The sequence below is a fragment of the Quercus lobata genome, unplaced genomic scaffold (genome assembly GCF_001633185.2).
Source record: "Quercus lobata isolate SW786 unplaced genomic scaffold, ValleyOak3.0 Primary Assembly Scq3eQI_100, whole genome shotgun sequence".
Lineage (NCBI taxonomy): Eukaryota > Viridiplantae > Streptophyta > Magnoliopsida > Fagales > Fagaceae > Quercus > Quercus lobata.
This window is the reverse complement of record NW_022154707.1, coordinates 215970-288058: the sequence shown is the minus strand read 5'-3', so window position 1 is coordinate 288058 and position 72089 is coordinate 215970. Positions and strand designations below refer to the sequence as shown.

The 72089-nt window shown below is 37.3% G+C and overlaps 5 protein-coding genes and 2 pseudogenes across 5 annotated transcripts; 1 reads left to right on the top strand and 6 right to left on the bottom strand.

Annotated features, from left to right (window-relative positions):
• Window positions 1–12260: 12260 nt before the first annotated feature.
• LOC115972970 (transcription factor MYB73-like) lies at window positions 12261–13313 on the top strand. Its single transcript, XM_031093186.1, has one exon. It carries the CDS (start codon window positions 12382–12384, stop codon window positions 13264–13266), a length of 885 nt encoding a protein of 294 aa, XP_030949046.1. The 5' UTR covers window positions 12261–12381; the 3' UTR covers window positions 13267–13313.
• A 2914-nt stretch (window positions 13314–16227) lies between these two features.
• On the bottom strand, window positions 16228–18463 carry LOC115972946 (annotated as a pseudogene).
• Window positions 18464–24711: 6248 nt separating this feature from the next.
• Window positions 24712–27186, bottom strand: LOC115972945. Its single transcript, XM_031093164.1, has 3 exons — window positions 26626–27186; window positions 25919–26150; window positions 24712–25193 (listed from the first exon to the last, which is right to left on the bottom strand). Exons 1-3 carry the CDS (start codon window positions 27184–27186, stop codon window positions 24712–24714), a joined length of 1275 nt encoding a protein of 424 aa, XP_030949024.1.
• A 27620-nt stretch (window positions 27187–54806) lies between these two features.
• Window positions 54807–57374, bottom strand: LOC115972944 (annotated as a pseudogene).
• Window positions 57375–58585: 1211 nt separating this feature from the next.
• Window positions 58586–61178, bottom strand: LOC115972926 (putative receptor protein kinase ZmPK1). Its single transcript, XM_031093151.1, has one exon. The coding sequence runs from the start codon at window positions 61047–61049 to the stop codon at window positions 58647–58649; it is 2403 nt and encodes an 800-aa protein (XP_030949011.1). The 5' UTR covers window positions 61050–61178; the 3' UTR covers window positions 58586–58646.
• Window positions 61179–66067: 4889 nt separating this feature from the next.
• LOC115972943 lies at window positions 66068–67312 on the bottom strand. Its single transcript, XM_031093163.1, has one exon. The coding sequence runs from the start codon at window positions 67310–67312 to the stop codon at window positions 66068–66070; it is 1245 nt and encodes a 414-aa protein (XP_030949023.1).
• A 2865-nt stretch (window positions 67313–70177) lies between these two features.
• Window positions 70178–70791, bottom strand: LOC115972942. Its single transcript, XM_031093161.1, has 2 exons — window positions 70648–70791; window positions 70178–70549 (listed from the first exon to the last, which is right to left on the bottom strand). The coding sequence occupies exons 1-2, from the start codon at window positions 70789–70791 to the stop codon at window positions 70178–70180; spliced, it is 516 nt and encodes a 171-aa protein (XP_030949021.1).
• Between the last annotated feature and the right edge of the window lie 1298 nt (window positions 70792–72089).

The following is a 72089-nucleotide window of genomic DNA, read 5'->3' as shown; positions in this document are numbered from 1 at the left end:
GGCTTGCCATTTCTTCCCAGGTGAAGTGTGCTTCTACGAGGCTGCTTTTACCTCTGGGCTTAGGTTTCCCGTGCATCCCTTGGTGATGGAGCTATTGGATTACTTTGGCATTGCCCCCGGGCAGCTCATGCCGAACTCCTGGAGGATAGTCATTAATTGTATGGAGATTTGGCTGGCCGCCAACGAGGATATGATCAAAGTGAGTGAGCTCGTCCATATCTATCGTTTGAAAGAATCAAAGGAGTTCGGGTATTACGAACTAGTCCCTTGGACGAGGAGGACTAGAATCGTTAAGGGTCTAGCCTCGTCATTCAGGTACTGGAAGTCCCGTTTCGTTTTCGTGTCAGGGGATGACTTTGAGACCCCTTCCAGCGAGGCTTGGGGTGATATCCCAAGGTTACTTCGTCGGTGGGGAACCCCAAATTTAGGTGCGTCTATGTTCCTTCTCGTCTGTTTATTCTTTGTCTTGCATGTTTGGTCGTCATTAACCACTTATTCATTTCTTTGTGCAGTAAAAAGGCGTCCCAAGTTGAAGAGCAAATACCAGGAACGTCTTAAAAAGGCAATCAAATACTCTCAATCGATTGAGAGTTGGGACGACCTCCTGGACCCACGGACACTTGCTTTCTACTGTTTGGGCCCGGATCCGTCTCCCTACATCTTGCGTAGCATTAGCATCGAGGAGAAGAAGAGTAAGTGTTTTGCTTCGTCCAGCCTTTAATCGCGTATTTTTGGATTTCTCAACTCTCTTTTTTTTTTTTTTTTTTTTAGAGATGACTACCAAATTCAACAAGGACATGTATGCCAAAATGAGAGCCAAGAAGGACGAGCCCTTGGCTAGCATCGGCAAGAAAGTGGTTCGCGTGACGGGGAAGGGTCCATCCGCCGTGGATGCTACTCCGATTGTCCCGGAGGTAGAGGGTGTCCGAGTGGCTTCGCCTACCACCTCTGTCGAGGAAATCCCTACTCCATCATCAAAAAGGCCGAGGCTGTCAGCCAAGGACAAAGAGAAGGAGAAAACGGGCTCGTCCATATTTGATGACGAGGGTGTGGCTGTAGAGCGGGCACACAACATTGTGAAAGCTGAGGACCTGAAGGTCTTTTCTGGGGTTCCTGTCAATGTCATCGCGAGTCAGCACGTCCACAGGATAATGCAGGTAAGGCTGTTCATAACTTTTTCCTTGGTCTCTTCTTTTTTTTTTTTTTTTTTTTTTTTTTTTTTTTTTTTTTTTTTTTTACTGACGTTCTTATCTTGCTTCGTCAGGTATTGGGGGAGAGCCTCCATCTGGCTTCTGAGTGTCTTACTCAGGAGGCTAAGGTGGTCTCCTTGACCTCTAGGATGGAGGCTCTGGAGAAGGAGAACTCAGCTTTGAAGAAGGACCTTGTACAGTCGATGGACGGGTCTGCTACCTTGAAGGAGAAGGTCAAGGCTCTTAATTCTGACTTAAGGGTTGAGCGTCAGCTGAATCTGGAGAAGGATGACCAGCTTCAGGCGGCCAAGGAGAAATTGAAGACAGTTGCTGCCAGGTCCGTCGAGGCCTTTCAGCAGACGGAGGAGTATTCCACCGTACTTTTCAGTTGGTATTTCAAGGGATTCGAACTCCTCCGCCGGTACCTCGTCAAGTACCCTACAGGGGTTGATCTGCCAAGTCTAGACCTAGAAGTGGTGGATCAAGTGATGGCTGCTGACGAGGCTGCCCAACCTTCTGCTCCTGACAGTGATGCCCCTGCTGCTGACGATGCTCCTATCGCTGAGAACACTCCGGCTGCTGACGACACTGTTACTGACGCCCCAGACGCCCGAGCCTGATCCTTAGGAAGTTTATCACTTATATTTGCCTATTATGTTTTAGGCCCTTTTTGGTGATGTATAAATTTTTTGTTTTTTTTTTGTTTTTATTTCCATTTTCAGAACAATACTTTTTGGTCCTGTTATGAGAACAAGGATACTTGCCCTATGTTTTTGGGCTTTTCTATGATTTAATGTTTATCTGCTTCTATTGTTACACTGTTATCTATGTTTGTGCATATGTGCGTGATTTAGCATAAACTTCTTAGCGTACCTTGTATTTGGCTGGTACTTAGTGCAAATTTCTTTTGATTTGCTCGTCACCCTTTATCCTTTGTTGTAGATGTCTATCCTTCTTCTTTTTCTTTTTGCTCTTTTCCTTGCTGGTTCGCCAATGTCCTTGGTTCGTTCAGTGGGCCTTTGCTATTCGCGTATCCCTCGTCAGTGATTTACATCCGTCCTGGCAGAATCTTATCACTTAGCTTTTTTTTTTTGCTGACTTGCGTCCCATTAAGGGACGTCGTCACTTAGGGCTTCGTCAGTGATTTACATCCGTCTTGGCGGAATCTTATCACTTAGCTTTTTTTATGGTGACTTTCATCCTATTAAGGAATCTTCTCACTTAGGGATTCGTCAGTGATTTACATCCATCTCGGCGGAATCTTACCACCTAGCCCTTTTTTATGGTGACTTACATCCTATTATGGAATCTCGTCACTTAGGGCTTCGTCAGTGATTTACATCCGTCTTGACGGAATCTTATCACTTAGCTTTTTTTTATGGTGACTTCCATCCTATTATGGAATCTCGCCACTTAGGGCTTCGTCAGTGATTTACATCCGTCTTGGCGGAATCTTATCACTTAGCCCTTTTTTATGGTGACTTACAATTGACTGGACCTGTCTGCATAAAGACATCAAGGGATAAGAAATTTTTATTGGATTCAAGAGCGACTGCCTTTGTCTATTACATTTACTGGTGGTACTTTTTTAAATGCTCAATGTTCCATGGTCGAGGGAGCCTTTGTCCGTCCATGGTTTCCAGGTGATAACTTCCTTGTCTTGAGTAGTGAACGACTAGGTAGGGACCTTCCCACGTAGGACCTAGCTTTCCCTGGGTAGGGTCTTTAGTTGCCATGGTGGTCCTGCGTAGGACGAGGTCTCCTATGTCCAGGCGTCTCAGTTTGACCCGTTTTTCATAGTATTCGGCCATTTTCCTTTGATACTTCGTCATCTTGCCGGATGCGTTGACTCTTACTTCGTCTAGACAATCTAGGTTCAGTCGTAGTTCGTCGTCATTGATCTCTTTGTTGAAGGTTCCACGCCTGATACTTGTGACCCCTACTTCGACTGGGATTACTGCTTCTGTACCATAGGTAAGCCTGAAGGGGGTTTCTCCCGTTGGGGTTCTGGCGGTGGTTCTATAAGCCCACAGAACATTTGGTAGTTCTTCTTACCAGGCACCTTTCGCATCGTCCAGTTTGGTCTTGATAATCTTGAGCAGCGTCCGGTTCGTCACTTCCGTCTGTCCGTTTGCCTGAGGATGTCCTGGGGATGAGAACTGATTCTTGATCCCAAGGCCTGAGCAGAATTCCCTGAAGCCTTGACTGTCGAACTGCCTTCCATTGTCTGATATGATCGTCGACGGAATCCCGAACCTGCATATTATGTTCTTCCATACAAAGTTCTGGATCCGAGCCTAAGTGATCGTTGCTAGGGCCTCTGCTTCCACCCATTTTGTAAAATAGTCAATAGCAACAAGAAGGAATTTTACCTGACCTTTACCTTGGGGCAGAGGACCGACGATGTCGATTCCCCATTGTGCAAATGGCCATGGGGAAGCTATGGTCGTCATTTTCTCTGCTGGAAGCCGCTGCACATTCCCGTATCGTTGGCATTTGTCGCACCTCCTGACGATGTTAGCAGCGTCCACCTGCATGGTTGGCCAAAAGTATCCTGCTCTTACCACTTTGTTTACTAGGGACTTGAAGCCGGCATGGTAGCCACAAATTCCTCCGTGTACTTCCTCCAAGATGTATTTAGCCTCTTCCTCGTCGACGCACTTCAAGTAGGGCATTGAGAAGCCTCTCTTGAACAAGACGTCATTCAGGATCGTGAATCTGGCTGCCCTCTTCCTGACCTTTCTGGCTTCTTCTGCGTTCTGAGGTAGGTGCCCGTCCTGGAGGAAGGATATTATGGGCGTCATCCAGGTGTCAGTGCTCTGGATGGTGAAGGTTGCAACTTCCTCGATACTAGGGTGTTTTTGAACTTCCATCGTCAGGTCCGTACTAGTCCCTTCTTCTTTTGATGACGCTAGCTTTGACACTTCGTCAGCCCCCATATTCTGACTTCTTGGGATCTGTATGAACTCCACTGTATCGAATTCCTGGGCTAGCTGTCTTGCCAACTTAAGGTACTTCTGCATCCTTTCTTCTTTTGCCTCGTATTCTCCCTTGATTTGTCCAATCACTAGCTTTGAATCACTCTGGATCAACAAATTTTTGGCACCAAGGGTTTTCCCAAGCCTCAGTCCCGTCAGTATTCCTTCGTACTCAGCTTCGTTATTGGTGGCTGGGAACTTTAGCTGGACCCCATATTTCAGCACTTCTCCGTCGGGGGTGGTTATGATGGCCCCTACTCCCCCCTTCTTTTGGGTTGACGAACCATCAGTTTGTATTATTAGTTTATCTGCTTCGTCGGTAATCCTGTTTTCGTTAGGGAATGTGAATTCTGCGATGAAGTCCGCCAGAGCTTGTGCCTTGATTGCTGTTCTTGGATGGTACTCAATGTCAAATTGACTCAGTTCAATTGCCCACTGGACCATTCTCCCTGCTGCTTCTGGCTTGCTCATTGACTTCTTGATTGGTTGGTCCGTCATTACAAGAATAGGATTTGACTGGAAATATTGCCTGAGCTTGCGCGAGGCCACTATTAGTGCAAACACGATCTTTTCGACCCTTGGGTATCTGGACTCAGCCCCTTGGAAAGCTTGGCTGACGTAGTAAACCGGGAGTTGCTTCTTGTCCTCTTCTCTAATCAAAGCTGCACTTACTGCCGAGGCTGACATCGCCAGGTACAGGTATAAGTTTTCTCCTTCTTTGGACGGGCTTAGGAGAGGCGGACTGCTCAGGTATTGCTTTAGCTCTTAGAATGCTGCTTCGCACTCGTCAGTCCAAGCAAAAGCCTGCTTCAATGTCTTAAAGAAAGGCAGGCATTTGTCTGTGGCCCTAGAGACGAACCTGTTTAGAGCTGCTATTCTGCCTGTGAGTTTTTGAACATCCTTGATGGTTTTGGGGGAGGCCATGTCAATGATTGCTCGTACTTTTTCTGGATTTGCTTCTATCCCTCTTTAGGACACCATGAATCCCAAGAACTTCCCCGAGGCTACCCCAAAAACACATTTGCTTGGATTCAATTTCATCTGGTGTTTCTTGAGGGTTGCAAAAGTTTCCTCCAAGTCGTCCAGATGTGTGAGCTCTTCCTTGCTCTTGACGAGCATGTCGTCTACATACACCTCCATGTTTCTGCCAATCTGTTGGCTGAACATTCTGTTTACCATTCTCTGATATGTAGCTCTAGCATTTTTCAGCCCAAAGGGCATTACCTTATAACAGTAGAGTCCTTGGCTTGTGATAAAGGCGGTCTTCTCCTGGTCTTCTTCAACCATCTGTATCTGGTTGTACCCTGAGAAGGCGTCCATGAACGTCAGTAACTTATGTCTGGCGGTGGAGTCCACGAGTTGGTCTATCCTTGGTAGAGGGAAGCTGTCCTTTGGGCATGCTTTGTTCAGGTCGGTGAAGTCTACACACATTCTCCACTTTCTATTCGATTTTTTTACCCAGACGACATTAGCGAGCCATTCTGGATAATATACCTCCCGGATGAACCCTGCCGTCAATAGCTTGGTTACTTCTTCCGTCACTGCCTGATCTCGATCTGGGGCGAATGTTCTTCGTCGTTGTTGAACGGGCTTCCTGCTGGGATCCACATTCAGCCTATGCTGGATGACTTCTGGAGATATGCCTGGCATGTCCTCGTGACTCCAGGCAAAGACATCTAGATTCCCTTTGAGGAACTTTATGAGTCTCGTTCTCATCTCGGGGCTTAACGTCGTCCATATCTTGGTCGTCTTGTCTGCGTTTCCTTCCACCAATTCCACTGTTTCCAAGGTCTCCATCCCGTCCTCCTCTTTTTCTTCAATCGTCCACGTGTGGTTCTCCTTTCCTGCCAGTACGGCCTGATAACATTCCCTTGCCAGGACTTGGTCACCCTTTACTTCGCCCACGCCGTCGTCTGTTGGGAATTTCACCTTCAAACAGTAGGTTGACGTCGCCGCCTTCCACTTGTTGAGGGTGGGCCTCCCAATAATGACATTATAGGATGAGGGGCAGTCTACCACCAGGAAGTCCACCTGTTTGGTCAACTGTGACGGGTAGGTCCCTGCTGTCACCGTTAGAGTCACTATACCCCTGGGGTAGACCTTGTCTCCACTGAAGCTGACGAGTGGAGAGTCAAAAGGTCGAAGCCTTTTTGGATCTAATCTCAGCTGCTGGTAGGCTGGGAGGTAGATGATATCCGCTGAGCTCCCGTTATCAACAAGGATCCTTCTGGTATTGAATCCTTCTATATTCAGCACTATGACCAGGGGATCGTTGTGGGGCTGCTTTACTCCCCTGGCGTCTCCTTCGCTGAAGGACATGTCTTGGTGTGTTCGTCGATACTTGGACGGAGGCATGGTGTGGACGCTATTCACCTGTCTATGATATGCTTTTTTGAGTGATCTAAATGATCCTCCTGAAAAAGGCCCTCCTGTAATCGTGCTTATCTCCCCGATCACCTTACGTGGGGGCTGGGACAGATGGTCGTCCTCTCGAGTGGAAGATTCACGCTGGGTCCTGTTGTCGTCTCTGAACTTGCTATATTCTCCTTTCTTTACATACTTCTGTAATTTTCCTTTCCGTATTAATTCCTCTATTTGCTCATTCAGGTCTCTGCAATCTTCTGTGTTATGGCCGTGGTCTCTATGGAACTGGCAATATTTGTTCTTGTCACGTGCGTTGGGGGATGAGTGTAATGGCCTGGGCCATTTGAGGTAATGATCTGCGTGAAAATCTTGTCTACAGGCATAACCAAAGGAGTAAATTTTACCGTCCGAGGATTTCTGTCGTCCTTCCTTCTATTCCCGTCATTGTTCCGACGTTCTGATCTGTCTCTCTTTTGCCCCCTTCGGTCGTCATTCCGCTTGGACTTGTCTCCTCACCTTTCGGTATCTTTTATGGCAGCTAGAGCATCTTCCGCGTTCATGTACTTTTGCGCCTTCAGGAGCATTTCCGCCATCGTCTTCGGGAGGTTTTTTGCAAGAGAAGCCACGAGGTCTCTGGATTTCAAGCCTGCTTTGAAGGTCGTCAGCTGTACCTTGTCATCAGCTTCGTCCACCTCTAGAGTTTCCCAGGTGAATCGCTTGACATATGACCTCAGGGTCTCCTTCTCTCCCTGTCTTATGGTGAGTAAGTAATCTACTGGCCTCCTTGGGCGTTGTCCCCCTATGAAGTGGCGCAAGAAGGCACTACTCAGCTGATCGAAATTGTCTATGGACGAATTTGGCAGTTTAGTAAACCATTCTCTTGCAGCCCCTTTGAGCGTCGTCGGGAAGGAACGACACAATATCTCGTCAGGTGGTTGCTGAAGACCCAGAGTCGTCTTAAAGGTATTAAGATGGTCCTGTGGGTCCTTGAGTCCGTCGAATGGCTCCAATTGAGGCAAGCGAAACTTAGACGGCACGGGGCATTCAAGTACCGCCGCGGTGAATGGCGAATCCGTAGCCCTTATCATTTTATCTACGCTTCGGTCCGTCTTTTCTTTGATGACACTCCTTAGTTCGTCCATCTCTTTCCTCATTTCTCGAAGAAGATCCGAGTTCTGTTCATCCGGAGTAGCTGGTCTTCGGGAAGTCTCTCTCCGTTGACTATCCCCGTCTTCCTCTAAGTTATCTTTGGACCGGTTCTCTTCCTGTTGAGCTTGTTGAACTTGCTGGAGCCGCAGCTTCATTTCCTGGTTCTGTTTGGTGAGTTCTTCAATAGTAGCTGCAAGGGCTTGGACTTGCTGGGCCAAGGCTGCTGAGTCTGAGTTGGATTCCATCTGAACGTAGAAGGTTGATGGGAACTACGCTCTCAGATATGAATCTGAAAATATCGTTCCCACAGACGGCGCCAAACTGATGAGGTGCAACTCGTCAGTCTCAGAAGGCAGATGGAACTCCCCGTTAACGTCTGGTCCTCTTCAAGAAGGATGGTCACCGGTGTGGTGCCTGCCACAACGTCTCCGATGCCAAAGTTAGAGAAATCAAGATGTTTATAGAACTAGCAGTAAAGAGTATCTTTTCAGAATTGTAGTATCGTACCTTATGCTGCAAAATGTGAGAGTTTTATACCTGTGAGCCTGATTGCTAGCCGTTGGAGTGTAAATGCTCTTCTTTCATAACGCCTCAAGCCCAATTATGGGGCTTTTATTAGTCCCCAACGGTCTGCTCTTCTGGTTTCGTAACCGCCCAGGTTATTTACTGGCACCATTGAATGACTTTCCTTTCTTCGTCGTTGACGGTTTGTTCGTCATCAGGGGATATCCTCGTCATTACTATGGACTCGTCACTATAACGTGTTCTCGTCGATCCCATCACTTATTACTAACAATTTATCACATTAATAATTATATACATTTTTATCAAATTTTTTGTGTCTATAAAAGTAAGTTTATAAAGTGAAATTTGGCCATTAGACTGTTATCCACTTTTACTGCATTTTCATTTTCAATATATGCATTTATTTATATGAGGGCCTATGAAGAAAAAGGGGCTTTTTTTTTTTTTTTGAGTAAGAAGAAAAAGGGGCTATGGTTGTTGAAAAATGAGGACCCAAATGTGTACACTCATCTATATTGTTATGTGGGCCTCCTCAAGCTAAAAAAAAAAATCAAGATTCAGTCGTTGGGAACTAATCAAGAGAACCATACATGGTAGAATGTGCTGTACAAAACTGTCAGAAGTCTTTTTTTTTTTTTTTTTAAATATATAAACTTCAATGTCATTCAAAGCAGAGAAGAAATCAAATTGTGTCTAAATTAATCACCAATGGGTTATGTTCTTACTAAATAGTTATTATACTAAGCATGAACTCTCCTTTTTACCATTTGTTACTAAATCATCAAACATTTCATTTTCAAAGTAGAAAACATTATTGTTTGACTTCGAGACCTTAGGAATTAAGATTTGTCACTGACATTATTGGACAAAAATACAATTCTATAACATAATTTATTTAAATAACTAGAATAATTATGGGCATTACACTTGTTAAAACGTAAATAAATTTCGAGGATGAAGTAATTAGGAAGGTCCATAGAGGCATATAACTAATAAATAAATTTATTTCCAGATTAGTTTGGAAGAATTTCTTAAAATCTATTACATGATGATTTAATGTGTACTTTATAGCACCTCTAATATTTTTGTGTATAAATGCTGAGATTATATTTGTTAAACTTTTGGTATTAACATTTAGTAACATATTGCGAATTGTGTTGATTTCTAAGCTCATGCAGTGAATGAGAAGCTAGTTACATATTGAAAAATTGAAAGCATATATAACATAAACAACATTACAACAATTCTAGAGATAAAAATCATCAAAATCTACTTCACAACTTAAGGTGAAATTGTGTTGCAAAAGAGAATAAGAAGTCCATTGTTTAGTTAGAAGAATGTCTATCATTTATCGTTTGTGATTTTGTATATATAAAGTCTACTAATTTTTCTACTAAAAAAACAAAAATAAAAGTTTTGATTGATATTAACATTATTTTCATACGAATTTATCTCTCATTGCACATATGGTAAATTAAAAAAAGAAAAAGAAAAGAAAAGAAAAGAAACATGAATGGTCAATTGACTTGAACAAGTGGGTTCTAGTTAATTCAATTGGTAAAATTTTTGATAGTTGAATAAGACATCATTTTTCATTTTTCATTTTGTATAAATAAAGTCTACTAATTTTTCTACTAAATAAATAAAAATATAAATAAAAGTTTTGATTGATATTAACATTATTTTTACACGAATTTATCTCTCATCACACATATGGTAAATACAAAAAAGAAAAAGAAAAAAAAAAGAATGGTCAATTGACTTGAACAAGTGAGTTTTAATTAGCTCAATTAGTAAAATTTCTAATAGTTGAATAAGAGATATAAAATTCAATCTCTATCTACATAAAAAATTAATTGGTGTTATGGTCTGATAATAAAGAACTATAATAAGAAGTGGACTTCATAAGCTAAAAGTTTCTTTAAAAAAAATTGATTTGAACAGATAAGGTGTATGTTTGGATTTGACTGAAAAGGAAAAAAAACTTGCATTTGACGTTTTTTCTATGGATTCTGTGTACTGTTTACGAGATCCATAAATATAGAAAAACGCAAATATAACTTTAAAAATTGAGTCTCACTATACTATTTATACATTTAAAAATTATTTTATTATAATATTTTTAGTTTTCAATTTTCAATTTTTCAACAATAAACCGTATTTAAACAGTCAAAAAAAAATATTCCCGAGAGAGTGAAGGAGTTTATTAATGTAAGCAGGTAAAGACGGTGGAGTCGGTTTTGGCGGTTCAAGAAGAACAAGTGCGTGACGGACACGTGTCCGTTAGTGGGAGTAGTAGGCCGTTAAGGGCAGTAGTCCGAGTGAGTCGAGTATGTGTGTGAGACTGGGTTAAGAGTAAGTAATGACAGGCTGGACTGACAGGATTGCAGTTCCGTTCGTCCCCCGATTCTGCTACTCTATTTTGTCGTTTTATGCTCCAGCTCACCACTTCCGTGCGTCCTTTTCTCCCCTCTACTATACAACAAATTAATAAATTATATTGTATGTTTATATAACCAAAAAAAAAAAAAAAAACCCCTTCCTCGAAATTGCTCTCCAGCCTGGCTTGGTCAAAGTCATCCCCAAAACTGTATCTTTTACAATTTCGTCTGTTCGTCATTAGATTAACCTTTTCCTTAAACACACGTTTGTTTTTTTCTCTCTTTTTTAAAACTTTTTTTTTTAACCTCCGTTTTAACTTCCAAAACGGTCGGTTAAATATCTAAAATCTAATAAATCCCGAAATCATAGAGATATCAGGTTGCCACTTTCAACTCTTTTTTTGGGCTCTCTTTTACTTTTTAACAGTTATATTTGTACTTACTGTTCATGTATGTTCTGTCAACGATTACTAAAAGGCAATTAATTCTAATTTCAAGACCACTAGATAGATAGATGCCTTTACTTTCTTTTTGGGAAAAAGGTCCCATCTTAAATAGAGCACTATCGAATTTATGTGATCCTATTAAAATTTTTCTGTTTTCTAGATTGGATCGAATTGATATTTTTTGTGAATTATTATTACTCACTTAAAAAAGTAAAAATCTTTTGGTACCTTTGATTGGGCATTGGGGGCCACTACTCACTAGATCATGGATGATGGATCTAAGATTGTATTCTTTGTTTTTGTGTTTTTCTTTTAGTTTAGGAAAATTTACAAAAAAAGCCCAAAATTCATTCTTCAAATTAGGTACTGACTTTTTAATTTTGTATTTTTTTTTATAAAAATAATTCCATATTTACAATAATGAGTAAGACAATTTGAGTTTTGCTTTGTCTCATGAAAGAGATTTGTCATTATCATTAAACTACAAGATTCTTGATTAATTTTGTAAATTAAAGTGACAAAAAGCCATAAAATTGCTTTAATATTGAAAATGATCAATTTCCATTATTTCTTTACCTTATTTTTCACAATAAATAGAAAAGAAAAAAAAAACTGTTAGAAAACTTTATATTGTACCATGTGAATCAATTTCACTTTTTTGACAATCACTTTATCACACAAAATAATTATTTTTTCTCTTTATTCAATAGTTGTCAAATTGAGGAATGAACAATACTTAAGTGAACGCAAAGTTTAATCAATGATTTTTCACTTTTATCTACTTTATTTATTTTTATTTAAGAACAAAGTCTTTAAATTGAAACAATTTCATAAATTTAAGATTTTAATTAGACCGTTGGTTGTAATATTAAACAAGTTATAAAATTTGGCTGTTTTTGTAATATATATATATATATATATATTTTTTTTATAACGGAGGAAATAGATTTGGCGAGGAATTTGACGACGTGTGTAGTTGGAACAGTACGTAGTAACGTAGCTCCACTCCATTAGAAGGGACTGAAGGGGAGTGATTATATATATACATACGTGTAAGTTGGAAAGGCAACGACGAGACGCGTGTCAGTTTGACAGCTGTATACTAGTAACTGCCTTGCCTGGAAGAATCCCCCAACTCTCAACGCCTATGACCGGTCACTCCCACCGGTTCAACCAGTCATCCTTATCCTCTCTTATATATTCCCCTCTCACTCTCGTTCCTCTCAATTCTCTCTTCTTTCACCAAAGAGGCTCTGCCTCTCAACACAAATATAAATATCAACAACCCCCCCCAAAAAAAAAAAAAAAAACATTTTTATTTTTATTTATTTTTAATTTAAATATTTCCATGGCTTCTACAAAGAAAGATATGGATCGGATAAAAGGTCCATGGAGCCCCGAAGAAGACGAAGCGTTACAGAGACTGGTCCAAAGCTACGGCCCGAGAAACTGGTCGTTGATTAGCAAATCGATCCCGGGTCGATCCGGGAAATCGTGTCGTTTACGCTGGTGTAACCAGCTCTCGCCCGAGGTTGAGCACCGACCTTTCACTCCCGACGAGGACGACACGATTATTCGAGCTCACGCTCGGTTCGGTAACAAGTGGGCCACCATAGCTCGCCTCCTCAACGGTCGAACCGATAACGCCATTAAAAACCACTGGAACTCGACGCTCAAGCGGAAATGCTCGTCCATGGGCGACGACTTTAACGACGACGTTTCGAACCCGCAGCCGCTAAAGAGATCGGCTAGCGTCGGGGCGGGTACCGTTACGGGTACGGGTCTGTACTTGAATCCGAGCAGTCCGTCAGGATCCGATTTGAGTGACTCGAGCTTGCCCGCCACGTCACCTTCTCACGTGTTCAGACCCGTGGCGCGAGCTGTCCCTCTGGTACCGGCTCATCCGGTTGAGACTTCGTGTTCAAACACAACGGATCCACCGACTTCACTGAGTCTGTCTTTACCCGGATCCGACCCGTTTGAGTTAATCAGCCCGGCTCAGATGGTACCACCACTGCCACCTCAGCAGCAACCACCACCACCGGAGCAACCGGTTGCAGGTTACGAGAAGCAGTTCTTCAGCAACGAGTTCTTGGCAGTGATGCAAGAGATGATAAGAAAGGAAGTGAGGAATTACATGTCGGGGATTGAGCAAAACGGGTTTTGTAATTTGCAGACTGATGCTATTAGGAACGCTGTTATTAAGCGGATTGGGATTAGCAAAATCGAGTAGCCAAACAGAGAGAGAGAGAGAGACTAGTCTTTTAGTCCTAAGAGAGAGAGAAAAAAAATGACTGAGCGAAGCAAAGGCAAAGCAAGCCTAGTTTTTTTTTTTTTGTTTTTTTTGGGTTTATCTTTTTTTTTTTTTTTTTAAAGTTCGGTTGCATTAGAATACCAATGAAAATAATTTTGGTAGTGTACAGTGGGACAAAATGGGGGTTAAAATCTGAAGAAAAAAAAAAAAACGTTGTCGTTTTATCTTCAACTGTGACTATTTCTTTTTTCTTTTTGGCCTTTTCTTTTATGGAACAAATTAAAGAAAAAAAAGAGAGGAAAAGATAATGTCATAATGAATTTAATGAGAGAGACTTAATTCATGGGCAAGTTGATTAATACTGTTGGACAGAGAGGACAACCATTTTTTGTTTGTTTCGATGAAAGAAAATTGAAAGATGAAAAATCAAACAATGTGGTTTTTGTTTGGGAGCGAGACAAAAGGTTCGAAATAATTTTGTTTGGTAGTTACTTGGGGATGTGATTGTGTGATATTGAGTGATGAGATATTGGGAAAAAAGAAAAATATTTTTGAGGCATGTGAAAAATTTGGGTTAAGAGAGTGGAACCAAAAATCCACAGCTGCTTTGGAATTTAAATTTGGAATATTCAAATCCCACTTGTGCTCCATAAATCCTGGTCCATTATTTTGATAGATATCTTGTTTATGACGGGTACGGCTGTGGGCTATGATGAAGTGTGATCAGAAAAAAAAAACAAAACAAGAATTGCTTTCATGATTGTTGGGTCCACTGATCGTTTTGGTATCTGCTTGGTTTTAAAGATTATGCGGAGAGCGTTTAGGAAAATATAAAGTGACAAATTCATAAGAAGAATAGATGTTATAGACTTATGTAGGTGGTGATGCTCCCCATAATTGATACTTGTACTTGGCTTGGGTTCAAATTAGCTTGTGTTTATTTGGATATAAAAATGGCTAGAGCAGGAGCTTCAAAATCCTTTGGGAATTGTAGTTCCACACGGCAACATAGTTGAGAAAGCAAGGGAAGGATTGGGACTTCAGGATATCGACTAGTCACCACTCACCATGAAACAATCTTTGCTAATAAATCTTTTCTTTCCTAAAATTCTTTATTTAAATCCATATTTTAATCTATTGAACAGGTCTTGTACTTTAAAAAAAAAATGTAGATTTACAGTTCTATTTTGTTGGTTAACACTTTAACACACAGCTTGTTGATGGGCATGGCCTTAGCTTTTATAATTTAACTAAAGGTCCAGAATCTAGACTCTAGACTAGAATAACCTTTTTAATGGACTGGGCTGCTTGAACAAATCATTCATTGGGCTAGGCATGGTTTGAAAATCAAAGGTAAAAGCCTGCCTCCTCTGGGCTTGCAAAGGAAAGAGATAAATTTAAAAATCTTATACAGGCCTGGGCTGCCTGAACAAATCATTCATTGGGCTAAGCATCGTTTGAAAATCTAAGGTAAAGCCTGCCTCCTCTGGGCTTGCAATGGAAAAAGACAAATTTAAAAATCTTGTACAGGCCTGGGCTGCTTAGACAATTTATATTGTAACAATCTCACTGCTTATATGGTCACTCCAGTGAGTTCAGATGTGACAAAACCCCCTTTCCGCACCTTGATGGACAAAAGAACATTTTGGAGAACGGATTCAAATTTGATGGACCAAGATAAAAAATCTTTTTTTTTTTGAGAAAAAAAAAAAAAAATCTACATTTACTTCCAAAGTGTGGCTGCGGAGTTGTGGGCTGTTAGGGATGGAATTAGCCTTTGCATTACTTAATTTGCTGGCAGAGGAAATTGAGGTAGATGCTAAGCTTATTGTTGGTCTTTTTAAAGGCCCTGATCTTGCTAACAATTCTAATGCTATTATTGTGGCTGATTACAGGGAAAGTCTTAAGGAAAATTCCTCAAGTTTGGATCTTCCACTACTATAGAAAGGCTAACAAGTGTGTTGATGCACTTGTTTGTCAGGATGTCCACTAAGCTCAGGATTTTGTTATGCTTTATGAGCCTCCTTTTGATGATTGATGTGTATTTGTTAGTTGTTACTTAATTTGAACCATGCTGGTATAGTGTATGAATGTTGGGTTCCTTTTTAATGAGGGCTAGTTGCCCTCCTTAATAATATTATCCTTTTTACCCAAAATAAAGAAAAAAAATTACATAACTAAGTAATACTATTTAGGATTAAATATATTGTTGGTCTTCAAAATTTAACATACTAGTGAATCTAGTCCCTAAAGTTTGTTAGCATATATTACTGTCTAGCCCAACAGACTAAGGCTAAATGTCTTATTACTTGTACTATAAATTACTTGCCTACACTCCTTACTTGTGCTACACATATATGCTTCTATAAAAAGGTAGTTTCTTGCACAATTCTTGACACAAAAATATTATTCTCTCTCTACTTTATTTTATTAACAAAGTTTAAAATGATCACATTTAATCCCTAATATGACGTAGTCAAATTAGAAGTTGACACATTATCATTCCACAATACAACAAGCAAATACTTAGAATTTGTTAGAGACCAAGATTGACTTCTTTAAACTTTTTAAGGACTAAAAGCGACTATTTTAAGTTTGTTAAGGATTAAAAGTGATCACTTTAATTTTTAAGGACTAAAACTGCCAATATAATAAAATTTAGAGATCAATAGTATATTTTAACTAAAATTTTTATCTTATTATTGAAATTTTAATCTAAGAGAATTAAGTCATAGATTTTATTGAATCACATTGTTGCAGGTACATGATTAGTTTAAAGGGAAGATGCAAACTAATGAAAATGTTAAATAAGTTAAAAAAACACACACACACACACACACTTGTTTCACATGAAAGTGCATGCTAAACTATAGGAGAGAACAAGTTCACAACTATGATTGCTTTATGAATGAAATTTGGTAGTCACTTGACATATCATATTCAGTAGGCCATGAGACTACACTCATCACTACACTCATCAAATATAACAACATCATTGACTTTTTCTTGGCGTAAGAGCATTTCTACTACTTGGCTCATGGTAGGTCTTTCATCTTTGTCTTCTTCGACGCATTGTAGAGCAACCTGAACCAAAGCTTCCATCTCAAATATGTCATATTTACCTGCCAACATTGGATCAATGATTTCTTCAAGGAAGGAAGTATTTGCAGCCACTTTCTTCATTTTTTCCCTCACCCATGTAACCAGCCTTTTGTGCTCTGCCTCCCCACCATCATCTATTGCATGGACACTCCTTGATGGACCTTTTCCTGTCACCATTTCTAGCACAACAATCCCATAGCTATAAACATCCACTTTGGAGGTGATAGGTAGATTGAAAATCCACTCTGGAGCCATATAATCTCGTGTTCCTCTTATATTTGAGAAGCTTGAATTCTTAAGGACATCTCTATTTTGTAGCTTTGACAGGCCAAAATCAGCCACTTTTGGTTGATAAGTTGAGTCCAAAAGTATATTTTGAGGTTTTATATCACAATGCAAAATCCAATCCAAGCAATCCTCATGCAAATAGGCTAGGCCTTTCGCAGTTCCCACAACAATTTTGAACCTTTTTTTCCAATCAAGTACATTGGCTGAAAGGTTATCTGCTAAAGAACCATGCTCCATATACTCATACACTAAAAGCCGATACTTTCCCTCTGCACAATAACCCCACATCTCTATTAGGTTCATGTGGTTAATCCTTCCAATGATGGTTACTTCAGCTAGAAATTCACCTTCTCCTTGGCTGGCTTCTTTTAGAAGTTTGATTGCGGCAACTCGTTTGTCAGACAACACCCCTTTGTAGACAATTCCTCCCGCACCTCTTCCAATCTCTTCACTAAAATTCTCTGTGGCCTTTTTTAGTTCTGTATATGTAAATTTTCTGAATCCGATGGCAGCACGATCATAGGCTTGCTTGTCAACACCTAAACTTTTCTCGATTTTGATGAAAAGACACCACACCAGAAAGAAAGAGATGATTTCAAGTCCACCCACTCCACAAGCAAACCAGAGCATGAATTTCTCTGTGCTGTTTTTACCGCTTTGTAGTGTACCATCACCTGAGCAATTTAAATTGAATTCTTCTAGAGGATTGTGGTGGGACAAGATATAGCTTTTTGGTAGTTTCAGATAGACGTCTCCATTTAATTCTGGCGAACGATACCCATTTAGCAATCGTGTCTTAGGATAACATTTTGAATAACCAGCCTCCTTGTTAAAGTTGTATTCGAACGCTATGCAATCACATGCTGCCAAACATAGATCCCTACATTGATCAAATGTGTAATTGAGGAAGTTCCCAAAATCATTCCCATAATACGAGTAAAAGTCAACATGGGATAACATCAGAAACCCCGACTCATTTTCCTTGCAAGAGAGTTCAACTTCGAGTTCACAGCCATCAGCCCAATCGCTACGATTTTTCATCTTGTATCCTGATGGGCAGGAACATTTCCTGCCATAACCAATAACGTGTCTGCAAAAACTGTTGGCCCCACAAGCACCAGCAATGATGCAAGGTCTCTGAATGGCTTGCCATGAAACAACCCAACTCTGCCTCTCCTCTTCCCAACTGTACAATCGAATATTACCATCGTAATCAAGTGTCAATCTTCTATGAAGCATTGCTCCATAGTCGGCTGACAAAATGGTAAAATCATCGGATGGACTTAAATTCCCTAAGGAATTAAAGACAAGTGTGCTAATATTGTAATCTTCATGCCCTGAATAAAACCAATAACTATCAGAAACATCTAAGCCATTATAAACAAAGCGAAGAAGGTTGTCGTTGTTGAAGGAAAGCTCATAGAAACCAGAGGAAAACTTGGTCTGGCTTCTTGAAGAGACAAGCTTTGTTTTTCTAGTGAGTAGTTGTTGAGGAAGAAGGTATCTGTAGGGAAGTCAAAGCTTTGCCACAAAACAATACCTTCCTTGTCACATAGAACAAGATTACCGGTGTCGTTGAGTAATAATTGGACTGAGGAGAGTGAGACAGTGTTTGTGGCCCAAACGGTGACATTTACCTTAGTGGCATCAGATAAGATGAGATTGCCAGTATCGAAGAGAGAGAGCTTTGAGTGCTTTCCATTAACTGGGTTGTCACGGTTTGCCATCCAAACTACGGTGCGTGAGTTGCTAAACCAAATGGCAAAGCAATAGGCATTATCACCCACGGAATAAAAGCCAGCAGAGAAGTCGCCATTTGGTGATATTAGAATATCTGGTTTCTCTACAAATAGGGATGTACCTGTACTGAATCTGCTGATAACGATTATTGGTGAAGCTGAAAGTGGGAAAGAAAATACGAAAGAGAGTAGAAGGAAGAAGGGTGGCGAACCCATGAGAGGTATTGGGCAAGGCAAAGCAAGAACGTAATTAATTTCTATTTAAAAATTAAAACTGACAAAGACTATTCCTACCGACAAAATTTCTTCAAAAATTATGATGTAGAGGGTAGACTTGGAGCACAATGGTACAACATTATCGGACTTCAAACCATTATTGCTTTTTTGGGTCAATGAGATGTACTGTTTCAATTTTGAATCTAAATTCATAGTCAGCAGAATTAGAACGCGTTTTAGAGGCAAGAGCACTCACATTGTCTTGTCTATATTAGGCTAGCTAATCACTCTCTAAAACACGGATCTCTATTTTATTTAAATATGAAAAATGTTAAAAGTATTACAAATTTTAGAAGATGTGCAAGAAATATGACATGTGGGTGTTTTTTTTTTTCCTTCTAAGGGTGGGCTGTAGAATTAAAAATTCTTCTAATTCTAAATAGACCAGAGTCGACTTGTCTTGATCTGGTAGTGGGGAGCAAAATAAGTTGAGGGATGCCTCCCAAGATTCATTGTATCTGCTTGATTGAAGGGTGGAAAAGATATGATCAAAGATAAAATCTTTTTTTTCGTCTAATTTAATCATTTCTGCTGAAAGTTCTAAACTATTGCTGCTGTGACTTTGCACTCTTGTTCAACCAAGAGTACTGAACGTGTTTTACGTTTCAACGTCCTAATGAGGATTAATTATTTGACACGTTAATTAGACATAAAGATGGTTATGGATATTGAAGAGTGGGATTTTGAGTTCTCTCTCTCTCCATGTAACTCTTTCTCTCATTTAGAGTCTGTTTGGATATCGTTTATTGTTGAAAACTAAAAACACTGTAGCAAAATAATTTTTAAATGTGTAAATAGTGCCGTGAGACCTATTTTTAATAAAAGTTTTGCTGAAAAAATAGGTTTGTGGGTTCTAAAAACAGTGCATGGGACCCACGCGCAAAACGCTAGACGCGCAAATGTTGGACGCTTGCTGCTATCGAGACGTTCATTTAAGGTCCGTTTGAATACAACTTATTTTTCCTAAAAACTGAAAACACTGTAGCAAAATAATTTTTAAATGTGTGAATAGTGTCGTGGGATCAATTTTTAATAAAAAAGTTGTTGAAAAGTGAAGTTTGTGGGTCCTGTAAACAGTGCACGGGACCCATGAGTGTGATGAAAAGGGGCTGAAAAGTCAAATATATACGGCTACTGTTCATGAACAGTGAAATTTGTCCCCCTGAAACGCGTGCTGGAGTAAAAAAAAAAAAAACGCAAACGCAACAAACGCTAGGTCCAAACAGATACTTAGGGCCCGTTTGGTCATAGTTTTCAAAAATTGTTATTTAAAAAGATGTGAAAATTGTGGTTTAAAAAGTGTTGTTGAACAACGTGTTTTTAGTGTGAATAAAACAAAAAAAATGTGTTTGGTATCATAGTTTAAACAATATTTTTCAGTGTTCAAAAAACGTAAAATATGTGTTTGGTATGTGTGTTTTTAATGATAAAAAAAAGCTGACAACGTATTAAATAATAATTTTTTAATCCCTTCTTTATCCCTTCTCTTTCGTCTTTATCCCTTTCTCTTCAGTCTTCCCTTAGAGCAGAGAACCAAAAAACCAAACACACGCAGTCCTCATCTCCATCGACGCCAAAGAAGATCCATGACTGGGCTTTACGTTCTTCAGAGCTCATCTCCACAGTCAGCACTCCAAGACCCAGCAAGTAATCGAGCTTTTGTCACCGCCGAGTTGTCGAGCCGTATTTTGTCGCTGCCGAGTCGTTGTTCCGAATCACTCACACAGATTTCTCAGTTTTTTGGGTTTTTTTTTTTTCCTGTATTCCTCACCAATCGGGTGGAGAGGCGTGATCTTTGTAGCTGCGTGTCCACTATCCCTTCTATTCCCTCAGCATAAAACAAACCCCTGCACTCCTCATCTCCATCGACGCCTCAGAACATCCACGGCTGGGCTTCACGGTCGTCGTATCTCATCTCCACTGTGAACATTCCAAGATCCAGCTCGAGATCAAGCTTTTGTCGCCGCCGACCCATCACTCCAAGATCCAGGTTCGAATCTCACTTTCACCTTGCTTGTCAATGGGTTTTTCTCTAAAGAGTGAACATTTCCTTCTTCACTCAGATGTCTCACTTTTTTTTGTTTTTTGTTTTTTGTTTTTTGTTTTTTTTCTTGTTTTTCCTCACCAATCGGGAAAACCCATTTTTCCTCACCAATCGAGAAAACCCATTTTTCCAGTTCTTTGTTGTATTCAAAAGTTGATGTTAATTGTAGCTTTTTATAGTTAGGACTCCTTGTTTGGCTATTCCCTGCATATAGAATAATGCTTAGCATCTAGTGTTCTTTTGTTTAGCTAATGCTCAGCATATAGAATAATGCTTAGCGATGGCTACACATACAAAGATGCACAACATCTACTTTTGGCACAGATTTTACCTCATGGTTCTTTTCTCCTTAGTTTGTCATATACAAAACTACCTGTTTTTATTTATTGCCAATGTTGATTTCCTCATTATAATGTATCAAGATTGTAGCTTTTTATTGTTGGTAATTGGTACTCTCAATGTTTGGCTAATACCTGCATATAGAATAAATGAATAATGCACAAAATCTACTGTTTTTTGTTTTTCACTTAATATAGTATACACATTGAACTTGATATGATGTCTCTCTGAGGCTGATTTGTAGATTTGAGTACTGTCGGTTTTCTCTGTTTGGGTTTTGTGAACAGTGGTTTTCTAAAAAAAATAGCTTATATTGTGCTCTTCAATCTTGGAAATTTTTGTTTTAAATTTAGTTAGTATTGCCACAAATTATAGTTGTAGCTGTTTATGAATAGCTCAAGGGGTGACTCTTTGAATTACTAAATTATCCTTAATGATATGTATGTCTTGATGGGTGAAAGGGTAGTTGAATACGTATGGTCGTCAGTTGTATACTCCCTGTATACTTAGGTAACTCTTTTATTTTTATTTTTAATATCAAAAAATTTTTAATTACCTATTAAAAAAAAATTCAAATGATGCCACCGTATTCACGAGCCCATTATCTACTGAGGTTTATTTTATTCTTATTATATGTGTGTGTGTGGATAAATTCAAGTTGTAAATTAACTGGAAGAAGGAATAAATAATGAGCAGAACATGCATATAGCATATAGCACCCTCTTCTAAATTTAGTGCAGTCACACAAGTGAACTACTGGACTGCTCATGTCAACAGATTTAGGGTGATGGTCATTTTTGGTTGGATAATGTTGAAGAATTAAAAGTATGTTGGGGCTTTATATTGACTTCTGAATCTCTGATATGAATATTTCTAATGATGCAATATGATCTAGCTCATGTGGCATCTCCTATCTTGTAAGGTCAAGGTAAAGGTTGAGGTTCACCAACTGCGTGGGTAACTTATCAAATAAAAACAACAGATCATCACTGATGATAAGATGTTGCTCATGATTGATGCTTGTTTCTTTCCTTAATCATGTGCTGGTATTGCACATAGTTATGGGGCCTACTCAATTGTAATTGTAGATTTTTGGGTTGGTTCATTTTCTTGTAAACATAAATTTTTGGGTTGTGGCTTCTTGTAGCAAGGTTCAAAGAGTTTCTTTCCTTTCGATACTTTCTTGTTTATCTGTGTTATCTGCTACTCCGAAATGAATTGTCTAATATTTTATTACAGTACATATAACTGAACTATGACAGAACGTTCTTGTCCTGCTTTTCTTGTGTTTTAAATGATGATGTTATTGCTGAATTCAGACTGTTTGGAAATTTCTATGAATAAAATCATGTTTCAACTTGGTGGTGCATTGTAACAGTCTATCTACAGAAACTATTTATTTATGATTGATATGCACATTTGCTAAATGTCTCTCATTGGATCTTGCTGCTGCAAAGACTTTGTTTTGTATATTAAATGAAATGCAAAGACGTACATAGACAGTTTATTGGTTTACTTTGTATTGTTAAATTTTTTTTTTTTTTTTTGAGAAGGTTGTATTGTTAAACTTAATAAACGCATACAATATATATATAAAATAAAAAAAAGTGTACAATATTACATAAGACATTTAAAGTAATAATTTTGGTCCACATATACATATGTATGTATATTACGTACGTACCATCAAATATGGTTGTTTAATAGTGTTGATTACGTTTTGTAATGTGTAAGTGAGTAGGTTTGTGGCTTCTTCTTGCAGATGTCAGACACAATGCATGACGATATTGACGATGGCCTTCGGTTCCGAAATTGCAACTGTTTTTGTGGCTTGAAAGCAAGTGTGAAGATTTCGGATAAGCGAAATGAGAACCGGTACAGGCTTTTCCAATGTTGCCCAAAGGACACATGTCGGTTTTTTCAATGGTGTATTCCCTTGAAGACGCCATTGTCATATGCGGAGGATTTTCAGCAACTACAAGAAGAGCTATGTGTATTGCGAAAGGAATTGAGGGTCATACATGACAAGGTCCACCCCTTAGATTTGCCAAAGAAAATGGTGAAGATTAGGTTCATTGCTTGGTGTTTGTTTTGCACCGCGCTTGCACTACTGCTAACTATGACGATGGTGTAAACCAAACTCTTATGATGATGTCTTCATTTCTACTATGTAACCATATTATCTTATTATGTACTACTAACTCCTTTTGAACTTGATGCGCTGTGTAATATTTTTAGACAATCTTGAGTCATCCATTTTGCTAGTGTATACAATATGTATCGGGCTGACTCTTGACTCTTACAATAGTACGTTATTGGCTTAATGGTACTTTTATAGTACTGATAATTTATTGGAAGATAGGAGAATCATAAGTTACAATTTTAGAATATTGATGATAGTAATTATTTGACAAAGTTATTATTGATGATACTAAGTATATATATTTGAATATAGGCCGTTCATTGTCAGGATATTGCCTCTATATCCACTTACGCTTAACTTGGGTGTTTATTTGTACCTTATCCTTGTTGGATGATAATAGTATGCATCTTTTTTATCTTTTTATTTTTTATTTTTTATTTTTTTTTTATTTTTAAGACTTATTCAAATATGCCACCAAAGGTTGTTAATAGTATCCTTTTGATAGAATTTGTTGAGTACGAACGAACAAGATTTGGTATATGAGACTGCTTTTAAATATATTCATCACTTGCATATACAATTAGTGTTCAACTATAAGTTAAACATGCACATATAAAATCCAACATTGTTACTCAAATATGTGAATCGAATGGAGCCTTAATAAAAACTTTTTGTGATACACCTCGCCACATTTTTTTATTAGATTAATATTTTGAAATTTTATTATTAGATCACTTTTTTTTTTTTTTTTTGTTCCTAACTTGCAAGCCAAACTATGTATTAATTGGATGTTATTTATCAACATATCGAAAAATTCATGTCTCATGTAAACTGTTAAAGTTATATAAAAAAAAACAAGTATTAAATATTTTTTGCAATTGACCACACTTTTTTAATAAGCGAAAAATTGACTACTCTTATAATCTAAAGGTTGGTGGCATGGTTCTATGAATCATAGTGTAGTTTTTAAATCAACATATTCTAAAATTTTTAATATAATAATTTTACATATAAAAATACCAATAAAAACAAGACACCAAGACAAAAAAAGGGGCAAGCATTGTAAAAAGTCTGAAACCCTCACAATGAGTCATGCTGAAAATTACAATCCTTGTATAAGTTACAGCTCAATTACATAATAAATAAGTACATAGAAAAAAGTGACAGCATTTCCCTTTTGAAAACAAGAACTTATCTCCAAATCAAACCAAATTGACCAGGGCCAGATACAAGAAAGCCCCAAGGACATTATCTAGGATCAGCCCTGTCAATGAAAAAGTCCTGTTTACAATGGATCACAACGATATCATCCAGCTTCATGGGCAGCCATTAAGTTCACCATAAACAAAAGTAAGAGCCCCTGCAGTCCAAAATAAAGAGGCTCACTACCTCGTTATACAAACCTATAAAAAAACAAAACACAGTAATCTTCTTCTAGACTTATACAAAGTTCCATGTCATCCATATTTACAATCTATTCCCAAAAAGCTCAATCATTGAACAATGTAATCTGCCCACATAGCAGCAGTTATCACATCACGATACTCCGACATTGCTCGTTGTGCCCGAGAATTAAAAGCTTCTTCAGTGCCCCCACTGCCTACGCGTGCAGCTCCTACTAGGTTTGCATCGCTGTTACGCACAAATGATCCTTCCCACACATGGAACATTTCATCCGCCCGGTTATACATGCGAATAAAGTTGTGCAGTGCACAAAAAGTAGTCACAATCAGCCGTTGTCTAGAGATAGAGAAGGAGTGCATTCCAGTCAAGATCGGGAACCTCGCCTTCAAGACGCCAAAGCATCGTTCAATCACCATCCGTAATGAGGAATGCCTATAATTGAACAACTCTTGTGGGGTACTAGGCTGCTGGTTCGCACCCCGAAACTCTTGGGCATGGTAGCATGTGGACTTGTGTGGGGGGAGGAATGCACTACCTATTGCGTACCCTGAGTCAACGAGGTAGTACGATCCTGCAATACGAGTGATAACCATTTCCAATTAATGTTACCCAACACAACTATTCTTGCTAGTTCCTTACTACCAAAGTTTATCTATACATGTATGTATATGAAGCATGCATTAAAGTTTTTTGATGTCAGCTTAAACAATGAGTGACCATGCAGTGACTGACTTTAACTTACTACTCCATGAAAGCAAATTTTCCTAGTGAGATGACAAACTTTTACACGGCCTTTTATCCATGATATAGAATGCTAAATGTGAATCACACAATTCATGTATTGAGTGAATTAGTTTAGATATAATAAAATTACCTAGCTACCAATCAAGTGCAGTGTATACAAGGTTTTTTTTTTTTTTTTTTTTACAGAAAGGACAAAATATAAAGTAGTTACAAACTCAATGACCTCAGTTTGGATTTCTAAGTGAACTAATGTAAATATCTAAATTTAAACAAGCCCATAAAAAGACATTCATGAATAAAATATGTGACATGAGATTTAAAAAAATATGACATATAAACCACACAACCCACAAAAATTCACACCCTTTTTGAGAATTATCATAAACAAGAATTTCATCCTACTACTCCATAATCCCATTTTGAATAGTTTTTCACATCTGTACTATGCTACAAAATACTTTGGAAATGCGAAGTCAGATGCAACAATGACCAAATCGAAAACCAAATGCGGTAATTTTTTTTTATTTTTTTTTTATTTTTTATTTTTTATACCTCTAGGCAGCCAAAGGAACTCACACTCGGCATGTCCAAGTGCGTCCTGCATGACTCGTGCATCATTTGCACTCCCTTCCCATCCCGTATGCACATACGTAAACCGCATGTCAAAGTTGCATGCACACATTACGTTTTGGGTGATATCACTCCGTCTATCTGTAAATGCGGTGGTCCTACCGGATGGGGCAGAAGCACTTATGTGCGTGCCATCGATAGCCCCCACACATTTCTGTTAAAAAAATAGGTAGCTGTAATTAATAAATTAAACTTATGTGCAATATTGTGTGAACAATATGAAGTTCACCAAAGTGAAGTTTGCTAGTACAAAAATGTACGTATCCAATTATTACAGGCTGAACAGTTTTGTCCAACTACCTAGGTACGTAGCTAGAGATATTGGAACATTTTGAACAATTCATATAAACAATAGTCACGGTTGGACGTAGTACTTGCATTTGACATTGGAATTTTTTCAATGGTTTGCGTACTCAAGGTTGTCTACATCAACTTTGATATGTTAACTTGTATACTTTATTTAAATAATTGTCAATCAACCTCAAATTAAAAATTGCTAGTGTATACTTCAAAACTCTTTCATACTTCATATTGTTTTCTTTCTATTCTCTATTATAGATCTTTCACAATTGAATTTCATCACAAGGATAATTTAGCTAAGAACTAAAAAAAGAAAAATCAAAGCATACCTCAAACCATGGATAATATTTCCCATTCCCTCGAAGTGATTGAGGGAGCTCAGCTGCATCAACGTCGGGCCGGATGATGATACATCCCAAAGCATGGATAGCATGCAAGGTACGCCGGAACCGCCTTTGAATGGTCTCGAGAGAATGTTGGAAGCGGTTGGCAGTTACCCGATAGTCAACGTTGTGTCTGACGATAAATAGAACTGTCCCAACAGACTCCTCAACTGAAACCCAACCAGTGTCCTCCTCTAATAGGTGCAGCCGCTTCAACTCATTACACAAGTGTTTAAAAATGGTCTTGTCCATGTGGAATATGTCATAACACACTTGGGGATTTCCTTCTAGTACTTCAATCACATATGACCTCCCACTCAGGATACTAGTGCACATAGGTCGCTTCATGTAGTACTTTTGCACGTACTCTATACACAGCTGAACGTAGGCTGTGGCAATCTCAAGCTCCACCTCACTGTCGTACTCATCTGAATCAGACTCAGCCATGCCTGAATCACGATCTGAATCGGTGTCGGCCATAATTGAATCACACCTGTGGGCAGCCATTAAGTTCACATTAGCCACTATAAAGAAGTACATATATATATATATATATATCGCTTTATGTACATATATATATCTATATTGCTGTATGTATAGAAACCTGCTTCCCAAGGAATTTTTTACGGTAGATCCTACAATCACATGAACCTTGCAGCCTAAAAAAATGTAGGCGCCTTCGCTAGTTCTACATTCTGGACTTACTAAACATTGAACAAATTGCTTTACTTCGTAGAGTACACTATGGTTTTTTTTTTTTTTTTTTTTTTTTTTTTTTTTTAATGATGTTAATATTTTAATAAAATAAAAATTGTGAGTTAACCCCTTTCTAATGGCAAAAATATCTAAGTCCATCAAGTGGATATGTGGCCAACCTTGGAGGCAAGTGTTTGATGAATTGATCTCACCATATAATTCAAAAAATATTAAACCTTTAGGACTTCAAGACAAATATGGTTTGTCAAACACAAGAAGACCTAATTTAAGGAATAGCAAAGAAATATTTCTAAGAGATTATTATGACATTGATAATTTTACATATTATCTTTGGTTTAGTTTTTTTAAAAATTCTGAAAATTTAAAATGATTTCATTTAATATATTTTCTTCAAAATGATATTATTATTGGGTTATACTCAAATACAACATATGAACAAAATACTATTACCTTTTCAAAAAAGTAAATGGATTCCATTAGTTTGTTATGGCTTAATTAGTTGAAGGAGCCTCTGCAGTAATTGACTACTATACATGGAATCCTCTATGGATAGAATTGACAAGTTACTATAGACAAGATTAAGTATGAGTTCACCTAACTTCCTCCTTAACCTATTAAAAAGCATAAAATGTATTGATTTTTTGTAATAATTTTTTTTTATTTCTCACAAAAAAAAAAAAAAAAATCTCGAAATGGATTTTTTTTTTTGGTTGAGAAATAAGACTAGTCCTTTATTGAATTAATAGAAACTTCTATCAAACATTACAAGATTGGCAGCATCACAATGGATGTCTTCTAACCAAATTTGAAGGTTCGAGAAAGATCTTTGCTAATTTAGTTAATTTATCAGCTACTGCGTTGCCCTTGCATTTTACATGGGTGAAAGAATCTCAAAGTGAAATATTGAATGATCAATATGAGGTGAAAATATACCAATCTAATATTTAGCTATGACTTTCACTCATATTCAATTGCTGCCACTCTCTTTTTTATTTGTAGGGTTTTATTTGCCAAGTGGTCATTAATGTACATTTTGAAGTTTTCGGACCAATCATGCAAGTGCAGCCAAGTAAGGTACCCTGTCCTATGGTATGTTCACTAGCTTTTGCCCAAGATGTTGGCATTTACCCTGTCCTATGCCATCAATTCAATTCTCATTCATTACTAACTTTGATATTCCTAAAAATAATTATGTACCTTCATTATTGCTCATAATTTGACTCACATTCATTAATTCCTTTTCAAAAACTCAAGAAGAAAAGCCGATTGTAAGAGTGTGTGGAAAATATCATTAAACTGCTTTTAGAGCATGTAGCTTGGTGGTATTGAAAATGGACTGAAACGTACCCATTGGACTGAATTGTGCCTAATGGACTAAATAGACTGAAATGGACCGTAATAGACCGAAGTGTAACCAGTGGACTGAATAGACTGAAGTGGACTAAAATGTACCAAACGGACCGAAATGGACCAAGTAGGCCGAATTGCTACTCTGATGGAACCAGATGATGATTTTACTAAGTTGCAAAGAAGTTACGTAACACTTGCAATTTGTAAGGTTTTTCTTTAAACTCCAAAAAACCTTTCTTGCTTTCTTAAACTTCAACCTACCTTTCTCTGCTTCTCAACACCAAATGAAATTTTGGAGTAGAAAAAGAAAAAAAAAAAAGTCAAACACGGAAAGATAATTAAGACACAGGAATAATTCTAGGAATCTAGAATAGCATATGATCATCTAGATTATATGTACAAGTTATATATATTAAGGTCCTGTGGTCAGAATAATATTTTTAGATTTCAATTACAGACATGGAAGAGAGGTCAATGTTGAAATCAATGTACTACATGGGAGATGGACATGATGTATATATATTGTCACTACCTCATTAGTGATTACAACATAAATGGTTGACTACAATATACATGGCTCTTTTTTCTTCTTAAATAAGTTTTAAAATACCATAAATATTGAAAGTGATAAAATTTAGTACCTGATCACCAAGAAGGATTGACTTTTTTTTTCTTTTTCTTTTTTTTTTTTAAAATAGAAAAATTTAGGAGATTTTATTCAAATAGTCAAATTTATTGTACTTCAGTTATTAAAACAGAATCAAAACAAGAGGGTATTTCCTCAAACCAATTGCTCTGTTTAAGCATTAGTGAGACTGTGAGAGAGAGAGACTCCTAACTCCTAAGATCGACAATGATCAATAAGGAGTACATAAAGCTCATCTAAGAGGTGGCTATATATATATATATAGAAAGTTCAAACTCTGTCAAACTTTGGATAATCACAATCAAGAATCCAGTCACAGATTCCCACAATAATAAAAAAAAAATATTCTCTTAGCATTTCCTGGTCTGCTTCCACCAATGAAAATAGAACCAGTCCACCATGAAACAATGTTTCTTTGTCACCATTTTGTTCCATACAAAAGCTGCAAATTCAACAATCTCAGAAACATCTATTCTAGTGCGTATAATTCATAAAAAAAGAAAAGAGAACATCAAACGCAACATATATAGTCACGTCTACATGCACTTTCTCTGCTAGCTTTAGCTTTCCACATAGACCATACACTATTGGCTTTTGGCAACACAACAAAGCATGCACATTAGATTCTAGGCAGTGCTTATATATGAGTTATGAATAAGTAAGCACAACTGATCAATAGGCATTCTCGTCTCTTTAAACAAGAAGAATAGAATTAATTAAAGACAATAATAATAGTGTGTGTCACGTCAAATGAAATTAAAAAATAGACTATTCTATATATGGAAATGATGCTATAAAATATTATTTAGTAAATAAATATGCCTCATAAAGATGTTAACATATTGTCCAGATAAAAACACATCCAAATTCAGTATAGAACTAAGTTTAAAGGAAAAGGTTTTGGGGTGCCATAACCATGATGAGAAAATTTTGCAGTTTACATATAATATGAAAGTTCAAAAACGTGTAAAAACACTTTTGAACGTTTAGACCCCCAAATTACAACTTAACCAATTCAAGCAATATGTCAAACAGCTAGTGTGTGGAAACTTAACATATGCTATAATATGAAATTGATTAAATACTATCTAAGCCATAACAAATTAAAATCCACAGCAGATAATAAAAAGGCAAAGATAGAGAGAAAGGAAGATGCAAACACAAAGACAACATGCGATGTGTTATCGAAGAGGAAACCGAAGCCCTCGGCGTAAAACCTCTCCGCCGCCCTCCAAGCGGTAAACAATCCACTAGAAAATACAGTTGGGATACAAGGACAGCAATAGACCCTCCAAGCCTAATCTACCCAGTGCACCTAAGCCCTCCAAGCTTCTTGCTCCAACGAGGTTGCGCCGAACCTTTTTCTTTTCTAGCTTCCCGGATTCCGCTACTAGACCATAGCATCAACCAATAAAGATTGGTTCCTTCCTAACTACTTCCCAGAAATCCAAACAACTGTCTCATAGTGATGATGATGGTGAGAACCAGGTTTGGTATAATGCCTCTCAAGGATTTGACAATGGAGAGGAAGAGAGTTGAGGAATTTGAAGAGACTCTAAGGTATAGATTGTGGGTGAATCAATCTTGTTTTTTTTAGGGTTTCTCTCTCAAAATTCTCTCTGGAAGCTCTCTTTCAATCGTGGGTAAAAGGGGTATTTATACTAGAGTGGGAGAGGAATGTGAAACGTTAGGTTTTACAAAATAGGGGTGGCTCGCGGCTTGACCAAGTCGCGAGATCCAGTCGCGAGATAACCGTATGGTCAGTTGTCCTGTTTTGTCCTGTAGTGCTCCAGCTAGCATGACTGTTCATCTTACAGCATGCTTGGCACGTGTGCTGCGTCTGGCAGCTTGCAGCCGCGAGTCACCCCCGAGTCCCAACCGCGAGTCTCTGTTTTCTTGCACACTCTTGAGCAATCTTCACTCTATTTCACTCACTACCCTTACATCAAACCCACCTAAATACAGGGTTACTAAATGTTGAATTACAAGCAAATTTGGCACGGAATAAAGCCAATTAGATGGTTGAATAAATTCAACCTTACAATCTCCCCCTTTGGCTATTCCGTGACAAAACCCTAAAACAGACTCTAGACTTAACATGTGAGTTGGGAACAGTTGAACAAAACTCACTCACACCTAACTCTAGAAGCTGTGAAGCACTTGAATCATATGAACATAATACTCCTGAAACACAACAATACACCATGATCATTGTATGCAGAAAATCATAAAATGCATATGAAACAGGCAATATGTGATCAAGCATAGATGGGGTTTAAGAAACAAACCATGGTTTGATCAACCAAGTGTACACCACAAGGTAGTGATCACAGTGCTCATTCACACTTGGAATGAACACAAGGACATACAAGTTAACAAGCACAAGGCAAGACACTTGTATGTTCAATACTCAACCAATGCATAACACACAAGGTATATGCATCTAGGAACAATCCTACAAGGGCACAAGAGTGACAGTACATAAACCAAAATGCAGAACATTTAGATTAAAGTACTGATTTCAACATAGCATAAAGGCTGCATTAAGCAAGGTACATACCATAAAGCCTACAAACTATGCATAAAACATAAACCCTAAAAGCTTACAAAAGCACATGGGTACAAACACATTATATTGAATAAAAACTTAAACAATATAAACTAAAAGTGCATAAAGTTTCTCCCCTTCAAAGTGATGAGAAGTTGTGATGCACTTGGAACATATATACTTGTAACCTGAAACACTTGCACAAAACACATTAGACCCTCAAGGTAAAGCAAGTAATAAAAGGACAAGTATAATGTAACAAGCAAATTGCGATCAAGTAAACATGATGTAAAACATATGAGCAACTTGATCAAACACCAAAACAGTCATATAGAAATGACTACAATGATCACATAGCAAAGCAATTGATCATCCGAACATGCATTCAATGAAGCACAATAGCATAAGGGAGTATGCATGTCCAAAACAAAAACATGATGCGAAGAGAACCACAAAACATAACTCAAAGCATCAATGTCTTCTCCCCCTTGGTATATGCATCTCCCCTATGGAATATCTCTCCCCCTACAAATGTGCATGAGAAATAGAATTTCTCCCCCTAAGGATGTGCACAAGAGTCATATAGAAATGACAAAATAGTCTGGACTATTCTCTAGAGTATACTCTCCCCCTTTTTGTCAGGAATAGACAAAGGGTCAAGGAGAAAAGAAGGCAAGAGATGAATGAACAAACAATGATAATGATGCATGAGGGGTGCAAGATGAATGAGAAAATGAAACTCAAACCTAAGACAAAGTAACATGCTACAAAGCATAAGGTAACCATGACATGCTAGGATGAAGAAATAAAGTAAAGACCAATGCATGACAAGGGTAGCAAAGGTGTGTGCAAGAGGTGGCTAAGTGCAATGCATGACCAATGCATGAAAAATGCACATGTGGGGCAAAGTGTGCAAAATACACAACTAATGAACCAAACATGTTCCTAATGAGGAAACATGAGAAACCCCAAAGTTTGGTACTCATCGGAGTCCAAATAAGCAAGAAAATGTCTAAGACGCATTTTATCAAACACCTAGCATGCACACTATGAACAATAATGTGAAACAATGCATGAACATCATGAAATCCACCCTTAATACATGTTCTTTCTGCCACAAGGGGCCAACATCCAATGCATATCAACAAAAGAAACCAATCCCATAAAGAAATTTGACAAAAATTAAGTTTTCCCAACCCCAATGATAAAAATCCCAACCAAGAGCACAAAACTCTCCAAAACATAATCCAAGGATCAAAAATAATGAAAAGAATTTATAATTACCTTAGAAATGTTAATGGAATGAAAAACCATTCAAATTGGTTGGGTTTTGATGTAAAAATATTGAAAGAGGGGTTTTAGAGAGGATGAGAGAGGTTTAAAACAAGTTTCCCACAAAAAGCCCATTAAAAAGCTGTTTCTGGGTGATTCGCGACTGGGCGAGTCGCGAGTTTCAGTCGCGAGCAAGCTGCGAGCCGCGAGTTTCAGCCGCGAGCCGCGAGTTTCAGCCTCGAGCCGCGAGTTTCAGTCGCGAAAATTTTCGCGAGTCGCGAGTGAGCCGCGAGCAAGCCGCGAGTGAGCCGCCAAAAGCTTCTGGATGAACTCGCGACTGGGGTTTCGCGACTGGCGAGTCGCCAGCTGAGCCGCGAAAAACTCTGACACCTGTTTTTCAATTCAGAACATGTTTAAACATTGAAAAACAAAGTAAGCACTAAACATAAACACAAAAAGTGATAAAAATCACTTCCAAAAACATATAAAATGATCAAAAATCTTTTTGGATTAATCTATATAAGATTGAGCACACACACATCACATTTAGATAAGTACAATCTAACAAATGAATAAGACATTCATTGAACATTAGGCATGTGTGTTGTGTGTGTGTATCAAATGTGGAATAGTCCTTAGTCTAGAGTGAAGCTTTAATGATCAATTCAATCAAGTCATACACAACTAGTACTAAGTCAAGTGGTTTATCTCAATTATAGAAATGAACATATATGACCTCCCACAAGAAAATGATTACATAAGATTGAAGCTTTTCATTTGGCTTCTTTACAATTCAAAACATTTGATCATTTTGAATTAAAACATCTCATTTTGAGATTGATGCCTGAAATTTGTGATATTTCAATTTGATGAACAAGCCTTTGGCTTTTTAGGCATCATACATTTTCATATAAGTCGCTTTCCCTTTTTCCTAGTCAAATACTAGTATATGCGACGGCTTTTGCAGCTCATTATCTCTTTTCATTTTGAGATTTACATTTATTGAGCTCTTTAAGCAATAAAAATAAAAGAGTGGGAAGAGATATAAGCACAAGTCTACGCATGTATCAATACCAACATGACTATTGACTAATCATTCATGACAAGCTTGAAGATCGATTTACAACAATCACACAAAGATGTCAAGATTTTTCCCACGAAGATATAAGTGCAAAAATAACAAGCTAAGCTCGTAAATGTACAAAGCCATTTGTACAAAGGTACAAGGCCAAACTCACATGTGATATGTGCTCAAACATATACGATCAAACTTTTTGAATTTTTCACTTTTTATGTGGTTTTGGATTTTTTACTCACACAAAACTGAAATATAAAAGTAAGATCAAAAACAAAACAATGCATATAAATAAATGTAAGATGCACAAAATGCATGAAGATATGACATTTAATGCATGAAGGGTCCTACAAAGATCGAAAGAATTAGATCAAGGACCAAAAGAGCAAAAACTCAACCATAGGAACCCTTCCTCATCCAAACGGAACGATTGTTTGGAATGAGTGTCTCAAGAGAAGTGAGACGAGGGTTGGAAGAATGGGAACCGGAGATGCACATAGTCAAGGAGTTAAGAGCATTAAACATTTTCTTTAACAACATGCTATTTTCACTCAAAACCGGTTTACTCTTTTTAGCACTTCTAAAAAGCTCAAGTTTCTCTTTTCTTTTGATTCTTTTAAAAGCATGAAACTTAGAGCATTGAGGTCTTAGATGACCAAAGGCACCACAATGGTGGCAAACAATGCGTTTAGGTCTACTAGGCTTTTTAGAAAGAGATCTAGCAACATTGTTTTGTTCCCTTTTCAACTTGGAGCATTGAGGTCTTATATGACCAATCACACCGCAATGGTGGCAAGTTGGAACAAATTTAGATCCATTCAAAACCTTAGGTTGAGACCTAAACGGAGGCTTTGACTTAACAACCTTTCTCTCCACCTTTTGATTTCTCTTATGTGGAGGAATGTACACCGATTTGTCCTTTAAGGTAGAACACACACTAGGCACGAAATCGGGTACTATAACATGATTGCAACAAATATTTTCATCCTTTTTAACAATAGGTTCAGCAATCAAACACTTGGCATGCATCTTAAGAGATTCATTTTCACATTTAAGATCATCAACAAGTTTGTTAGACAAAACAAGTTTAGCATCCAAGTCCATATTCAAACATTCAAACTCTTTCAGCTTTTCATGAGAAATTTCAGCAAGTTTTTTATATTTCTTAACCAATTTGTTGGATTCATTGAGCTTAGCAATCAAATCATCCTTTTCACAAAATAACTTGCTCAAATTCTTTTGAAACTTCTTAGCATTTTTCTTTAGGAGTTTGTCAACAATACCCATAGATTCAAATAACATGTCATCACACTTATGAGGATTAACACTCATAGAGGCATTTTTACAAACACATGGCATGTTACATTCAACACCAACCAAATCATGCAAAGAGTCATACAAAGCACAATCCATGGCAAATAAACACAAGGGGTCAAGGATCACACTTAGGTATTTAAACCACAACAAGTGTACCCGCTCTGATACCAAATGAAAGTTCAAAAACGTGTAAAAACACCTTTGAACGTTTAGACCCCCAAATTACAACTTAACCAATTCAAGCAATATGTCAAACAACTAGTGTGCGGAAACTTAACATATGCTATAATATGAAATTGATTAAATACTATCTAAGCCATAACAAATTAAAATCCACAGCAGATAATAAAAAGGCAAAGATAGAGAGAAAGGAAAATGCAAACACAAAGACAACACGCGATGTGTTATCGAAAAGGAAACCGAAGTCCTCGGCGTAAAACCTCTCCGCCGCCCTCCAAGCGGTAAACAATCCACTAGAAAATACAGTTGGGATACAAGGACAACAATAGACCCTCCAAGCCTAATCTACCCAGTGCACCTAAGCCCTCCAAGCTTCTTGCTCCAACGAGGTTGCGCCGAACCTTTTTCTTTTCTAGCTTCCCGGATTCTGCTACTAGACCATAGCATCAACCAATGAAGATTGGTTCCTTCCTAACTGCTTCCCAGAAATCCAAATAACTGTCTCACAGTGATGATGATGGTGAGAACCAGGTTTGGTATAATGCCTTTTAAGGATTTGACAATGGAGAGGAAGAGAGTTGAGGAATTTGAAGAGACTCTAAGGTATAGATTGTGGGTGAATCAATCTTTTTTTTCTTTAGGGTTTCTCTCTCAAAATTCTCTTTGGAAGCTCTCTTTCAATCGTGGGTAAAAGGGGTATTTATACTAGAGTGGGAGAGGAATGTGAAACGTCAGGTTTTACAAAACAGGGGTGGCTCGCAGCTTGACCTCGCGGCTTGACCAAGTCGCGAGATCCAGTCGCGAGATAACCGTATGACCAGTTGTCCTGTTTTGTCCTGTAGTGCTCCAGCTAGCATGACTGTTCATCTTCCAGCATGCTTGGCACGTGTGCTGCGTCTGGCGGCTTGCAGTCGCGAGTCACCCGCGAGTCCCAGCCACGAGTCTCTGTTTTCTTGCACACTCTTGAGCAATCTTCACTCTATCTCACTCACTACCCTTACATCAAACCCACCTAAATACAGGGTTACTAAATGCTGAATTACAAGCAAATTTGGCACGGAATAAAGCCAATTAGATGGTTGAATAAATTCAACCTTACATAATATATCTCAAACAATCAAACAAATAAAAACGTCAGCCAATTATCAAGACTCCACAGTCATTGCCTTAAAGCAACACCAACCAACACAAAAATCCTTGCTTTCCCGAAACCAATAAAACTACTTTTCCAAAACTAAATCAAAACATAGTCTTTAACACAAGAAAGAAAAATAAAATAAAATAAACAAAACATAGTTTATTGTTTGGCAGTTCTGGCTCTGCAGTATGTGTTCTGGAAGCTATTATTCACCTAGAAATGCATGCAAAGAAGAAGAAAGGAAAAGAATAGGAAATTAGTGAACATCAGTTTCCAGGGGTCTGAAAGCAAACTTCAATACATCCTTCTAATTACTAGAAAAGAAATCATTTCCTATGAATTGAAGTGCCCTACAGCACTAAACAAGAGCTAAATCTAAATTTTTTCAGACAAGAAACTGATACTTCCAGCAAAATCAAATCATAATTAACAAAGAATGAAACAAAGTTTTGTAAAAAGGAATACCTGAAAGCTAAAGCTGGTTGTGGAGGCATGAAGGTTTAGTAATGAGAGGCAATAAACAAAAATCCTCACCTGTAAGTACCCTATATGTAGATGGTACACTCCTTTGCTCTGAGACCCAAAATGCACCTGATTTATGCAAGCTATATAGACCTGGATCAATGATAACAGGCGTGGCTCTCTGATACCTGTGGATTTCATAGAAATTACAATCCTTTAGGTAGTGTTGTATACAAAATTTGCAGAAAATTCATGTGCTGCTTTCAAACTAATTCCAGCAAAACTACAAATAACTAACAAAAGAGAAAGGATGAGCCAAATTCTCATTCCAGCCAATGTCACTTGTATGCTCAATAAAATACTACATTCTTAAAATAGCTGACAACGTATGAGGTAGATATGTGACACAAAAAAGAAATTTGCAAAATTGAATGCAACAGCTTACTTTTTAAATATATATATATATATATATATATATATATATATATGTCACCAAAGTTAGAAATTCATAGAAGACACGACAACCACAAAACATATTTGAAAGTTCAAAAACGTGTATAAACACTCTTGAACGTTTAGACCCCCAAATTACAACTTAACCAATTCAAGCAATATGTCAAACAACAAGTGTGCGGAAAATTAACATAAGCTATAATATGGAATTGGATAAAAACTATCTAAGCCAAAACAAACACAATCCACAGCAGATAATAAAAAGGCAAAGATAGAGAGAGGAAGGAAGATGCAAACACAAAGACAACACGCGATGTGTTATCGAAGAGGAAACCAAAGCTCTCGGCGTAAAACCTCTCCGCCGCCCTCCAAGCGGTAAACAATCCACTAGAAAATACAGTCGGGATACATGGACAGCAATAGACCCTCCAAGCCTAATCTACCCAGTGCACCTAAGCCCTCCAAGCTTCTTGCTCCAACGAGGTTGCGCCGAACCTTTTTCTTTTCTAACTTCCCGGATTCCGCTACTAGACCTTAGCATCAACCAATGAAGATTGGTTCCTTCCTAATTGCTTCCCAGAAATCCAAACAGCTGTCTCACAGTGATGATGATGGTGAGAACCAGGTTTGGTATAATGTCTCTCAAGGATTTGAAAATGGAGAGGAAGAGAGTTGAGGAATTTGAAGAGACTCTAATGTATAGATTGTGGGTGAATCAATCTTGTTTTTTTTTAGGGTTTCTCTCTCAAAATTCTCTCTGGAAACTCTCTCACAATCGTGGGTAAAAGGGGTCTTTATACTGGAGTGGGAGAGGAATGTGAAACGTCAGGTTTTACAAAATAGGGGTGGCTCGCGGCTTGACTAAGTTGCGAGATCCAGTCGCGAGATAACCGTATGGCCAGTTGTCCTGTTTTGTCCTGTAGTGCTCCAGCTTGCATGACTGTTCACCTTCCAGCATGCTTGACACGTGTGCTGCGTCTGGTGGCTTGCAGCCGCGAGTCTCTGTTTTCTTGCACACTTTTGAGCAATCTTCGCTCTATCTCACTCACTACCCTTACATCAAACCCACCTAAATACAGGGTTACTAAATGCTGAATGACAAGCAAATTTGGCACAGAATAAAGCCAATTAGATGGTTGAATAAATTCAACCTTACAATCTCCCCCTTTGGCTATTCCGTGACAAAACCCTAAAACAGACTCTAGACTTAACATGTGAGTTGGGAACAGTTGAACAAAACTCACTCACACCCAACTCTAGAAGCTGTGAAGCACTTGAATCATATGAACATAATACTCCTGAAACACAACAATACACCATGATCATTGTAAGTAGAAAATCGTAAAATGCATATGAAACAAGCAATATGTGATCAAGCAAAGATGGAGTTAAGAAACAAACCATGGCTTGATTAACCAAGTGAACACCACAAGGTAGTGATCACAGTGCTCATTCACACTTGGAATGAACACAAGGACATACAAGTTAACAAGCACAAGGCAAGACACTTGTATGTTCAACACTCAACCAATGCATAGTACACAAGGTATATGCATCTAGGAACAATCCTAAAAGGGCACAAGAGTGATAGTACATAAATCAAAATGCAAGACATTTAGATTAAAGTACTGATTTCAACATAGCATAAAGGCTGCATTTAAGCAAGGTACATACCATAAAGCCTACAAACTATGCATAAAATATTAACCCTAAAAGCTTACAAAAGCACATGGGTACAAACACAAAACTTCCTGAATAACATCATCAAAATATATTAAAGTTTAAACCAAGAGTATAAGTTATGAGTTAGAAACAACTATACACCAAAAACACAGTGTATCAAACCCATAAAAACATTAAATACCCAAAACATAAGCATATATAAACAAAGTCTCTGATTTTGACAACTTTGATAACTCTCCCTCAACACATTACTCCCCCTTTTTGGTCGGAATGGCCAAAGGGTCACTGATCATGCTGTGTGGTGAAGCTGTCAAGTTTTGCAGACAAAACATCAATTTGGTCCTGCATGGCTCTCATCCTCTCAGAGTGCTCAGTCTGGACTTCTTTGATCCCATCAAGTCGTTCCAGAATGATTTGGAAAGCATCTGGAGGTGTATCTGAAGAAGTTGATGCTCTAGACCGTTTGCCACTCCTCCTGGGTGTTGAGGTTGATGCATGCCCTGCTGCCTCTGCTTCAGTCTCCATTGGGACACCCTCTCCCTCATCACCTTCATCTTCTTCTCCTGGAAGCCTAACACTTATCCTTTTGCAGGTAAGCTTGTTAATTGTAGAGGGTGTGGACATGGGACTGATGTCTTGAGGGATTGGAACACCCTTTCTTCTAAAAATCCTCATTAGCAAACTGGGAAAGATCAATTTTGGCCTAGAGGTTGTTGTGGTCTCATCCACAATGGTGTCATATATGTGGGAACTTATGTCAATGAAATTCTTTTCTTTGAGATCCATCAGAAAAATTGCTCTAGCACAGTTGATTGTAGTCAACTTCTTTATGGGATAGAGGTTAAACATCATGATTATTGTTAGACACCTTATGTCCACTGGGAAGGCAGTGGTATTCAAACATTTTCCTTCTCTCTACCTACCTATCCTTTGTTGAACTGTTTCAATAGAAACACTCCTATCCTTGTAATTGATAAATTCCTGATCTTCTAATCCATCAAGCCCTAGCACATCATCAATGACATGTGCATCCAAAATGAATTCTTTACCTCTAACCCAGCAACTTAACTCATTCTCTTTTATCACAACATTTGAATAAAATTCCCTAATCAGGGGTTCACACACTACAGAGAAATCACTCAGAAGCTTTTCCCATCCTCTTCCTTCAAAACAGCTGGGGATAAAGGATTGTCTTAAGTCCTCCAAATCAACAAATTTTTCTTGAATAATTCCTGCTTTCAAGAAGATATCCTTGTATCTCTCAAAGTGATGAACTGACCTAAACAGTTTAGAATCCATTTTCAATCTTTTGTCAGCCTTCTTTGCAGGAGTTTTCTTCTTCGGAGGTGAGGGAGCCATCTGTGAACAATCAGAAGAGGCCACAACAGCATAGAACAATATATGTGTAGAACTAGTCAGTACCATGTAATTAACAAAGAGATTTCAGCCACACAAAAGAACTTGAACACTTAAACAAGAAGCTACTTAAATCAACCACATGGATAAACAAGCCTAAACTAGAAAACACAAGAACAACAAGGAGAATGCAGGGAAAAATTCAGCAGATATAGGAACTATCCTAGAGGCAGATATATGTCATTGAGACATATAATGGAAAAATGATATGACACATAATCAGCATTTTGAAGCTAACAGATGCTCCCAACAGATTAACACAATATAATATGCACATTTAACACAGTAAAACTCACATCCTCAAACGGAACATTTTGAAACAACACAACAGCTCAAGATCAGATAAACTAAAAGACACACTTAGCTAAGCACAAGATGAAGACCAAAAGGGAAACAACCAAGATTAAAACAAACTTTAGCAACAGCATCAGCAAGCTAAGCATGAACATAGAGCAATAGCCGAATCACAAACCCATCTCTAAAACATAAACATATGCGAAAAATCAAAGGGAAAAACACAAAAACAAGTAGAAATGAGTTCAAAACTGAAAACCCATACCTGAGACTTGAAGAATTTGAGCAGAAAATATGCAACAATGGAGATTGGAAATGGGTGCACGGAGAGTTTGGGAGGGAGATAGTTTAGGGAGAAGATGAACAGTCACAAAAGTTCGAGGGAAAACTGAAAAAGATTTAAAAACTGCTCCTATTTCTGCCAAACACGCATTTTTCGCGACTTGATTGAGTCGCCACAAAGTCGCCAGTTCAAGCCGCCAAAACACTTAAGGACAAAAATTTGAAAAATTTTTCTAAGTGTTTTTCGCGACTGGAAGGTCTACCCGCGAGTTAGTCGCGAGATGAGCCGCGAAAATCTCTGAGTAACCCTCGCGACTGGACCTTCCACTCGCGAACAAATCGCCAAAAATGACCCGTGAAGACGCGACTGAGACACGCGACTTGACATACCCGCGACTGAGCCGCCAAAACAGGGCAAAACTGGATTTTTGAAATTTTCAGATTTTTCAAACAAAATACTTTCCAAAAACACCTAAAAACACTCAAAAATCTTTTTGTGCTTGAATTAACAAAGATTGAGCATGTGAAAACACATTTCATCAAGTACAATCACACAAATGAATATGGCATTTATTGAACATAAACTTGTGTGTTGTGTGTGGATATCAACAATGAGATAGTCCTTAGTCTAATGTGAAGCTTCAATGATCAATTCAACCAAGACATACACAATTAGCACTAGATCATGTGACCCATCTTAATTATAGAAATATGTATATATGACCTCCCACACAACTTGATAACATAACTTGGAGCTTAACATTTGACTCCACTTTCAATCATAACATTTGATCTTTTTGATCTTTTGAGGCAATCATCTCTCATTGTGAGAGTGATATATGACATTTCACTTTAAAGAACAAGCCTTTGGCTTTTTGAATAAACATTCACTTTAATATAAGGTCGCTTACCCTTTTTCCTAGTCAAATACTAGAATGTGCGACAGGCTTTTGCAGCTCAATATCTCTTTTCATTTGGAGATTTACATTTGGTGAGCTCTTTTTAGCAAAACAAAAATAAATAGTGGGAAGATATATAGACACAAGTCTATGCATGTCTCAAGATCAACATAATCATTCACTAATCATTCATGACAAGTTTGAAGATCTGTTTACAACAATCACATAGATTTCAAGATTTTTCCCACAGTGATATGAGTGCATGAAAACAAGCAATGCTCGAAAATGCACAAAGCCATTAGTACAAAGGTACAAGGCAAAACAAGTTTTGAGACAAAAACTCAACAGAGTCAATCAAGCTTTTTGATTTTCTAATTTTTATGTGATTTTTGGATTTTTTGACACAAGAAACAAAAAGATTGATAAGATAGAATTAAAAATATGCACAAGTAGACAAGCAAACAACCAACAGCAAAAACAGCAAGCAAACAAACAAACATCGTCACAAAGCATAGGAAGTATTAATGCATGGACATGTTGTAATGCTTATGCATGAGTACCCTTTTTCACCCACACGTCACTTGCGTTTGGGATGATTTCCTTATAGGATTGGGTACGGGAGTTAGGGCTTTCAAACCTTCGTGAGAAGCTTTCCAAGCAATTGGTGAATGCACCAATCATCTTCATCACGTTCATCATTCCGGGATCACCATTCTGATCTCTAGATTGATCACCTGCCCAATTTCTTTTATCATTTCTAGGTCCTCCTGACCTTTGAGGAGTTGAACTATTCTTTGCTCTCAGCTTTTGGCAATTTGGTCGAGTATGCCCTTGAAGTCCGCAATAATGACACACATAAGTTGCTCTAGGACCTCTTTGTGGTCGTGGGCGTGACTTGGCATGAGATTCAGACCTACCCACAAATTGATTACGGGGATTCAACATCCGTTGGTTCACCACATTCTTCTTCTCCTCCACCTTGAGCTTCTCATCAGTAAGGTCAGCTACAACTGGATCTTTGGCCTTTACAAACTTCACTTCTTTAGTGACATTCCCAGATGAACTACTTCCTCCAGTATATCCCAATCCGGATTTGTCTGAAAAGCTCTTTTGAGATGAGATAACATCATCTAGCTTCTTGGTGGTGACCCTCTCTATTTTAGCATTTGCTTGCACAACCTCATTCTCAAGAAATCTCACTTTAGTGTAAGTTTCAGACAACTCACCATTCAGTGTTTCTATCTCACATTTGGCCTCTCTATATCGGATTAGGAGACTTTTATAGTCCTCCTCAGCTTTCTTCATTTTTCTCACAGCAGCCTTGGCCACCCTTGTATACTCACCCGACTTCTCCAAGAGTGAGTTATAATTCTCTTGAAGATTTGCTGTGGTTTTATCTTCTTCAGCATCTGATTCTTCAACAATTCCTAGTGATTCATCATCACTATGTTCTCCAAGGTCACGTACAAGCAGATTCAACTCATCTGAAGACTCAACATGAGCAATAGTCATAAAATCCGAATAGTTCCCCTCTCCATCACAGCTTTCTTTAGATTCTGAGTCAGACGAATCCGAGTCACTCAAAGTCGTGGCATACACTTTTCCTTTCGATTTCAAATAATTTGGACATTCCTTCTTAAAGTGTCCATGCCCATTACATTCGAAGCAAGTGACACCTTGTGTAGGTTGGGATTTTTTTCCATCTTTCTTTTTGAATTCCCTTTTCTCCCTTCCAGAACTTTGGAATTTTCTTTTATCATCAAATCTCCCATTATTTTTGAATTTCAAGAACTTTCTGAAATTTTTGACAAGGTATGCAACATCTTTGTCAACCACATCTTCTCCTGATGAGTCTTGATCTTCCACCTTCTCATTAATGGTCTTTAGAGCAAGAGATTTACTCTTCCGTTGATTGGGCAGCGACATCTCATAAGTCTGCAGAGAACCAACCAGCTCCTGTACTTTGATGTCATCAAGGTCCTTGCTCTCTTCAATCGCTGTCACTTTAGCACGAAAACTTTCCGGCAATGATCGAAGGATCTTCCTTACAATTTTTGAATCCTCTGTTTTCTCCCCCAAGTTGAACTTACTGACAACCACCTCATTTAGCTTCCCATAGAAAGAGTCAAAAGACTCATCCTCACTCATTTTGAGCTCCTCAGACCGAGTGGTCAGCATTTGCAACTTGGTGTCTTTCACTTTCTTCGTGCCTTCATAGGTGGTTTCCAAAATCTCCCATACTTCTTTGGCAACGGTAATGTAAGAAATCCTGTGAAATTCATCTGGAGACACACCACAGAAAATAGCATTTAGTGCTTTACTGTTAGCATTAGATGCAGCAAGTGCTGCCTTATCCCAAGTGGATTTGGCTGCCTCAGGTCTGGTCCAACCAATCTCAACAGCATCCCAAACAGATTCATCAATAGAACACAGAAAAGCTCTCATGCGAACCTTCCAAAAAGCATAATTACTACCATCAAAATATGATGGTGCATTTAGGGACTGAGACCGATCCATCTCAAAAGGGAGTCAAGGATCACACAATGGTAATGAAACCAATAACAGTGTACCCGCTTTGATACCAATTGAAAGTTCAAAAACGTGTATAAACACCCTTGAACGTTTAGACCCCCAAATTACAACTTAACCAATTCAAGCAATATGTCAAACAACAAGTGTGCAGAAACTTAACATAAGCTATAATATGGAATTGGATAAAAACTATCTAAGCCAAAACAAACACAATCCACAGCAGATAATAAAAAGGCAAAGATAGAGAGAGGAAGGAAGATGCAAACACAAAGACAACACGCAATGTGTTATCGAAGAGGAAACCGAAGCCCTCGGCGTAAAACCTTTCCGCCGCCCTCCAAGCGGTAAACAATCCACTAGAAAATACAGTTGGGATACATGGACAGCAATAGACCCTCCAAGCCTAATCTACCCAGTGCACCTAAGCCCTCCAAGCTTCTTGCTCCAACGAGGTTGCGCCCAACCTTTTTCTTTTCTAGCTTCCCGGATTCCGCTACTAGACCGTAGCATCAACCAATGAAGATTGGTTCCTTCCTAACTGCTTCCCAGAAATCCAAACAGCTGTCTCACAGTGATGATGATGGTGAGAACCAGGTTTGGTATAATGTCTCTCAAGGATTTGACAATGGAGAGGAAGAGAGTTGAGGAATTTGAAGAGACTCTAATGTATAGATTGTGAGTGAATCAATCTTGTTTTTCTTTAGGGTTTCTCTCCCAAAATTCTCTCTGGAAGCTCTCTTACAATCGTGGGTAAAAGGGGTATTTATACTGGAGTGGGAGAGGAATGTGAAACGTCAGGTTTTACAAAACAGGGGTGGCTCGCGGCTTGACCTCGCGGCTTGACTAAGTCACGAGATCCAGTCGCGAGATAATCGTATGGCCAGTTGTCCTGTTTTGTCCTGTAGTGCTCCAGCTTGCATGACTGTTCACCTTCCAGCATGCTTGGCACGTGTGCTGCGTCTGGCGGCTTGCAGCCGCTAGTCACCCGCGAGGCCCAGCCGCGAGTCTCTGTTTTCTTGCACACTCTTGAGCAATCTTCACTCTATCTCACTCACTACCCTTACATCAAACCCACCTAAATACAGGGTTACTAAATGCTGAATTACAAGCAAATTTGGCACGGAATAAAGCCAATTAGATGGTTGAATAAATTCAACCTTACAATATTTCTTACATAAATACCATAGATGTCCCAAGGAAGTTAACATAATAAAGGAAGGCATAATGCAAACATTGTTCATAGTATTAACATAATACAAACTTTGCCTATTCACATTAAAGTAAACTAAGAGTACTAATTAACTTCCTAGGCTGTCTACACGGTGCACATCATCAGTTAACTTCCTAGGCTGTCAACCACAACCACCACTACTGCAATCCACCCCTAATAAACTCAATCCAGGCCCTTCTTCTATCAACCGTCATGACGAAAAAAGCGGCTCTACTCTTGGCGTTATGAAGCTCCTGCACGACCTTGCAATATGTGGCATGATCGACATCAGTGTGCTGGTTCAGAAGAGTTACAGCTGCTGTAATTGACTCGAGGTCAGCCCCTACAGCAGAGTCTCTAGTGTCGATGGACTTTTTTCCCCGACGGTTCCTCATGTCAGTAAAACCCCATATTGCCTTAGTCATGGATTCAAGGGAGTGCCCTTTCTTCCTTTTTCCACTTGAATAAGACGGTTCAGCTGGCCGCTTTTCAGCTTGCCTCCGGCTTTGGGCTTCACTCGGTGTTGGCAGCTCCTCCAAATCATCCAAACCATCGATGCTAACATTGACATGTACCCCCTCAGATAGGAAGGCTGCATCAAGTTCTCTCTCTTCATCACTATTGGGAGCTGGTTGGGCAGATGACATTTGCAGGAAACCCGTGGCTATGTTTGAATTGAAAAGCGTGCCCACCAGCTCATAGTGTCTCATCCCCTTTTTCTTGAACTCCTTGAATTTATGATTGACCTATTAACAACCATATATATTGGGTTAGATGTTTTATTGATATAAAACCCAATACAAAGTAGATGGCTAATTATAATAACCGTATAAGAACACTCTTTATTCCAAATTTCAAAAAGCCAAAAAGGCTTTTTAGGAAATTGTAGACATGAATTATGGCTCAAATTCCACTGAAGGGACAAAATGGCATTAGATCAGTAGCGATTTTGTTCTTTACTCAATTTTTAAGGTTTCATTTTGGCTTAAAACTAGCTTGATAAAACATTTTGATGGAGATACACACACATGACTCACATGCAAAAAGCTTGACATCTGTCATTGATTTCTTCCAACAAGGAAACCATACTAACAGTGATTTCATGCCACTTATTAGCACAAAACTTTTTATATCTTAATTTCTTTAATTAACACAACTACACACTCAGCAGTTGTAGAATATTTTATAAAATTTTTTGCTTTTTTTTTTTTTTTTTGAGGGAAATTTTTTTTGCTACTTTAGACTCATGGTTGATCTCTAATGGACCGACTGCCAGAAACGTGGCATTAGGTTCAGCATGAGTTAGGGGTGATGGCTATCAAATTCGCCTTGCACTCTACTCTGAAGAAATGGGTCTTTTATTAATTTTGTCTTTTCTTATATATAGGTAATGGACCTTCCTTGTCATTGATTCTAAATTCTAATAATTAAGAAATGCTTAGTGCTCAGGAAAGATCATTACATTGGGAGTACTCATTTGTGAACTTGTGCCAGTGCTTCTAGATATTTATTTTGTTACTATGTGATAAGATTACTCAGAATATTTCAATGAGATATGAGTAATTTCGCAGATGAATAATATAAATAAAATAATATAAGTGAAAGATATAAGTCAGATTTTATAAGTCACATTAAACCCCATTAAACCCACAGTAAACCCCATATATAAGTCAGATTTTATTCCATTCCTAAAAGTATCATCATGAGAAAATGCTACAAAAAAACTATTTAAAGCCACTATTTATTAATACACTCATAACTCAATAAACCTCATATTTTTGATATTTTTGATATTTAAGTCAGATTTAAGGACTTACCGCAAATGCAGCAGCCCAAGCATCCTCACTGGCCGTCACCGTATTTGAAATGCGGTCCCATCCCATTCCTGTACGTGCGATGAGCTGGGAGAATGTGCGGTGTCTCTGTTTCAGTCGTTGATATTTTTGTGTAAGTTGTGCCTTGGTGTAACTTTTAGATGCACGCTTGTTAAACTCATTGACAACTGTTGTCCAAGTTCCAGACTTGAACTGGCCTTGGGGCATATTCCCTTTAGCATCCTCTTCTAACAAGATATCAATGAAATGTCTCTCAACTGCTTCAGGCCACTTCTTATCCTCGGCATCATCCATCTAAATAAATGTTGGTATACTTACATAGACTCGTAAAATGGTCTTCTATGATATGGATTTATTATCTTTAACTTACTACTCAGTAAAAGACCCAAGCAGCAGGCATATAAGAGAAAATTCACCACATATAAAGGAAAAATACAAAGATACACATTGCATACACATCAGTTTTAGCTCAACTTGTAGTGGCATTGTATATTTATCAAGGCATAAGAGCATATTATAAATTTATAGTTGAATATATGTTGAAAGGTCAATGTCATTTAATGTAGCAAACCAAAGCTGAAGCCTTTTTGGTTCATGACATAAAGAGGCAATTATACTACTTTGAATCTTTTCAAGGAATGCACAATACTATTTTTCAATTATCATAGACAGAAGTGAAGCTTCAAAGAACTATTAAGTAATGTTCGAAATTAAACATAACCTTAGATAACACGTGTATATATGAAGAGACCAAAAGTATGTTTCAGAGATTGTATGTAAATCTGAGAAGTTGTAATTGAAGATGATCAAAGCCGAATAAAGCTTACAAATAAAAATGACTTATCAAGGTCCATTGTCACTACTTGCTAATATAAACATCAACCTATGGTTTAAAACTATGGCAATCTACCATATAACAATTGATTAAAAAAGTTAAGAAGAAAGTGGTCTACATTCTGTTTTCAATGCAAACTGAAGATAGGACAGAAACATTAGCAATTCAGTATGAGACAACTCTCAAACCTGCACTAGCAGGAAAAAAAAAGGGCCCTGTTTAATATGTTAACTTCTAAATATAAAATTTAAAAAATAATATTTCAAAATGATTTGTATTTAGTAATAATCACTTCTTTTTTTTAATAATTAAGAAACTTATAAGAAGTTGGAACTACCATCAACAACAACACACAGTCCGGCCAAAAGGCCAGACTCAAAACAACAAGAGACTCAACACACAGTCAGCCCAAAAGGCCACACTCAAAACAACAAGAGCCTCCAAAGAGGTTAACAGCATTAGCAACACCAAGTTCAAGCAGGCCAACAAAAATCTTAGCTGTGAATTACCACATTCATTTTTTCATGAACTTATAATTTCAAGAAAAGAAAACTTTGATAATAACTTTAAAACCTTGCTTGTCAATAATGAGACGAAGAATTCAAATAAGTAATAGTAAAAGAAAAGAGTGGGTCTGTGGAAGGAAAATGATGAATCCTTTCTGCCATTTAATAAGTTCTTATAAAATTTTATGTATATGCAGGTTTTTTTCACAGTTTGTGATTACCCACATTTGACTTATGCTTCATTTATTTCCTGAGGGATCTTGTAGCTATCTGGGATTAAAATGGTAGTTTTAGGAATCCAATCTTTCTTTCCCCTCCTTCCACTTTTTGGCAACTAAATAGACCAACAGTGTATTGTATAAGTTATTTTCATGTACTGGATTTTAAAATGTTTGGAGACATTTGCAGGGAATGGGAACCCTATATATAACCTTTTAAAAAATAAAAATAAAAAATCTCTCTGCTCTTTCTTAGACCTAGATCTCTCCCTCTCTCTTTCTTTGCTCAAAACCTAGTTTGGTCTTGGTTGTCGATTTCTTCAGGTTAGTGGAACAAAAAAAAAAAAAAAAAAAATTTGATTTAACCCAAAGCAAAACCCACTATCAAAACCCCAAATCTTCCCCAAATCTTTGCTTTAACAATTTGAACACAAATTTAGCAAAAACCCCATAATCAAAATCACTGCCCTTCATACACAAAACACAAATTTCTTCGAGACCTTTTTTTTTTTTTTTTTGAAACTTCTTCGAGACTTAATATAAATAACACCACAAAAGAATTACTGGGAAATAAACCGGTGAAGTCTCCTTGTCCCTGGAAAGCCAAAATCTAGATGATTTTTGAAAGGGAAAAAGTTCCAACAAAGAAATGAATAACATTCAAAACTTCTCCAAAAAGAAAAAAATTACCAAAACCTATTAATAGTTGAAGTCTCTCTCTCACATGGCCGTTTATACATACTCCCTTTCTACTTCAACGAAAACATTAAACCATAATACAGAACAAGCATACATCAGCAAGCCACAAAATGAAGAGATTTTTTCAATGAGCTACGTACAAAATTAAAACAGAACTTAGAAGCATGATTCACTATATATTACACAGACGTACCAGTAAGGGAACACGATGAGAGGAGGAAGCAGAGGCTCTGTAATGCATGAGAGAGGTGGATGAGGATGGGAGTGAGGCTTCCATCTGAAAGAATATATGGGATTAAAAGAAGCCCTAACATGAATTAATGTGAAATGATCTGAACTTGATTGGGATGTGAAAGAAAGCTGAAACAAGTAATTAACAAAATTAAAAACCTTTACCTGACCGACCCCTTCGGACTGTGTGAGGTTGCCCGTTTGGTCCTTAGCAACAGATTTCGTTGGTGAGGAATTAATTGGGAGAAAGGGATTACTGTGATTGATAGGGGTTTCTTCCAAATGATGTGTGTGTGGGATTTTGACGCATTTATGAAGCTATTGTTAGGAGTAATGGTGCCGGATCCGTGAGGGGTGAGGTGGAATGCCGCTGGGTTAGAGGAGTAATGGAGGTGGGTGAGAGGAGTAATGGAGTTTGGACTGTGATATTCTTTGTAGAGATGAGAGTAGAGAGGAGAGGAGAGATGAGATGATATTCTTTGGGGCGTGAAGACTGAAGAGATGAGAGTAGAGAGGAGAGGAGACAAACATTAGAAAAAAGCTGTTCAGTGGGTCCGGGCACAGTCAAATCTGAGTTCAATTTTTATTACCGTTGTGCCATCCGAATCATCTGTTCAGTGTTTAAAATCACATCCGAGCATGTTTCAAAAAATATATTTCAAACATGGGTTTTTGAGCAACCATTTCCAAACAGCCCTATTTTAAATTCTGTCACCAAACATATTGTTCCAAATTTTGAACACTAGTGTTCAGTGTTTAAACATTGAACACTGTGTTTTCAAATGACAAACCAAACGGGCTCTTAGTCTCTCGTCATCTTTTTTCTCTTTTAATGTAAAAAATTCTATTATGAAGAGCATCCACAGTAGTTGTGGCATAATTTATGCCATTTTGCCACAATAAAGGCCTACTTTATTATTTTACCATATCATTTTACAACATCCCATTTATCAGATGTTTTATCATTTAATTCTATACATTAAAATAATATTTACTACACATTAAAATAATATTTACAATTAATCAAACACAATCAACAGACATCACACTGCTGCCAACAACCAACAGCTACCATCACACAACCACCACATCCTCCACAACCTAAAACACAATTCAAAACAAACCTATAGCCCACCAACACCAAATCGGAAGCCCCACCACCACCACCACCACCTCAACCACAAACCTCAACAAACCCACCGCCTCCACACTCTCACCCACACCCACTTCAAAACCTAAAACCTTCATAATCCAAGTCAACCCAGACTCCAAACCCACCATCTTCATTGCCGTCATCGTCATTGCTGACCCACACAACAGACCCACACCGATATTTTTCCCACACCGACATCGCCGACCCATACCGACATTACTCCCAACCAAACCCACCCACCTCCATTGGAACCGAACCTAGATAATAAGCTCAAGGGAAAGATACCCACTTCGGTTACACTAAATGCATACCTCGAGTATTTAAATCTTTCATCTAATGTGCTTGATGGTGAAATACCCACTTCGTTTGGGGACTTGATTTCGCTGAAGAATGTGTCTTTAGCATCCAACTCATTGTCAGGTTCGATCCCAGACTCGATTGTCAGCGTTGGCATCGACATCGGCGTGGAAGAGCAATGAGGGTTGGGGTTTGAGAGGAGAGGATTGGGGTGAGAGAGAGAAAAGGATTGGGGTTTGAGGGTGAGACTGACGGAGAGATGAGAGAGAAAGAGGAATAAAAAAATAATAAATCCATATGCCACACCTGTCCGTACTGTGGCAAATTTGTGACTCTACTATAGCATGTTGCAAAAAATATGAGATATGACACATCTGATAAATGGGGTCAAATGGTGTTTGGTGTGCCAAATGTGCCAAATATTTAGCATTTGGCACATATGGCACATCTAATGTGGGTGCTCTAATGTAGTTTTTTAATTTTAATTTTTTTATCATTAAAGTTGTGTTTTTTTTTTTTTTTTAATTTTTTATTTTATACAAAATAGAAATTATACTTTAACCTAATTTAAATGTAAATGTGTGTGAAACTTTATTTTAGAGATTTGAATTTCAGCCCTTATGTAATGACCATCACACTAAGAGACAAGAGTGCGTGGTGATGTTTGTTTAATTTTTATTGTTAGTTGGGGCATTATTCTATATCTTGCACAATGATGGGCTAATATATATCTCTGTTAATGCTGGTTTGTATTGTCTTGTGCTATCTTTAGCTGGAGTTGGTGTTAGTTTTTTTTTAATGGGTTTTCATGTGTCTTTGTAGACTTAAGTGTATTCTCTTTCTGCTAGTGTCTTGAGTCTTCTTAGGCTCTTTGTTCTGTATTATGCTTTTAATCATCAGTAATATTATTTTGTTTCATCAAAAAAAAAAAAAAAAAAAAAAACCTGAGAAAATAATAACATGATTCTACGTAATTTTATACAACATCTCTAGATTTCTCGAGGTGCCACAACCGTCTGCGCTTTACAGGTACTTCTATTTTGTTGGTTGGGTATGGCCTTGGCGTTGTTTATGGCACTCGCAATTTACCTTGTCGATGTTTAGCTTTTATAATTTAACAAATGAAGGTCCAGAGAATAGAGTCTAGAGTCTAGACTGGAATAACCTTTTTAATGGACTGGGCTGCTTGAACAAATGATTCATCTGGCTAGGCATGGTTAGAAAATCTAAGGTAAAGCCAGCCTCCTCTGGGCTTGCAAAGGAGAGAGAAAAATTTAAAATCTTAGAAAATTCATATTCACTCCAGTGAGTTCAGATGATGATAAATAAAACCTCCCCTTCGGCACCCTGATGGACAAAAGGAGCATTTTTCCATTTTTGGAGAACGGATTCAAATTTTGATGGACCAATATAAAAAATCTCAAACTTAATGGAGCAAGATGAAAAAAAAATCTAGATTGGCTGCTGAGTTGTGGGCTGTTAGGAATGGAATTGGTCTTTCCATTTCCCTTAATTTGCGGGCAGTAGAAATTGAGCTAGATGTTAAGATTATTGTTGATCTTCTTAAAGACCATAATCTTGCTAATAATTCTAATGCTACTATTGGAATTAGTCTTTCCATTTCCCTTAATTTGCATGCAGTAGAAATTGAGCTCGATGTTAAGATTATTGTTGATTTTCTTAAAGACCCTAATCTTGCTAACAATTCTAATGCTATTATTGTGATTGATTGCAGAGAAATTCCAAGGAGATTTCCTCAAGTTAGGATATCCCACTACTATACAAAGGCTAACAAGTGTACTGATCCACTTGCCTAGCGGATTGTCCACTGAGCTCAAGATTTTGTTTTGTTTTATGAGCCTCATTCTAATGTGTATTTGTTACTTTAAATTTGGACCATGTTGGTACAGTGTATGAACGTTTGGTTCCTTTTGATGGGGGTTAGCTGTCCTCCTTAATAATATTATCCTTTTAAAAAAAAAAAAACTTACATAATTAATTAATATCATTTAGGCTTAAAAATATTGTTGGTCTTCAAAATTTAAAATACTAGCGAATTTAGTCCCTAAAGTTTGTTAGTATATATTATGGTCTAGCCCAATGGACTTAGGCCTACTGTTTTATTGCTTGTGCTATAAATTACTTGCCTTACGCACCTTTTATTTGAGCTACACACATATATGCTTATATAAAAAGGTAGTTCTTGACGCAATTCTTGACACAAAAATATTAATAAATTATTCTCTCTCTCTCTCTCTCTCTTAATTAACAAAGTTTAAAGTGATTGCACAAGCTATTACTTAGAGTTTCTTAGGGACTAAGATTGATCTTTTAAATTATTTAGGGACTAAAAGCAATTAATTTAAGTTTGTTAAGAATTAAAAGTGATAACTTTAAATTTCAGGAACTAAAATTGCTAAACTTTAGAGATCAACAATATGTCTTAACCAAAATTTTTATCAAATTATTGAATTTTTAATCTTTGGAAAAGGATGGAGAAGAATTATCTAACAAACGAGGAATTCTATTTTTATTTTTTGGGAATTAAGTCATAGATTTTATTGACTCATGTTGTTGTAGGTACATGACTAGTTTAAAGGGAAGATGCAAGCTAATGAAAAGGTTAAATAAATTTAAAAAAACACACACACTCACCTATTTCACATCAAAGTGGATGCTAAATGCCTGCCCAACGTACAGGACTATAGGAGAGACTCCAATTTATTGGGTAAAGCATTCACAACTATGCTTGCTTTATATATGGAATTTGGTAGTCACTAGACATATCATATTTAGTAGGTCATGGGACTAAATCTTTTTCTTGGTATGAGAGCATCTCAACTACTTGCTCATGGTAGGTCTTTCATCTTTATCTTCTTCTACTGATTGTAAAGCAACTTGAACCAAAGCTTCCATCTCGCCCATATCAATTTACCTTCCAACATTGGATCAATGATGTTTTCAAGTGAGGAAATATTTGCAGCCTCTTTCTTCATATTTTCTCTACCCCACGTAACCAGCCTTTTGTGCTCTGCCTCCCCACCATCATCTATAGCATGGACACTCCTTGACGGCCCCTTTTTGGTCACCATTTCTAGCACAACAATCCCATAGCCATAAACATCCACTTTGGAGGTGATAGGTAGATTGAAAACTCACTCTGGAACCATATAACCACGAGTTCCTCTTATCTTTGAGAAGCTTGAATGCTTAAGAACACCTCTAGCCAAAATCTGCCACTTTTGGTTGATAAGTCAAGTCCAAAAGTATATTATGAGGCTTTACATTGCAATGTAAAATCCATTCCAAGCAATCCTCATGCAAATAGGTTAGGCATTTTGCAGTGCCCATGGCAATTTTGAACCTTTTCTCCCAATTAAGTGTCTTAATTGAGAGGTTTTTTGCTAAAGAACCATACTCCATGTACTCGTACACCAAAAGCCTGTGCTTTCCCTCTGCACAATAACCCCACATCTCTATTAAGTTCATGTGGTTAATCCTTCCAATGATGCTTACTTCTACTAGAAATTCACCTTCTCCTTGGTTGGCTTCATTGAGACGCTTGATTGCTGTAACTCGACTGTCAGGGAACACCCCTTTGTATACAATTCCCCCTGCACCTCTTCCAATCTCTTCAGTATGTTAGGACATATGTGATTCATTTGTTAGGAACATATGTCACTATTTTATATAATTGGCTAATTCTTTGACAAAACGTATTTTACTTGTATTTGGGTAGATTTAGGATGTGTCTAATATATCAAGAAACTATGTTTCAAGATCAAGTGTTAAAGCCATGCAAGTATATCCAAGATTCAAGCTAAAAAGTGCAAGTTCATTAAAACTCAACAGCTAGTTATCTATCGAGCTTGAAGAGTTGTTCTAGCCCTGTGGCTCGACAGCAGCTCGACAAACAAGCATCTGTCGAGATTTATGAAAAATAGAATTTCAGTTCTATTTTGACTCTAATCCATGATTATGTGTTTGGGCTTTCTTTTCTCACAACCCTAAACATATAAAAAGATTATTTTAAGGGCCGTCAAAGGTGACACAAGTTGCACAAGTGTTGAGTAAAGTTTATTCAAGCAAATTGTGACCAGAGACAGAATTTGCCCTAATTCATCATTCTTTTGAAGAAGTTGCTGTGTTTGTGCACTGTAGGGTTTTGTGACCAAGTATTTTCTTGATTTTCATCATTGGGATGAACTGAAGAACTTTGCAGCCAACAACCTTCTCTAGTTGGTGATTGAAGTCACATACTGGGATCCGCGCAATTGGTTAATCATGTACTGGGAGATGTGCATCAAAAAGAGAGATTGTCACTACAAAACAAGTCCAATTGTATATTGGGGTAAGAGTTCAACTGTATGTTGGTATAAGGTATTGAGATTCCTTTACTTGTAACCGCTTGTTATGATAATAGTGGATTTTTAGGAGTGGTGACCTTAAAATCACCCGGTGGGGGTTTTTGCCGTGTTGGTTTTCCCTATTTGTAAACAAATCATCGTATCAATTTATTTTTCGCTGCACTTAGTTTAATTGGTGATTTGTTTGTGCTACCACGCATTTGTATGTTAATTTGATTAATTAATAAACTTGACTAATTAATCAATTAATTCATCACAAAGGATCAATTCGTTTTTGGCCTATCACAGTAAAACCCTTTGTGACCTTTTTTAGCTCAGCATAGGTAAAATATCTAAATCCGGTGGTAGCAAGAACATAACCTTCCTTGTTTGCACTTGAATTTTTTCGGGTTTTGATCAAGAGAAACCATACCACAAAGATACAAATGATTTCAAGTCCTCCTACTCCACAGGCAAACCAAAGCATGAATTTCACTGTCCCGTTTTCATTGTATTTAGTACTTTGTAGTGTACTTTTACTTGAGCAATTTAAACTGAATTCTTCAAGAGTTGTTGGACAAGAGTTTGTTTTTTGGCAATTTCAAATAGATGTTTCCATTTAAATTTGGATAATGAGATCCATTTAGCAATAACATCTTAGGGTAACAAATTGTATAACCATGGCGAAGGGTGTATTGGAATGCTTTGCAATCACATGATTTCAAGCATATATCCTTATAATGGTTGAGGGTGTAATTGAGGAAGACCCCAAAATCATTCCCGTAAAAGTCAACATGGGACAACAACTGAAATTTCGACTCATTTTTGTTACAAGAGAGATGCAATTGGGGTTCACAACCGTAAGCCCAATCACTATGATTTTTCATCTTGTAGCCTGGAAGGCAGGAACATTTCCAGCCAGAACACATAACTCCACAAACTGTTGGCCCCACAAGCACCAGGAATGTTACAAGGTGTTTGTATGGCTTGCCATGAGACAACCCAGGTCTTTCCCTCGTCTTCCCAACTATACAATCAAATATTACCATCATAATCAAGTGTCAATCTTCTATGAAGCACTGCTCCATAGTCAAATGACATAAAAGTAAAACCATCATACAAACTTTAAAGCATTCTTTCATATTGAAGCTACAAACTTACATTTACTTCAAGTGTGGCTGCTGAGTTGTGGGCTGTTAGGGATGGAATTAGTCTTTGCATTACTTAATTTGCTGGCAGAGGAAATTGAGCTAGATGCTAAGATTATTGTTGGTCTTCTTGAAAACCCGGATCTTGCTAACAATATTCTAATGCAATTATTGTGGCTGATTACAGGGAAAGTCTTAAGGAAAATTCCTCAAGTTTGGATCTTCCACTACTATAGGAAGGCTATCAAGTGTGTTGATGCACTTGCTTGGCAGGATGTCCACTAAGCACAGGATTTTGTTTTGCTTTATGAGCCTCCTTTTGATGACCGATGTGTATTTGTTACTTAATTTGAACCATATTGGTATAGTGTATGAATGTTGGGTTCCTTTTTAATGAGGGCTAGCTGCCCTCCATAATAATATTATCCTTTTTACCCAAAATAAAGGAAAAAAAAAAAAATTACATACTTAAGTAATACTATTTAGGATTAAATATATTGTTGGTCTTCAAAATTTAACAAATTAGTGAATCTAGCCCTCGAAGTTTGTTAGCATATATTACTGTCTAGCCCAATGGGTTTAGGCTCAATGTCTTATTACTTGTACCATAAATTACTTGCCTACACTCCTTTTACTTGTGCTACACATATATGCTTCTATAAAAACTATAAAAAGGTAGTTTCTTGCACAATTCTTGACACAAAAATATTACTCTCTCTCTACTTTATTTTATTAACAAATTTTAAAATGATCACATTTAATCCCTAATATGACGTAGTCAAATTAGAAGTTGACACATTAGCATTGCACAATACAACAAGCAATTACTTAGAATTTGTTAGAGACCAAGATTGACCTCTTTAAATTTTTAAGGACTAAAAGTAACTATTTTAAGTTTGTTAAGGACTAAAACTGCCAATATAATAAAATTTAGATATCAATAGTATATTTTAACCAAAATTTCTATCTTATTATTGAAATTTTAATCTAAGAGAATTAAGTCATAGATTTTATTGAATCACGTTGTTGCAGGTACATGATTAGTTTAAAGGGCAGATGCAAGCTAATGAAAAGGATAAATAAGTTAAAAAAAACACACACACACACTTGTTTCACATGAAAGTGCATGCTAAAATATAGGAGAGAACAGGTTCGCAATTATGATTGCTTTATGAATGAAATTTGGTAGTCACTTGAGATATCATATTTAGTAGGCCTTGAGGCTTCACTCATCACTACACTCGTCAAATATAACAACATCACTGACTTTTTCTTGGCGTAAGAGCATCTCTACTACTTGGCTCATGGTAGGTCTTTCATCTTTGTCTTCTTCTACGCATTGTAGAGCAACATGAACCAAAGCTTCCATCTCAAATATGTCATATTTACCTACCAACATTGGATCAATGATTTCTTCAAGTAAGGAAGTATCTATAGCCACTTTCTTCATTTTTTCCCTCACCCATGTAACCAGCCTTTTGTGCTCTGCCTCCCCACCATCATCTATTGCATGGACACTCCTTGATGGACCTTTTCCTGTCACCATTTCCAGCACAACAATCCCATAGCTATAAACATCCACTTTGGAGGTGATAGGTAGATTGAAAATCCACTCTGGAGCCATATAACCTCGTGTTCCTCTTATATTTGAGAAGCTTGAATTCTTAAGGACACCTCTATTTTGTAGCTTTGACAGGCCAAAATCTGCCACTTTTGGTTGATAAGTTGAGTCCAAAAGTATATTTTGAGGCTTTATATCGCAATGCAAAATCCAATCCAAGCAATCTTCATGCAAATAGGCTAGGCCTTTCGCAATGCCCACAACAATTTTGAACCTTTTTTCCCAATCAAGTACATTAGCTGAAAGGTTATCTGCTAAAGAACCATGCTCCATATACTCATATACTAAAAGCCGATACTTTCCCTCTGCACAATAACCCCACATCTCTATTAAGTTCATGTGGTTAATCCTTCCAATGATGGTTACTTCAGCTAGAAATTCACCATCTCCTTGGCTGGCTTCTTTGAGAAGTTTGATTGCGGCAACTCGTTTGTCAGACAACACCCCTTTGTAGACAATTCCTCCCGCACCTCTTCCGATCTCTTCACTAAAATTCTTTGTGGCCTTTTTTAGTTCTGTATATGTAAAATTTCTGAATCCGATGGCAGCACGATCATAGGCTTGCTTGTCAACACCTAAACTTTTCTCGATTTTGATGAAAAGACACCACACCAGAAAGAAAGAGATGATTTCAAGTCCACCCACTCCACAAGCAAACCAAAGCATGAATTTTTTTGTCCTGTTTCTACCACTTTGTATTGTACCATCGCCTGGGCAAGTTAAATTGAATTCTTCTAGAGGATTGAGGAGGGACAATATTTTGCTTTTCGGTAGTTTCAAAAAGAGGTCTCCATTTGAATTCGGTGTATGATACCCATTTAGCAATCGTGTCTTAGGAGAACATTTTGAATAACCGTAATACTCGTTAAAGCTGTATTCGAACGCTTTGCAATCACAAGAGGCCAGACATAGATCCCTACATTGATCAAAGCTGTAATTGTTGAACAGCCCAAAATCATTCCCATAATACGAGTAAAAGTCAACCTGGGATAACTGCAGAAACCCCGACTCATTTTGCTCGCAAGAGAGATCAACTTCGAGTTCACAGCCATCAGCCCAATCAATACGATTTTTCATCTTGTATCCTGGTGGGCAGGAACATTTTCTGCCGGAACCAATAACATAACTGCACAAACCGTTTGCCCCACAAGCACCAGGAATCATCTCGCAAGGTTTCTGAATGGCTTGCCATGAAACAACCCAACTCTGCCTCTCCTCTTCCCAACTGTACAATCGAATGTTACCATCGTAATCAAGTGTCAATCTTCTATGAAGTACTGCTCCATAGTCAGCTGACACAAAAGTTAAATTATCGGATGAACTAAAGTTCCCCAAGGAATTAAGGACAGCTGTTTTGCTATTGTTGTAGGAGATCCTTCCAGTATCCCAGAGTGTAAGCCATGGGTTAGGCCAATAATCAGTACTGGAAATCCCAGAATCATTATAAAAAAGGCGGAGAATGTTTTTGTTGTTGAAGAAAAACTCATAGAAACCAGTGGAATAATTGCTCTGGCTTCTTGAGGAGACAAGCTTGATGTTTCTAGTGAGTAGTTGTTGAGGAAGAAGGGTATCTGTAGGGAAATCAAAGCTTTGCCACAAAATAACACCGTCCACATTGCATAGAACAAGGTTACCGGTGTTGTAGAGAGATAATTGGACAAAGGAGAGTGAGACAGTGTTTGTGATCCAAACATTTAATTTATTGGCATCAGTTAAGATCAGATTGCCATTTTTGAGGAGAGAGAGCTTTGAGTGCTTACCATTAACTGGCCGGTCACGGTTTGCCATCCAAACTACGGTGCGTGAGTTGCAAAACCAAATGGCAAAGCAATAGGCATTATCACCCACAGAATAAAAGCCAGCAGAGAAGTCGCCATTTAGTGATATCAGACTATCTGGTTTCTCTACTGATATGGATGTGCCGTTACTAATAGCAATCAATGCTGAAGATGATAGTGGGAATGAAAATGCCAAAGAGAGTAGAAGGAAGAAGATTGGCGAACCCATGAGAGCTATTGGGCAAGGCTAGGCAATACCATAATTGATTTCTATTTAATTAAAACTGACAAAGACTATTCCTACCGACAACATTTCTTCAAAATTTATGATGCAGGTGGTATCTAATCACTCTCTCACATTGTCTTGTCTATATCAGGCTAGCTAATCACTCTCTAAAACACGATTCTCTGTTTTAAATTCTATTTTATTTAAAATTTTAAATATAAAAAATGCTAAATATATTAAGAATATAATATGTGGGTGTTTTTTTTTTTTTCCTAAAAGGGTGGGCTGCACCGCTGCAGAATTAAAAATTCTCCTAATGCAGTTAAACTTAGACCAGAGTCAACTTGTCTTGATCTGGTAGTTGAGAGATGCCTCCCAAGATTCAAGGGCGGAAAAAATACGATCAAAGATAATATCTATTTTTTTTTTTAAATCATTAAAGTTGAGGATTGTTATTATTTCAAAAAAAAAAAAAAAAAATGCTGAGGATCTTATCATCTGTTAAAAACATGCCTCACTTGGATTGCCAAACCTAGTTTTTTTTTTTTTTTTAAATTTTTTAAGTTCGGTTGCATTAGAATACCAATGAAAACAATTTGGTAGTGCACAGTGGGACAAAATGGGGGTTAAAATCTGAAAAAAAAAAAGTTGTCTCTTTATTTTTTATTTTTTTTGGGTAAACCAAGATTTAACATTAAACTAGGAATTTACAAATCTATTATAATACATACTAGCCTTATCAAAAGCTAACAAAGTCTCCACCACAGGCGGTAGGTTACAAAAAACAACAAAATGAGTGAAGGATTGTGCTTCTAGCTTGGCCAAAGCATCTGCACATTAATTGGCTTCACGGTAGGAATGAATTACGCGCTTGTTTGGGATTTGCTTCATGAGATTCCTGCAATCCGATAGCAATGGTTCCATCATGATATTTTCAGCCTCATTATTCATAAGCATAACAATACTCAATGCATCAAGCTCAATGATAAGGTTGTTCAATCCCATCTCCCTAGCTAGGATTAAACTGTCTCTCAAAGCCCACAGTTCAGCCATGAAACTATTGGTGTGGCCGATCCCTCTAGCATATCCCTTCACCCATTTACCTTCGTGATCACGAAATAAACCTCCCCCACCTGCCTTACCTGGGTTCTTCAGGGCTGAACCATCAGAATTAAGCTTCAACCAGCCCCTTGGTGGCTTCTCCTAGCCCATAGGAACGATAGTTTGGACGGCTTGATCTTTGCTTCAAACCCAATAGCGTAGAGTTCAGTGTTGTACCTCATACACTTTTTCCAGCTCTAATTGTCAACAGTTCCTGTCCTAAAAACATAATTATTCCCATGCAGCCACAGCCGCCAAAGCCCCAAAGGAAAAATGATCTTCCAAGGTATGTCTTTCACTGTGACATTTGTTGGGTCCCTGCAGTTAATTTCCATCCATTCTTTAAATGGAAGGGCAAATGAGCTGCTAGTGCAGATAGGTAATTGTAATTGCTGCCAGAAGTTGTGAGCAAATTCACAGCCCTTGAATAGGTGTTCAATAGACTCAATCTCCCTGTTGCATATTTTACACACCGGCTCAAGTATTAAACCCCTTGAACCCAACACTTCAGCTGTGGGTAAGCTATCATGTAGACAAAGCCACATAAAGAACTGAACCTTAGGGGGAGTTTCAGTCTTCCAAACCCATTTGAAAGACATAGTGTTCAAGTTCAGGGGGTTTAATCCCCTAGCAATGAGATAAACTGATTTGAGGGAGAAAAAACCATTCTTTGAGAATGCTCACATAAGTTCATCAACTGAGTGGGGGTCATAGGAGAAGGGAGTGGCCAAAATAGAATTCAGAACACTTTCAAGAAGAACAAAAGAGATGCTAGATGGGATCCAAGCATTGTTTTCATCAAAGCATTGTTTAATTGTTAATTCAGCTTGCTCCCGGTTAAGGGGTCCTTCAATGAGCTCTCTTAACCTCCCTTTAGGTAGCCAAAAGTCCATCCACAGATTTACTAATTCACCATTCTTCACTATCCATCTTAGACCTTTCACATAAATAAGTCCATCCCTTTAGCATTGTAACTATTTTTTTTTTTTTGGCTTTTTATTTATTTATTTTTTTACGGAACAAATTAAAAAAGAAAAAAAATGAGGAAAAGATAACGTCATAATGTATTTAATGAGATGGACTTAATTCATGGGCAAGTTGATTAATACTGCTGGACAGAGAGGACAACCGTTTTTTGTTTGCTTCAATGAAAGAAAATTGTAAGATTAAAAATCAAACAATGAGGTTTCGTTTGGGAGCGAGACAAAAGATTCGAAATAATTTTGTTTGGTAGCTACTTGGGGTCCTGGGGATGTGATTGTGTGATATTGAGTGATGAGACATTGGGAAAAAAAATATTTTGAGGCATGTGAAAATTTTGGGTTAAGAGAATGGAACTAAAAATCCACAGCTGCTTTGGAATTTAAATTTGGAATATTCAAATCCCACTTGTGTTCCATAAATCCTGGTCCATTATTTTGATAGAGATCTTGTTTATGACGGTACGGCTGTGGGCTATGATGAAGTGTGATTAGAAAAAAAAAACAAGAATTGCTTTCATGATTGTTGGGTCCACTGATCGTTTTGGTATCTGCTTGGTTTTAAGATTATGCAGAGAGAGCGTTTATGAAAATATAAAGTGACAAATTCATAAGAAGAATCGTTGGTATAGAGTTTACGAAACTTAGGTACAATAATTTAGGTACAGTAATTTAGATATTATTCTTTAGATTTCTCTCTTAATAGGATTGGCTCAATGCATGATACAATTGAGACAAGTTTCTAAGGCCCCCAAATTTAAGCAACAAAAAAAAAAAAAAAAAAAAGGTCCTCAAATTTAAATAATAGAGATATTTCTTTACCATTGAGAGTATTAATTAAGCCTCAAATATTAACCAATAAATCGAAAGTATTATTAATTTTTTTTATAAAAATTAGAAAAAAAACATTGAATCTGCAACTAAAGTGTTCGATTCTCTATGTGAGTCATTATTCTCCCACGCTTAGAATCTGGAAAATCATTCTCTCCCTTTCTCTCAAAAAAAAAAATCAATCAATCTCAAACCTCAAACCTCAAATATTTTTAATGAATTGTTGACAAGTGACTTTTTCATACGTTTCTTAGTAGTGTATTGGACCCTCCTTTCTGTTCAGCGTTGCCCTCCTTCAGGTTTTGCACTACTCTACAATGTCTTATTCTTGCTTACTTATCTCATTGTTTGGTTCTTGCTACTTTGTTTTACTTTCTCAGAGTGTTTACTTGGTTGTTTGATACTTGCTTCCCTGTGAAGCTTTAACCTTCTGACAAAGCATAGGCGTGTCAAATTTTACGATTTACAAATTGGGTTGGGTTAGGGTCCTGGGGACGTGTGGTAGCATAGTAATCTCCAACCATTCAACACTACATACTTATCTCTTAGGTTATTTTATTTTGTTATTATTTTAGACAAATTTGTTATTATTTTTTAAATAAAATTTTATGTTCAATTTCTTCTTTGTTTCTATGTATATATTTATATATATTTTTTCGGTTTCTTATTATAATATTCTAATTGTTAACTAAAAAAATTAATTCTGCGCATAAAAAAAATGTATAAATAATCAATTATGCCACAAAAAAAAAAAAGAAGATTAGTTATATTGAAGAAAACATATAAGGAAACTTGAATACAAATTTTTTTTTTTCAATAACTTTGTATCTTAAAAAGTAGGAAAGATATATTTAAATAAAAAATGACAGAAAAAAGTTAAATACAATTTTATTAATTAAATATTATAATATGAGAAAAGGCCTCACATAACATTTTCGCCTTAGGCCCTACAATATATTGAGCTGGAGAGCATCCGTAGCAGCCGTGCTAAATATTATGCCATTTTACCACATCAAAAGCCTACTTTATTATTTTACCACATCATTTTACAACATCTCATTTATCAGATGTTCTATATTTTTACCACTTCATTTAAATATTATATTTTAATTCTTATTTTATCCTTTCTTTATAATTTGCTCCAACGGTAACATTTCCACTCTCTTTCAAATTTCAACGGTAACATTTCAAACAAAACTCTTAATTCTTTTTTTTTTTTTTTGGTAGAAACCGGCCAGCCTGCCTGGGCTTCAAACAAAACAGTTAATTTTTTTTTTTTTTTTTAAGAAACCGACCATCCTGCTTGGGCTTCAAACAATACTCTTCAATCTTTTTTTTTTAAGAATCCGGCCAGCCTGCCTGGGCTTCAAACAATATTGTTAATATTTTTTTTTTTTTTTAAGAAACCGGCCAGCCTGCTGGGCTTGAAACAATACTCTTAATTCTTTTTTTTTTTTTTTTAGAAACCAGCCAGCTTGGACTTTATTGAGAGAACCTCAATGGGCATCAAATGAAACTAGAGGTGCAATGTCAGCTGGGATTTAATCCAGCCACACCTACTGCCCTGTACAAAGTTTGGCCAATTGTGAGCATCAGCCACAGTATTACATGCATAACAAAATTCTGAAAACTGAAAATACTCTTAATTCAACTATCATATTTTTAACTCAAATACTTAGAACCTGTCATATCCAATAACTCAAATAACTCAGAACCTGTCATATCCAATAACTCAAACAACTCATATCCAATAACATTTTAACTCAAATACTTAGAACCTGTCATATCCAATAACTCAAATAACTCATATCTAATAACATTAACTCACACAAATAACTTACACAAATAACTCATATCCAATAACATTAACTCACACAAAACCCATTGAATTAAACATAATTGAGCTTGTCACTTCCTTGATGACAAATAGTACTTAAATTTAACACAACAAAACAATTGGCTAATACTAAACTTAACATAACAAAACAACATAGCCAATGAGTTTTAATGGTAGCTTCATAAAAACAAAATGAAACAAATAAACCAAATCAAAAGTTTTAATGGCAACTCCATAAAGAAAATGAGACAAATAAACAAAACCAAAAGTTTTCATGACTCTCCTTGTAATTGCCATAAATGCTCAACGAGATTCATTTGGAGTTGAGAATGAGCTTCTCGATCCCTAATGCATTGATGAACTTGAATGAATTCCGTAAATTCATTTGTTGGCTCAAGTGACATTGGTGTACATGAAATCTCATCAATTTGTTCATAATCTAAGTCCACTGCTTCAGCTTCATCTCGCTCATCTTCAATAATCATGTTATGAAGAATTATGCACGCTTTCATAATGTCATGTAGTGTTTCATGATAGAAAAACCGTGCAGGTCCACGTACAATAGCAAATCGTGCTTGAAGCACTCTAAATGCACGCTCTACATCCTTCCTATATGCCTCCTGAGCTTTTGCAAATAATTTTCTTTTTGCTAATAGTGGCCTTGGGATTGTCTTCACAAATGTTGACCATTGTGGATATATGCCATCGGCAAGATAATATCCCATTGTGTAATCATCACCATTAATTGAGTAATTAACTGCAGGAGCACGTCCTTGTGCAAGTTCAGAAAATACATGAGATCGCTCCAACACGTTAATATCATTGTTTGATCCAGGTAACCCAAAAAATGAGTGCCATATCCAAAGATCATATGAAGCCACTGCTTCCAAAATAATACTTGGCTCACGAATATGACCACAATACATCCCTTTCCATGCAGTTGGACAATTTTTCCATTTCCAATGCATGCAATCAATACTTCCCAACATGCCTGGAAATCCACGTTTTTCACCATGGGCTAACAATCTAGCGATGTCTTCATTGTTTGGTGACCTCAAGAATTCCTCTGAAAAAATAGCAACCACTGCTGCAACAAATTTTTTCAAACTAGTTATTGTAGTGGTTTCTGCTATTCTCACATATTCATCCATAAAATTAGCCGCTACTCCATAAGCAAGCATCCTAAGTGCAGCGGTCATCTTTTGAAGGGGAGATAGACCAAGCTTTTTGGCAGCATTTCTTTTTTGGGTAAAGTAAGGTTCATGAGCTTCTACCCTAGATAAGATTCGGAGAAAAAGAGAACGTCTCATTCGAAATCTCCTTCGAAATAAGTTGGGAGGATATACAGGTTCTTCGGCAAAGTAGTCATCATAAAGCCTTCTATGGCCTGCCAAATGATTACGTTCGATATACCGACGATGCTTACGTTGTGGTGTCGAACCCGTGAGAAGTTTTATAATTATCTCATCTTCATCTGAGTCATCATCAAGCAATTTACGAAAAAAAGAACGACCCATGGAGATAAACTATAAGAAAACATTAGAAAGCAATTATCAATATAGATGTCATATATTTTGTAGGAATGTAAACAAAACAAGTCAGTATTAAAAATTTAGGAATATTCATTTAAATTTATTTCGAACATAAGTTGAGTTCAAATCATTAACAAATTCAATTATATGTTAAACGTTGGTTTATTTTCTTATCAAACAAGCTCAACTAGTAAAACTTGTTCATGAGCAACTAGTAAAACTTTTTCTTTTGCCATATATAGTAAACACCATCACTAAATGAAAAAGACCTTGGCCATTTAAAGATGCCAGGAAGTCCTTGGCCATTTAAATCATTTTCTTCGTAGAAGACCATAAAGTAATAAGCTAAAAATTAAGCAAGCATCTCAACGCAGCTATAGAATTAAATGGAAAACCAAACATAAAACACTTACTAGCTCTCTTTACTGATAAAACCTTATCTTGATGTAACTAATAATAACTTTTCTTATTGTACTTTATAGCAACTTAGTGGTATTTTACTGTATGGCACAATTCTACCAATCAAGCAATAGGTACCAGATACTCTAAAAGTGACATATGCAGCCAATGATATTTTCCCTAAGCGTTGAAATGTGTAAGCATTACATTTTATCAGCTTAGTTGCACACTTTCACAATGCTCTATATTGCTTACTTTTGACTATCAAGAAAAGGAAAGAAAACAATTTTGTGTTCAAGGAGAATACACCAAAAAGAACCCAAAAAAGAAAAAGAAAAAGAGGACCTCTATTACATAAAAATCTGTGCACTTCTCATTCAAACTCGCACAAATTATTTCAGAGACATAGAGTATATTTCCAAAATTATAGTTGTTTAGAAAACTAGCCCCCATATAGATTTGATTCATTTTATCTTTGGACTATTGTTTTGTAGAGACCTATAGTAGCTCAACTAGTGGGGAGTTCAGAAAGTGAGGTTATCTAACATTAGCTCATGAAATTTCTCTCTTATAGTATATGTGAGTTCTACATATATAAATCCACAATGCTATGAGAGGTTATCTAACATTAGCAACATGTTGCAAAAAACTACTCATAACACAGGTCACCAACTTCCCTTTTCATCAAGCCCATGTCCAAAACAACGTCCCAAATCCTTTTAATAATAAAAATATTAAAAAAAAAAAAAAACATGCACAACACAATAGGTCAAATCTGGTAGCCAAATCTAATCTCAATATGAAAGCTTGAACCTGGTATGTCTATCACAGCACATCAGTTTCACTCACTCCTAACCTCCCTAGACATTGAATCCTAGTTTTCAAAGTTGTTCTAGGGATATGATTCATAATCAATGGCCATTAGAACAACTACCAGAAACACACTCTCCAATCCCTCAAACTAACATAATTTATTTTCAAAATGTACATATTTCTGCTCTAACATACAATCCAAAATATCACTAGAGAGGTAATATTAATAAGAGGCAGCTCTCCAGAGCTCCAATCATAAATAAACAAACATCAAGTCTAGACATTATCACACAAAGAACAACAAATCTAGATAGAATTATGTATAAGAACAAGCTTTGATACAAAAACTGATGTAGCACCACTTCAACAAGAGAAGAAAATAAAACAAACTCAGGAATCAACACCTAGGCTTGCTTGGAGTCAACACCAAGTAAGAGAGAACAAAACCTGTGACTTGTCACCTAGAGTTAACTGAAATCAGCATTTAGAAGAAAATTCCAATAGAAATTTTATTACTAAAGTTAGCAAACAGTAAGACAATACGGAACTCCAGGTTCTTTAAATCAAGTCCTAGATTTTTTTTTTTTAATAGGTTTAAATAGAGTACAGACTTATTATCTTAGTAAGATTCCCTTATTTAGGTCCATTCCAGGCATTACAGTCCAAATCCAGTACATAAAATGGTCAAACCTATTTATAATTAAAAAAAAAAAAAAATTAAGGACTAGTCTGTCACGTGGGCTGTAGTTCAAACCTAATTCTTTATTCTTTCTTTATCAAGCAACTAGGTAGAAAGTATTTTCAATTCCACATGGGATGGGGTCCAATTTGGTGTTCTTCTGGAAAACTCTAAAAGGCATGCTGACAGTAACATCCATTCTTTTATTAGTTTTGTTTAGCAATATGAAACACAAATGTTTTTTTTGGTAAAACATTATCATACTTCTAATTTTATTTTTCCTTCTTTTTGTGTTCTCAAACAGAACCATGAACCATGAACCATGAACAGGTTGTGTTGAATCGAGTGGTTACTTTTTTTTTTCTTTTCTTTTCTTTTTTAGGTTTTCTTTCAGATTTTCAGGTGAAAATCTGAAAATCTAATTAGGGGAAAAAGGGAGATTTACCACTGCTTAGTTTTTAGAAGTTAAAAATAAATAAATAAAACTGAATCAATCTCATATTCTTTTACGACCTTTTGCAACTTACCAATTGACAATCCAAAAAACCATAAACTAATAATAATAAGTCAATAGTAGAAATTCCATGGAAAATACTCAAACCATAACAAAATGGAAAATACATAACATTTTATATAAGCTAAAATGTTAGGATTACTTACATGGCAGTGGCCTACTAGAATTTACAACAAAATTACATAATAAAAGAGTCAAGACCTTTTGGTAAGATCACAAAATACATATCAAGGCCTAAAGTCAGCTACAACCAAAAAATGCCACAAAATACATATCACGGCCTAGAATTAGTTACTACCAAAATAAGGTTGGAACAAGATATCACCAACATCATCAACCCAACGAATGACTTGATCTTTGTTTTGCAAGGATTTCCTTTTTGAGTCCATCATAAAAAGCTTTTTGGTCTTCATTCATGCCACTTGTGTCTAGCATCATAATTCTTTCATTCTCTTTCAACTCTTGCAAGCGAAACCTTTTCCGCTTTGATACGTATTCTCTCTTTTTTGGCTACACAACCTTCTTCAAGAACTTTCATTTTCTTTTTCAAATATTGCGTTGCAATATCTTGCCCATCATCTTTTCTTTTTCGATTAGCCTTTTCAGCTTTTCTACCTATTGGCCTCTCGAAATCCATAATGCCATCAACCCCCACTCCTTGATCTATTAAATCTGGAGTTTGAGGCATTTCTTTTCTTGAATCTCCCCTAGGCATAGTAGATGCCCACTTTGGATAATCCTTCAAGATTAGCCAACAATGTTCAAATTGAAAAACGGAACCGTGAATTTCTTTAAACAATTCCTTTGCTTTCTCAATCTAAAAAAAATTAAATAAATATAATATAATTAGTTTCTTCAAACAATTCATTTGTGTTGTAAACCTAAAAAAATTAAAGACCATTGCAAAATTTATACCTTGTCATGAGCCGTGGTTCCACTTTCATTCTTTGCTTCAATTTTAGCTAAGGACCCAACAAATTTAACTGTTTCCCTATTAATTGTTCCCCATCGGGTTGTTAGGGATGCAACACTACGTGTAGAATCAATCTTTTGGTCCATAAAGTATTTGGCAACTTTACCATAAAATGTTGTTTTATGTTGCTCATTACCATACACAAGATCAACACTGGTATTGAGCCATGCTGCTACAAGCAGCTTATCTTCCTCAACACTGAAGTTGACACCACGTGCTTGTTTTTTCTTAGAAGTGGCAACTTCATTATTCACTGGAGAATCTTCGACTAACAGGGGACTACTTTCAGATACATCGAAAATTTCATCCTCAAGATTAATATTCCCCCGTACGAGATCAATGAATGATGAATAGTTCCTTGAGTCCATGCTCTAAATAGATATGGAGACTGCTTGTTCTGGTTTGTTAATTACAACAAAATATATCATTACTAAACTTTGTCAATGTATCTCTCTAGCAAATTTGCCAAACTCAAAATGTGAGCCCTCATCAAACACATGCACATGAAGTAATAAGAAATAATTCCCACAGCATGGACTCAAAATGTATCTCAAAAAATTCTTTTGCCTAAACATGAAGTAATTCCCACAGCATATAATAAGAAATTCTTGTTTTGACTTGTCCTGGCCAGAGCAACAGAGAAGATTGTCGGATAGAGTAATTCCCACAGCCTAATATTTTCATTTGTTTTGTTTTGTTTTTAAGAATAAGTAGACTATATTAAGGTTAAAGACAAGAGCAACAGAGAAGATTGTCGGATAGATTAATTTAGGCAGAACAAATTCATAACACAGCAAATAGCACATATGAACAGAATATAGAGAGAATCAAAACTAGACATTGAAATACCGAGAGAATCACAGCGAAGATGGATGAAATACCTGTACGGTGAGCTATTCCTGTCGTGATTCTCGTGCACAGATTTCACCAGGGCCTCTTTCACGAAACCGGAAGTCCACTCACAAAGTTGTTGTGCCAAGAATTGATTCAAAGAGCAGACCGACAACCAGACCCACAACCAGACCCACAATCAGAAATCGCAACCAAAACGGAGACAAAAACAACCAGAGGACGCCGATAGAATAGTGAGGAAGCGAACCAAAAGGGGAAAAAAAAACCAGACCCACAACCCAAAGGCCTACACCCATGCCAATCACAATCGGAAAATAAAATCAGACCCACAATCGGAAATCACGATCCATAGTACCTGCAGCCCCACCGACTTCATATTCATCATTTTTGAAAGCAGGGGGAAGGGATCTCTTTTCTGCAACGGAAAAAAACGGAGCAGATTTTACTCGGCACAACCTAACGATGCATCGCTTGGTGGACGAGTCGTTGGAATCAAGCTCTGTTTTGGCTCCGTTGGAATCAACCTTATGCA

Bases quoted from the DNA above. Each gene is read 5' to 3' on its own strand.
- LOC115972970 (XM_031093186.1), top strand. From the start codon at position 12,382: ATGGCTTCTACAAAGAAAGATATGGATCGGATAAAAGGTCCATGGAGC.
- LOC115972945 (XM_031093164.1), bottom strand. From the start codon at position 27,186: ATGGCTGCCCACAGGTGTGATTCAATTATGGCCGACACCGATTCAGAT. The intron at 26,151-26,625 runs GTATGCTTTGAT...TTTTTTTAACAG, and splicing joins AATATTATCCATGGTTTGAG to AAATGTGTGGGGGCTATCGA. The intron at 25,194-25,918 runs GTATAAAAAATA...CTCGTATTGCAG, and splicing joins GTTCCTTTGGCTGCCTAGAG to GATCGTACTACCTCGTTGAC.
- LOC115972926 (XM_031093151.1), bottom strand. From the start codon at position 61,049: ATGGGTTCGCCAATCTTCTTCCTTCTACTCTCTTTGGCATTTTCATTC.
- LOC115972943 (XM_031093163.1), bottom strand. From the start codon at position 67,312: ATGGGTCGTTCTTTTTTTCGTAAATTGCTTGATGATGACTCAGATGAA.
- LOC115972942 (XM_031093161.1), bottom strand. From the start codon at position 70,791: ATGGACCAAAAGATTGATTCTACACGTAGTGTTGCATCCCTAACAACC. The intron at 70,550-70,647 runs GTATAAATTTTG...AATTTTTTTTAG, and splicing joins GAACCACGGCTCATGACAAG to ATTGAGAAAGCAAAGGAATT.